Source organism: Haliotis rubra, unplaced genomic scaffold (assembly GCF_003918875.1).
Source record: "Haliotis rubra isolate DU_JTF1 unplaced genomic scaffold, ASM391887v1 Scf595, whole genome shotgun sequence".
NCBI classification, from domain to species: domain Eukaryota; kingdom Metazoa; phylum Mollusca; class Gastropoda; order Lepetellida; family Haliotidae; genus Haliotis; species Haliotis rubra.
The window spans coordinates 624,480-688,338 of NW_025767296.1; the positions used below are offsets into that span (position 1 = coordinate 624,480).

General features: G+C 38.4%; 1 protein-coding gene across 1 annotated transcript; it reads left to right on the top strand.

Annotated features, from left to right (window-relative positions):
* The first annotated feature begins 37,557 nt into the window (after window positions 1-37,557).
* Window positions 37,558-38,615, top strand: LOC124255158. The gene is given in 2 exon segments (XM_046688994.1): window positions 37,558-38,164; window positions 38,166-38,615. Coding segments are annotated over 2 exon segments (1,032 nt in total). The 5' UTR covers window positions 37,558-37,582.
* The last annotated feature ends 25,244 nt before the right edge of the window (window positions 38,616-63,859 follow it).

Below are 63,859 nucleotides of genomic sequence, written 5' to 3' on the forward strand. Positions count from 1 at the left end.
CAGATTAATCAGCAATGTACACACAATCATAAGCAGTGAAGCCAAAAAGTCGTTCAATTTGATCCATGAGTGTTAGAGGATTGTGGAGTTAAATAAACGCATGTGATTTCCGGGAAACATGAGCTTGTAATAAGAATGTAGCCCCAACTCGGTTTTCAGCAAGTTCACACATTTTAAGATGTCTGGCCTGTCAATCTTGGCACATGTTTGCTCTTGGAAGCCTGTTAAGTTCATCCACATGTGACCTATCTCCGTTCACTCAAATTGGTATTGGGCGGTGGCGTAGACAAATGGTTAAAGCGTTTTTTCGTCAAGTTATATGACCGGGTTCACTTCCTCGACATGCGTATGTAGTGTTAATGACGGTGTGTCACTGATCTATTTCAACCCACCTCCCAAACTGTTTTCATATGTACCTAGACGAATCACATATTTTTCAAATCAATGCTGAAGGTTAGAAATATTTGCCAATAAACCGAATGAGTGTTAAGGTGTGTGAGTGAGTGGGTGATTTACATTCTGCACTGCTTTTAACATTATTCCAGCAATATCATGGCGAGGGAACCATGTTAAACATCATTCCAGACACTCTATCGGGTGGTGGGGCAGTCAAGTGGTCAAAGCGTTAGAAGACCCAGTTGTCTGCGTCACGCAGAAGACCCGAGTTTCATTCCCAATATGGGTACACTGTGTGAAGCCCATTTCTGGCGTCCTTTGCCGTGATATTGCTGGAATATTGCTAAAGGCGGCTAAAACTGAACTCATACACTCACTACTTTATTAAATAGAATGACCCGTGAAGGTCCGGTTTAGAATGAACCTTCAGTAACCCATGCTTGTTGAAAGAGGCGACTAACGGGATCGGGTGGTCAGGCTCGCTGGTTTGGTTGACACATGTTATCAGGTTCCCAGTTGCGCAGATCGATGCTCATGCTGTTGATTACTGGGTTTTCCAGTCCAGAATCGATTCTTTACAGACCTCCGCCATATAGCTTGAATATTGCTGAATGCGGCGTAACACTAAACTCACTCACTCACTTAAATGGAATGGCTAATCTAATCTCATTTCAGTCTAGTAGTTTATTTCACTTACTTGTGTAAAATATATTATTATAAGAAATTATTTAACGCATCAAAGAAATATAAGGTTATGAGTACAAAAATATCAATCTCGCGTGGGTGCCTGTCCAATTACAAATGGTTCAATCACAAGTCTGAATCGCAAGCCACTTTATAATTATACACCTTAACAGCAAAGGCCCGTCTTAAAAGGCCCCTGGCTGTAAGTAAGTTGCAGGCTGTCGAGTCATGGTTGTCAGTCAGAGCTGATTTGGGTCTTTTCCACCGAGGGCTTGTTGAAAGCCTTCTTCTCGTCTTTTAACTGTCTACCGGACATTACATTCGTAGCACCAATATACCAAAACGAGGTACCTCTCATTAATGGCATAACGTAAATGGATCTTGGAGGCAGAGCACCTTTGAAATGTAATAAAATGGACTTGTCTGTCTACCTTAATTGCGGAACGTGTCTCTTACAAGCTCCAGTGTGTCATGCATATTAAACCAAAGGTAATCTTAAGCACAAACGACAGGGGACGTTTTTACTTTTAGGAGAGCGTACACGAAAGCAACCTATGCTGCAACGCCTACTTAATTTAGTTCGTCGTTTACTACTGGTGCTACAGATAATGTTATTACTGCTTCTGGTACTGTCAGTACTTTTATGACTGCCTTCGTGCATTGAGATTTCTTGTAACAGAAATTCAATCATATTTATTGTCCACTTCAGTAATGAGTAATCACATATTGCGAACATGACATCAATGGACACATGTCAAGAAGAAGACACGAAGCAGTAACAGATCTATTTTTCTTACTGTTTTTGTCATGTTTATTATTTTAGTTTTGACTATGATTGTTATTATGGGTTTTAATATATACTTTATACGTCTTTAATATATACTCAGTTTCAAAAGAAACGCAAATCAGGTCAAATCGTGATGCAGTGGTGACTAAAAGCAAAACGTGGTAAGAATACAACATGAACCCGTAAAGAAAACTCAAATAATATCTTTATTAACAGCCAGGTTTTGTGAGAACAATATTATAACGTCACTTGAGAGTCATGGGAAATGGCATTTCTGTATCGAATATGGCCTCTATTAGGAGCCATTTCGATATCATCAAAAAACCAACGACCTTTTGCAGCAGAGAAACACACACACCTCCTGTCCCATTCATATGCCTATTCACGACGCCTCATCTCCAGGTGCATCAACCATTTGATATTCACGTGGTGTACATTATCTGCGTTGTATTAATTATGAATTAATTATAGTCATTATACAATGGTTAAACGTTTCCACCCGTGAAGGTCCGGGCTAGAACATTGATCTTCAGTAACCCATGCTTAACGTAAGAGGCGACTAACGGGATCGGGTAGTCAGACTCGCTGACTTGCATGTCATCGGTTCCCAATTACGAAGATCGATGCTCATGCTGTTGATCACTGGATTGTCTGGTCCATACTCGATTCTTTACAGACCATCGCCATATAGCTGGAATATTGCTGAGTGCGGCGTAGAACTAAACTCACTCACTCATCTGTTTATATCGCAACCCAAAAGCCCTGGTCAGATTAAGCCTTTAGCATAACATGCCTGTCGGAAGTAACGTTAAATGGGTTCGGGTTGTCAGTCTCACTAACCCGGCTGATACATGTCACCGTATCCCAGCTCGATGCTCATGATGTCAATCACCTGACGGTCTTCTACACAGCGCCGTCATAAAACAGAAAAATTGTCGAATGCTGTAGATCTTTATTTACAGATAACCATACACCATCATAGACACTACATACCATGTAACGGCAGCAGCAAGATGAACGATTGTAATAGAATACAGTAACGCCTGTATGATCACAAATAACAAGTAACCTCTCTGAGTTCCTTCGCGTATCTCAGCAACATTTAATCCATATACAAATTGTATAGGTATGGGGAATCGAAAACCAGGCTTCAGCATAACAAGAGAACGTTTAATCAAAAAACTGTAAACGTACTCCGACAATAAGATATTGTATATTAGGTAATCGTAATATTAGTGGATGTGTTAGTGGCAATTGTAGAGGTAACGACGTCAACAATAGTAGCAGGAGATGCTGCATTTGCAAACACACAAAACTTGCAATGTCATTATCATCAGTTTCGTCTGTAAGCTGAAACGTGCAGCTTCACCCAAAAATCGATATGCAAAGAAAGACATTGTAAAATCAATAAACAACCACGTATATTCACCTTGTCATTAACAAATTATAAAGGAACACATAATACTTCGCCGTTTGCACTCATAACAGACAATGCAATGCGTCAACACACTTCATCAGTAATAAATAACGGACCCTGTTACACATGTCAGTGAATTCAGGAATGTCCAGAAATGGTCACAGTTGAATATCCTGAATGAAATACCTTACCCGTTCTTGAATCCAGAAAACAAGTTGTCTAGCACACCGAACAGTCAGAATTTCCAGGTAGGTTTCCTCTCCGCGAAAGTCACGAGTCATATCAAAGAACGACTCTACTCGCCCTCGGCTTGTGCTTGAAAATCCAGTCAGTTTTCATAACAGAAAGTACACCACATCCAACCTATAACTATTGAAAACTAAAAGTAGCTATTTTGCTAGCTCTCTTTCTAGCGATTTACCAACAATAGCCACATGACGTTCTATTCATGTTTCAAACATAGTAAATGTCTTTTCATATACGACATGCCCATATTGCATTCCCATTGCCCATATCGTTCTACTCATTTTTCTTTTGGTTTGAATCACATTGAATGTCTGTGTCAAGAAATACCGTCTTGGATTCAAATGCCAGATTTGTCTTGGTTATCATATCTTACTGCATCATACAAATGGTGACATTATCAGAAAAAGCGTGGTACAATTTCATGGTTAACTTTACATTTTTCTCTCGATACTGCTTTCATACTACTTCTAATCTTGTTTGCTTGGTTTTCGTTAAGAGATCTTTAGTGAGATCACCTTTTGATCCAATACTCAAAATGCTTCTTTTATGTTGAATGTTTTTATCCTCTTAAAAGCGAAACTGTTTTCCCAAGAGGTATCCACAAACACAGCTTGAACATCAATTTATTTCGCTTTGCACATGCCCTGTCGTGGGACATACAAATCGATGAAAAACATTGTTTTCTGAAAACAAGTAGCTCGCAATTCAATAAAAGGGAGAACTGTTGGGGATTTTAAATTTGGATTATGACAAATGTCGCTGTACACCATATGACATCGTGGCATGCTTACTTTATTACAATGCATTACAATACTACATCTCCACAAGAATCTCGTAATTACAAATGCGTTTTTTTCAATCTTCGAACATCAGAATGAATAATTCCCTTGCTACAAGCCTATACGCAACACAGTGCACGTATCAGTTTATGGTAATGTCAAAAGTTTCACACTTTACATAAACAGTTCTAAATATGAAAGTCAGAGACATACTTATGCGACATGATCAGGCATCAGAGTGACGGTAAGACGTAAGAAGAATTAGTGGCAAAAAAACATCAACTCCCAAATGAAATCAGTACATGTATATGGTTCAGGATAAAGTATATTTTCTGAGCTCATTCAAAGGACAATAGCGACCCTGCAGTTAGCAACAGTAGACAATAAACTGATGGATAAAAACTTCTTTATTGCACTGTAATAGTGAAGTGTTGCTTGACAACGGTATAGAAACGTCGTTTTTACAGTAAAAGAAATACTTTTTATCCACTTTTTGTCCACTTTGCTATCTGCCAACTTCTGGGAAATGCCTGTCGACCAATTCTCTGCGCAAATCTTTACATACTTCAAACATGCTTTTGACGTTGATGGTACAAAGACAGGCTTTTCTATAGAGGCACTGCCATACTTGAGTTTTTCCACATAAGCCATGATGAATACCACCTAAGGCATTATGATATAGCAATATATCTGAGTTACAAATTTCAAGTATTTGTTCGTGTGTCCGGGTGTCATGATGTGTCTTGTATTTCTTGTACGCCTGTAAATAATGGCATCTATTCGTTCATATTTTTGACATGGATACCAAGTTGTCCATTTTCTATTTCAATGTAAGCCATCACAAGGACAAGAAATGAAAAAAACATTTCACAAATAATTGGGCTTTCAAACATAGAATACTACCAGGATTACTGAACAAGTAACCCGTATCCTTCCATTTTTTAATCATATTCACCTACAATAAAGTAGAAAAAGAAATGGAAATTTGCTGAGTGCTGTGTAATCTTCAGAAATTGAAGCATGATGAATAATGGAATATTTGATTCCATTACTAAAGAGAAACAAACAACAAGCTTGATTAATTGTGCGAATTTATTTTCGAAAGCGTATACAGCTTTAGAGAGAATGGAATTTCACAATTAAAGTAAGAACATATTGTTTATTGAGGCATTGAGGTATTACCTGGACCTTCGGTGTAATGACCGAACGCTTGTAAGTGGACACATCAGCGTGACGATGAAAAAAGGACACTGCCCCTGCAGGCCTCCATCCAAGGAATTGGTATTTACTTTTAGTCAATACAAGACGGCGACATGCTGACAGCTAGAATTGAAATGATTCTCTTTACACTCCTACGGCTCACAATATTGATACGGACAAAAGGAAACAACGTCTGACCTGCTCCATTACTTATGAAACAACGTCTCGACAAACTTTTGTACCGCCAACCGAACGGCACACAATGACACTAAACGTAGTTGGATTATAAGCGGTAAAAATATCAGAGGTATTGACAAGAGACTGTAGGTCCAAATTCAGTTACCAGACCTCAGGTTGCTTCATATGGAAGTCTCAGCATTAACATAATATCGCATTATGACGAGGATTTTACTAAAACGAAGACGAGAAGTGATTAAACAAATTATAGCGAGACAAAGATCATGTCCTATTAGCAATATTATTCATTTACCAACGAAGCACATGTGGAAGTATGTAAAGTGATCACCTTATCACAGTTACCTGTATCCAAGACAGAGTTTATTTGTTAAACACCTGGGAAACAATGAAATATTCAACTTCAATTTTACCAATCGCGTAATTACGTCGGTATTCTATCACGAGGCAACGTAAGTTGTACAAAATTACAAAGAAGTCATTATCCAGCTATAGATAGTTCGGAAGGCAAATGTTTAATAGGTTAATTTGTGCTTTGTGAACCCAAGTGACACCTAGAGCAACTAATGTAATGTAATTGTTGTGGGGGAATTTCTTTGTTACGTTCCTTTATAGTTAATTTGAGCAACGTGGCTCCCTTGTTAACCTACGTATACGTAATTCAGTTGAGTCGCTAATGCCTTTGAAAGTTTTCGTAATTTGTTATAATTGAACCCAAGGATCATCCGTGCCCTTTTTTAAAAGAACCTTTAATCATCCAATTAACCCATTTCCGATATTCAGATAGGCACTAGACAAAACACCTCTCCATGAAGAAAAGAAAATATATATAAAGGTGATCAACTGTTATTTTGTGATTCGTCTCAGTCAGAAGTTTTATTAAATTAATCATTGCATACGTCAGAGGGTAATATTCCCTGATTATCTATAATAATCTGTGTCAATCCTATTCTGATGTTCATTTTCCCAAAGTATTACAAATACGTGAAAAAACGTCCTGCATTCTCGTTGACCAAAACATTCTTTGATGTTCTTATGGCGGAAATTGTACTTCATTGACTAAAACCTTATTGTGTCTTAAATCTAACAATTCGCTGATCTTCGCACCCAACGAACCTTACTCTTCGCAAATCAGAAGCTTTAGACAAATTATCATTCGTACATCCACCTGAGGATGAAGACTCACATTATTCAAATTTTAAATTTGCATCACTTACACTAGACACACAGTTTAGTATGACGAAACAGATGTTCTGAAAATGTCAGATCCGTTGAAATATACACCTCTTTCCTCCGAAACACAAGACCTTGGCCATATGAAAAGAGGTGAATATTTTACAGATTGACGTTAACATGGCCAAGCTTCATGTTATATCTCGTGTGTAAAGGATCAGAGAGATATGAAGAGTCGACATAAAGATAGTTTAATGTAGAAATTGAATTTACTTGTCCGTGAGTTGTTGTTTCGATCGACATTTGAAGGACATTAATTCCACTTGGATAACCAGTAAATGAATTCGTATGTGCGCGATTCGAGTATAAGGATGTACATAAAAGGAAATGTTCTATCGAAATAACTCAAATTGTTGAGGTGACGATATGCATATAATCTGCCGATACATTGACATCGTATGTGTGGTCTCTGTATGGCAAACAGATTAAGGTTCTGGCATAATAATTATAATGAAATTCTTCTTGTGGCGTCCATTCAGCAAGTGGCAATAACAAAGAGGTAAATTGGGTGAATTAATCTCCTGGATCGATGAAGTTCGCCAACTGGTCGCCTGAATATCTTGGGTGGTGTTGACAGCTTAAAGCACAAACCGAGCAGTCACTCTCATACAAACTATTTCAGGCAAGAGGTAATGACACAGCAATATTCGTTGGAAAATATTTGCGAACATGGAAAGGTTCTTCAAACCCGTATGAGAAAACAACATTTTTAAAATTGTTAAATTACGGTCAGAATAAAAGACCATTTCAAAACGTAAATCAGGAACTGTGTAAAACCATGGGCAAACTTCCCAGAGCAAATAAGTATTATTACCCACGAGGTAGTTCGCAAAGGGGTTTCATAACAAATTTAAGCATATGTGTCATAACACCTTTAAGTGATTTGATTGGCTAATACGTGACATTGCCGGTACTACTTTCATCACTCATTCCATCCATGATTTTCGTAATGCTTGTCGTAAGAGGCGACTAACGGGATCGGGTGGTCAGGCTCGCTGGCTTGGTTGACACATGTCATCGGTTCCCAATGGCGCAGATCGATGCTCATGCTGTAGTTCACTGGATTGTCTGGTCCAATATAGCTGGACTATTGCTGAGTGCGGTGTAAAACTATACTCACTCACTCACTCATGATTTTCATTCAGAACTTTTCACACCTTCTGAGAGCATGTAAAACGAGAACACTTCTATGAATTAAAATAAATTTATTTTTAGCATAGGTTTTCAATCCGTTTATAACTCAAGTTTCTGTACATGAGAAAACGAACAATCTAAATAAGTAAACAAATACATCTGCTAGGTCTAACGTAAGTGTAACTGTGCCGCTCCTTATGCTTCTTTTATCTGCTTGTTTGTGAACAGTTCTCAACATGACGACTGACGTTCAGGCGAGATTTAGGTCACGTAGTTAAGTTCAAAATTGTTACACGTTCAAAGTGTTTTGATGCATTACATTATTGCATTTGAAACCAAATCCTCAATTGAAAAGAATTAAATTTTTATTCCGACTTGATTCAGTCTTAATTTGTTTATTTTCTTGACTAGTTAAAGGAACTACATTGCCTCTATGCAGCATACATTTTCCTGAAGTGAAGCGGTTGACATTCCAATCACCAATATAATATATTAATCCGAGTTGTGCGGTTCAACATAGGAAAGCAAAATATTGCCTTATTTTTACGATATTTTCATTTTTCAGAAAGCTAAAGCTCGTCACAAAGCAAAATTATTTCACTCTTGACATAAACCTGATATGAAAGGGGAAGCTCGTTTGATATCCTATAATTAGGCAACGATACAACTGAATTCTGGTCATTTTATATTTGAACATGTAAGAGCGACGTCAACTCTCCAACTTCCTATTGTGAAACGTATTAAAGTGTGCAACTAAATGACTCTGCCGACGTGTCCAGACATTATAAACCGTACGTGCATGCGAATGACCTGCATCCGTAGTAAGTTCTGGTATACCCACTGATCTAATAGTGATAACATTGATCTACAGTGTCTGGGTCCCTTTGACACTCTACTGTTTCTGTATATATTATCGTTTATTTGTGTTATTATTAAGTGATGACATTGTTGATCTATCTTGATCTGCCTTGATTGGAGCACACGGTGACACAAACAGCGTCGACTTGACGATTTGATGGTATTCACATTTGATTAATGACTTCTTTACACCATACTGGAAAGTAGTTAGAATAGTGTTTACTGGTTTAGTTGTAAGATATCATAATCGTATAATTCTGCTGGATACTATATAAAGGAATGGAGTAAATATTTTCTTTACATGAAGCGTCATATATGCATGCATATTTTCGTGAAATCTATTGGATATATCGATAGTGTGAAAGCATGACAAGAACCTATGATCGTGGGTTAGAATCCCCGTCCGCTTTGATTCGGTTTCTAAGAATTTCATACTTAAGGCAACAGTAATATATCAATATAGCATATTAGGCAACAGTAATAGCAGCGTTGGTTAGTGGCAGCTACAGAGGTAACAACGTTAGCAATAATCGCGGGAGGAGCAGTATTCGTAACAGACAAATTCGTAGTGCCATTGTCTGGGTTACTCCTGTAATATAATGTGTAAGAAATCAACACATACAAAACTAAATTATTAAATCAACAATTCACCGCTCAATTTTGATATTTACGTGTGATTGAATCATAATATAGACAGGCACAGGATTAGGTTATTTCCCATCGTTGGACAACTCAATGGGTAAACATGTGGTATATAAGCAATAAATAACATGGCCTATTACACATGTCAGTGAATTCACGAATGTCCAAAATTTGTCACAGCTGAATGTCCTGAATCAGATATCTTATCTTTAATCCAGAAAACAGAATTTGATATGGAATATTAAAAGGGGCACTGTTGCGTAGTCGCCTTTCAAAAGCAACTAAATCGTGTCAGAATTACACGCGACGGTGTGACAATATCTATTCTAGGATTCCAGCAGTTTCAGGCTGACGTTGTGCCCTGTCCGCAAAGGACAAGCAGATACGACACAGGTCAGATCAAAGAAGGCCTTGCATCGTCATCGTATTGCTCATAAATAGGTATAGTAAGTTTTCATAATAGAACGTACATTACTTTCTACCGACAACTCTTTCGAAACTAAATGAGGCCATTTTGGTACCACTTTCTTTAGTAATATTCCAATAGCAACACATTATGCTCGGTCCAAGACGACTCCTTATACATGCTTCAAGATGCCGTTTATACACGACATGTCAATAACATGCATGCGAACTAGCAGAAACTATACTACCCATCAGAAGTTAAGACTCACTTAAAGCACTCACTATATGTTATGTATATCCATATGGCTGCATCGAAGATGAATTTCTCCACTAACTTGTGGGAACCAACTACAAACTTTATGCAGATGAATTGCATGAGGATCATGCATCAAACTGCTGAAAAGCTTGTGCAAATATCGTGCATGTGAACAGCTGCGTGTTGGTGTAAGGTTTCATTAAGAATTCGCCAATTTTCACCGAGTTTTATCATGTATTGAACTCATGACAATAATCTTTTCAACGTTACGAAATAGTTTTACAATGCATCAGTTCATGTGTAAACAGTGCCTTTAAACAGTTTGGAATATTTTACAAAATCTTGTTTAGAACAGTTGACTGAAGTAAGTGGCTACATTTACACAAGTGAGTCTAAACTTTTGATGGGTAGTATATGTTGCGAAATAGGTGGTCCATTGGTATGAAGCGCTCTGGATCTTCGTGAATAGTCGCGTCAAGAACTACAGTCTTAGATTCCAATCCAAGATTGGCCTTCATTAACGTATCCGTCTGCATCATTCACATTGTTACATCTTTCACGCAAAAAATGCTTTCATTCTACTTCTGCTCTGTGACTATAAACTTTAACTTACTCATTCACTCACACACTCACTACTTCTACTCTTGTTTCCTCGTTTCTCTTAGACCAGTGACTATCCGGGGTAGAATAGGTCTTCAGCAACCCATGTGCTTGCCATAAAAAGGCGACTATCTTGTCGTAAGAGGCGACTAACGGGATCGGGTGGTCAGTTTCGCTGACTTGGTTGACACATGTCATCGGTTCCCAATTGCGCAGATCGATGCTCATATTGTTGATCACTGGATTGTCTGGTCCAGACTCGATTATTTACAGACCGCCGCCATATAGCTAGAAAATTGCTGAGTGCGGCGTAAAACTAAACTCACTCACTCACTCACTCGTTTCTCTTAAGATATCTTTAGTGAGATAACCTCTTGATCAGATAGTTAAAATATTTCTTTTATGATGATTGTTTTTTATCCTCTAAAACGCTAAGCTGTTGTCCCAAAAGACATTCAAGAACACAGTTTGAAAGTCCATTTATTTCGCTTTGCACGTGCCCTGTCGTGGGACCTTCAACTCGCTAAGAAACATTGGTTTCTGAAAAGGTAACTCGTCGTTGAATTAAAGGGAGAGCTGGTGTCTTTACTGATTGGATCATGGCAAATGTTCCTGTGCACCTTATGATATTGTGGTATGTTTACTTTATTACAATACCTTGCAATACTACATCTCTACAATAATCTCGTAATTAAAAAAAAAATGCTGTGTTTTTTCTTGATTATACTGAAATAGTGAAGTTTTGCTTGACAGCAGCATAAACGTCGCTATTACAGTACAATAAAGAATTTGAATCCACAAACTTTTTGTTAAATTTGCTATCTGCCAACATCAGAGAAATGCCTCTTCGACAGCCGTGACTCTTTGTATACTTGAAACATGCTTATGACGTTGACGGTACAAAGACAGGGTTTTTTATCGAGGAACTGACATGCTTTAGTTATCGAAATCGTGATGTCGAGCACCATCTTAGGCATTATGATCCACCAGTAGCCTAGTGGCTAAAAAGCGTTCGCTCATCACGCCGAAGACCCGGGTTCCATTCCCCGCAGGGGAACAATGTGTGAAGCCCATTTTTGGTGTTCCCCGCCTGAATATTGCTGGAATATTGCTAAAAGCGAGCAAAACCATACTCATGAATAGAATCAATTATGGGATGGGAACCAAACTTGGACCTTTGGTGTGATGAATCAATGCCTTCAAATAAACACATCAGCATGACGATGAACAAAGGAAGGTGCCCCCGCCAGCCTCCTGCCAAGGTATTGGGACTTACCTTCATTCAATACCAGACGGCGACATGCTGATAGCTGGATTAAGATTCTTATTTTTACACTTCTGTAGCTCACAATATTGACACGGGCGATAAGAAGTGACTTCTGACCTGTCTAATTTCTCACGAAAGAACGTCTCGACAAACTTTTCTTCCACCACACTAACGACCCACAGTGCCAATACAAGCGGCTACTACCTCAAACATATTGACAAGGCAACAGTATTCATTTACCAACGAAGCACACGTGAAAGTATAAAACAATGATCAACTGATAACAGTTACCTATACCCAAGACAGAGTTAATTTGTTAACACCTGGGAAACAATGAAACATTCAACTTCAGTTTCACGAATCGCATAATTACAAGAGAAGCGTCGGCATTCTAACACGACGAAATGAAGGAGGGACAACATGGCATATCCAGCTATTAATAATATACAGATATAGTATGACCAAAAATATTCTTGATAATTTTCGGAATATGTTTAACTGGATTCCTAGTATAAACAACCTTGACCAGCTATCAAGTGCTCGGTTTCATTCCAAAGAGACAACTCCGTTAATCCTTTTTCATTAGTTTGTGAAGAGTTATCCCCCTTTGTTTACTTGCTAGCAGACTACATTTTCAGTGATCCTCAGTGTGGATGATTTAGAGAGGAGGAAGTTGATTTTAGAGTATTATAACAAGGACATCAGATCAGCTAAAGTGATTTCAAGTAGAACAGGCATCCCTTTGTCCACTGTTTATCATGTTTTGAAAAATATTGCAAATGGATATGGCATTGAGCACCAGGGAGGCACAGGTAGGCCTAAAAAATTGACTGTCGGTGACAGGAGGCGGCTTGTTATTCTTGTTTCTGAAAACAAACGAAGGAGTTTAGAAAACTTAAGGGTGCATATGATTGATAGAGGAACTGTGGCTGTCTGTAAGGAGACAATTACAATTGAGCTGCATGCAATGGGTTGGCAGAAAAGTCGAGGAATTCCATCACCGATCATGAAACCTGAACAAAAGGAGCGAAGGTTGAACTGGTGCTTACAGCACAGAAATTTTAACTGGGACAATGTGATCTTCTCAGATGAAAGTTCTGCGTGGCTGTTTCCTAATACACTGAAATTCTGGACCAAACAAACTGAAAAACCTTTGTATCAGCGCCCAAAGTACAGTCCGAAATTTAACGTGTGGGGTGGCATATCTGTGTTAGGGACAACGCCTCTCTGTGTATGTGAAGGGAATATGAACAGTGAGCGGTACACAGATATTCTCGAGGGACATTTACTTCCATCTGCTCTCAATAATTTCTGGTTGTACTGTATATAGTTCGGACCGCAAACGTCTAATAGGTTAATTTGTGCTTCGTGAAGCCAAGTGACACCTGAAGGAAGAGATGTCTAGACTGTCCTAATACTTAATTATTGTAGGGAAATTTATTTGTTACATTCTTATATAGTTAATTTGAGCCACGTGGTTCCCTAGTTAATCTATGTGTGCCTAATCCAGCCGGGTCGCTTATTCCTTTGAAAGTTATCGTAATTTGTTATAATTGAACCCAGGGATCTTGCAGTCCCTTTTTTAAAGAATTTAATCATCCAATTAACCCATTTCCGATGTTCAGGTAGGACGAAATGTAAACGTATATCAAGGTGAGCAACTGTAATACTTATTCGTGTTAATCAGAAGTCTCGCTAAACTAATCATTGCATACATTAGAGGGTAATATTCCCTGATTAGCCATGATAAGCTCTGTTAATCCTTAGCTGATATTTCATTTTCCAAAAGTAATGAGTATATGTGAAAAAAAGAAACATTATCGATTCTCACTGACCAAAACACTGTTTGATGTTCTTATGGCGGAACTCGCACGTCATTGACCTAAATCGTATTTTGTCTAAAATTAAACAATTCGCTGATCTTCGCAACCAAGGAAACTTACTCTTCGCAAATCAGACTCTTTAGACAAATTATCATTCGTACATACATCTGAGAATGAAGACTCAAATTATTTAAATTCTAAATTTGCATCACTTACACGAGACACAAAGTTGAGTATGACGAAACAGATGTTCTGAAAATGTCAGATCCGTTGAATTATACACCTCTCTCCTCCGAAACACAAGACCAGGGCCTTATGAAAAGAGGTGAATATTTTACAGATTGACGTTAACATGGCCCAGCGTCATGTTATATCTCGTGTGTCAAGGATCAGAGAGATGTGAGGAGTCGACAAAAAGATAGTTTAATGTGGAAATTGAATTTACTCGTCCGTGAGTTATTGTTGCGATCGACATTGGGACGACATTAAGTCAGATCCTATTTCCACTTGGATGACCAGTAAATCATTTCGTATGTGCGCGTATAAAGATGCACATAAAAGGAAATGTTCTATGGAGATAATTTAAATTGTTGAGGTGACGATATGCACATAATCTGGCTATACATGGACATCGTATGTGTGATCTGTATGGCAAACAGATTAAGTTTCTGACGTGATAAGTATAATGAAATTATCCTTGTGATGATTTCATGTCTTGGATCGATGATGCTCGACAACTGTTTGCCTGAATATCTTGTGTGGTGTTGACAGCTTAAAGCACAAACAGAGCAGTCACTCTCATACAAACTATTTCAGATAAAAGGTAATGATCCTGTTTTACTGTTTAGTCTCTGAGTCAGCTCACTTTTCAAACGATGCCTCAGAAAAACACTTCTCCATAGTGCCTTCGGAGTTTCTTAATCATTGCTCAATGTTTCGTCCCTATGGAATGAAAGGACGCATTCTGTCAGCACATATAGGTGGTTCCTCTGTTCTCACTATGATTTGCATGAGCATAAAAGGATTCTAGCCCTCTATTAACCATATTTGCATTTTGATCGGTAACATGTGAGTTTTGAACCTTGGCTGTACATCACTTCAGTTTGGTTGCTTTGAAGCCTGTTTGAGTGTCAACAATCAGATTCCAATTCTGACAAAACGTCTTCTTTCAGAAATCTAGAATTGATTGATATGTATCACATTTATATCGTATGATTATGAACGACAACCAAACACAGGGATGAGAAGGTTGTAAGGGGCTTGTAACTAGATAAACATTCCCTTATTGGCCTATCTTGGAATGATAACTTCTTTATCGGGTTGTACAGTAATCCTGACTCGAACTATAAACTCAAAGGCTTAGTGGCGTTGGAGTTGTCTGTCATGCAGCTCGGAGATTTTATCTGGTGAATGGGCAAAAACGAGCGTTGAATCCTTGTGAGAAGAATACAAAAACAATGAAGGATCCATAAAATTCCATGCCGTCGTGTCGTAGCAAGTACTAAATGTCTGATCAAAAACTTCATTAGCAATGCTTGGGCGACTTTATCTGGAGACGGCGAAAAAACGGTCGATGGTTTGTGTAATAATAAGTTTGTTAACGTCCGTAAAGGCCCACACAGTCATAATAACTACCAAATATCAATCAAGACGTCTCGCCGTGCGTAAAGGTGACGTATAATCACTGTTCTGTTTATATTCCTCCCTTGGATTGCACAATTATTTGATTGTTTTAGAATGTTAAATTCAATGGCCGAATCATATTGATCAGGATTTAATTACCTTTCTCTTTAAAGTGCATGCCTTTGTGATTTTGATGTGTTAAAAGGTCCCTAAATTCCTCATGGAGCAGAGAGGTTTGTGTCCAAAGTTCGCTATTTTATGCCGCATGCAGCGAAATATTAGTAGAGAGAATATTTCTGAACATGGAAAGGTTCTACAAAAACCGTATCCGAAACTGGGATTTTTAAGTTATGCTCAGAATTAAAGATGATTTCAAAACGTAGATAAGGAACTGTGAAAGCCGTGGGCTAACTGCCCTTAGGAAAGACGTATTAAGTAGTAGGAAATACGGCATCGATACATGGAGATTATTAACCTAATGTGTTTCGATAATTTGTATTCCTAATGTATATTATCACTGATACGGAAACACACTCGGGTAATAATCTCCTTATCATATAATGTTATTCTTAACAATACTCTAAAAAGAAGCAAATCGTACGTGAATTATATAAAAAGCATCGAGCTTCCGCGTAAGAATACTTAGCGGTACACCAAGGTGAAGGTCGTTCATGACGCAGTGGGAAAAAAACCTGTAAACTCGCGACGACGACATCAATGTAATGTTAACGTTTTAGGATTCGCATGGTGTATGGAGTTTTGTGAATGTAATTGGTCTATTGAACTAATGTGCATATTTATCAGATTTGGATATCAAGTTTATCATATTGCTTCACTACACCGATGACACTCCATCATATGATAAAACTCAATTCTGGTCACTTTATGATTGCACGTGTAAAATAGACGTCAACTCTCTAACTACATCATCCTATTGTTTACCATTTGAGAGTACTCAACCAAATTCCTACTCCACTGTGTTCTGACATTATAAACCTTAACAAATGGCCTGCATTCACAGTAAATACTGGTATACCCACTGAGCCATAAGCGATAACATCGATCTACGGTGTCTGGGTTCCGATGACACTCCAGTGTACCTATATATATCGCCGTTTAGTTGAAAGTGATGCCATTGTTGATCTATTTTGGGCTTCCCTGATTGGAGCACACGGTGACACAAACAGCGTCGACCTAACGATGTGATGGTATCCACATATGATTAATTGCTTCTTTACACCATACTGGAAAGTAGTTAGAACAGAGTTTACTGTTTTGGTTGCTAGATATCATGATCGTATAATTCTGTGCTTGATACTTTATTATAAATAATGAAATGGAAGAAATGTTTTCTTCACGTGAAGCTTCATTATTATATGCATGTATGTTTTCAAAAATTGTATTTCCCTAACTTCTATTGGATATATCGATAGGCTGTGTCCATTTGCGTGACAGGATCTATGATCGTGGGTTCGAAATCTGGCCCCGATTTCTCGAAACAAACTTAAGTTTTTTGCTCAAATTTCAAACTGAGTTTGACAATTTGAAACAGCTGAATTTTGAACTCAACTGCATTTTTAATATAAAAAACCCAAACAACTTAAGTAATCTATCCACCGAACTCAAATTTGAGTTTAATATTGATTTCAGTTTATTCTGGGAAGTGCATGTTGCTGCGTTTTCTCAAATTTGAGTAAAAACTCAGACTTAAGTTTGTTTCGAGAAATCGGGGCCTGGTCCGCAATGATTCTGTTTCCAAGAAGAATATTTTTATCCTAGAAACAACAGTAACATATCAATATAGCATATGAGGCAACAGTAATAACAGCGTTGGTTAGTGGCAATAATCGCAGGAGGAGCAGTATTCGTAAGAGACAGATTGGTAGTACCATTGTCTGGGTTTCTCCTGTAATCTAATGTGTAAGATGCTCATACTGATGCCGAAATTAAATCGAGAGGGTTAACCCAGATATCAACACATACAGTTTTCCCAGAAATTATTGAAAAAAATCTATGTATCCTGATACTGATAATATGATTTTAGTAAGGTACTCAACATGGGAGGCAACTCCTGTATGCCTAAGAATGAACCTTCTACATCAAGAATTATCTCCCCTGGTGTAGCAGACGGCTTCCTTTTTTGACATGGCAGATTTAACAGAAGAGAAAAGGAAGCTGGTTCCAGGTGATTTTGAAGGGGCGTGACTAATGCAAAAGAGCTAGTAGACATGACATTCCTCTGTCTACAGTATACAGAACTTTTGAAAAATATTCAGTCATGAGTTGAGCACAAGACAGGGACAGGGAGGCCAGGGACGTTCAGTACTGTGGATCTCCGGCGACTTGGACAGCTAGGGAAACATTGAAAAGCGTTGAGAATATTAGAAATGAGATGATTAACAGAGGAAGTCCTCAGGAAGATAATGAAACCCTTAAACAAGAATTACAAAGACTTAACTGGGTGAAAAAGCTCGAAATGCACCATTGATGAAAGATGCACAAAATGAAAGAGGTTTAAACTGGTGTAGGGCTCACGAAAATCAAGATTGGGATAATGTTTTCTTTTCTGATGAAAGTTTTGACTGGCTTATTCTCAACTGTGTGAAAAATTGGACAAAACATTTTCATCTACCAATGCCCAAAACAGCCCGAAATTACACATGTGGGTAGGATGTCATCTCGTGGAGTGACGCCGTTGTGTATTTTCACTGGAAATTTGACGAAGGAACGATATGTTGCACTCTTAAATGGCCACCTTCTTCCAACGCCCCGAACACTGTATGAAGATATTTTTATTTTCCAGCATGATAACGACCCAAAACACACTGTGGGGGGCTACACAAAACAATGGTTGTCGAACGAAATGTTCAAGTTTTGGACTGGCCCAGCTACAGCCCAGATCTTAACTCTATTGAGAATCTCTGGGGACTAATGAAGGACAGAATAAACCAAAAAGGACTTGAGGACGTGAAGAAAGAAGTGGTCGAATATTGCCACACGATTTCCTACAAACTTTGATCGGTAGTGTTGACATTCAGACATTCAGTCTTGTATTGCAGGGCAAGGTCAATGTCAAGACACATGACTGTAAGAGAATCATATCTCAACATATTCAGTTAAGTAAAGCTTCTATAGGTTATATACATGTATTAGATATTTGCCGAAACTACTTTCTCAATAATTTCTGGGAACACTATACAAAACTAAATTGTTAAATCATTAATTAGCCACACAATGTTGATAATTACCTGTGATTAAAGTATAATATGAAGACAGACACAGGATTAGGTTATTTCCCATCTAAAACAGCGCAATGAGCAAACATTTGATAAATCAATAAATAGAATGGCCTATTACACATGTCAGTAAATTCACGAATGCTCAAGATTTGTCACAGCTGAATGAATCAGATGTATTATCTTTAACCCAGGAAACAGTGTTTGATATGGAATATTAAAAGGGACAGAGTTTCGTGGTCGCTGTTTCAAAAACAACTAAATCGTATCCAAATAACGCCCGACATATATATAGGGTATATGAGGACTAACAAATAAAATGGGTGATAAACATAATGGTTAACAATGAAAACAAGCATAATTATACATGAGACAAGCCGAGGCAAGATAAAGGCATGATGAATAGGATTACCAGTGAGGGTGATGATAACTAATTAGGGTAGGGGATTAGTTGGAGAAGCCAGAGAGAGAAGCCAGAGAGTGGGAGATTGGATAAATTAGTTTTGGATTAGGTGGTGGTAAGCTGGTGTGATGAAATAGTCCCTATTAAGTTTTGGGCGGTGTGTTTTTATCTGTAGTGCTTCTGTCATTTTCCTTGTAGTGTAATCATGTTGATTGTTTGCTAGTGTTTTGACAGTGTCCCAAATGATGTTGTGCTGAGAAATGTTGATGATATGTTCCGAAATGGGTGATTTGGTGTCTGAGTTGTTTGTGGATGTCTTGTGTTCTTAATGCGAATGTGGAGTGGTTTTGATGTCTATGTATAAACGTAGTTGATGCCACAGTTGCAGCTGATGTTATAGACCACGCATGTTGGCTGTTGCTGTTGTGTTGCATATTTCCTACCGTTAGCCGTAATGGTGGTTTTAAGCGGTGTGGCTGTGGTTGATGTAAGTATTGATGCCTGCTTGCTGCTTTAATAAGCGGCTGATGTAATGCGATGTTTTGCCTAAATATGGTAGTGAGGTGCGGATAAGTACTGATTTGGGCTTGTTAGTGGTTGGTTTTGGTGAAGGTTTGGTTGAGAGTGGAGACAAAACAGGCAGCGGTTTCAAACTGGATGTGTTGCCTGTCCGCAAAGGAAAAGAAGATACGGCACCCGAAACATGGTTACATCCTGATATTGTAGAAATTATGATACCTGGATTTTATAAACCTTTCAGACAAGAAAGCCATACTCGTGGAGGAAGGGTAGCAGTTTATGTACGTGAAAATATCTACGTTAAACGTATGGAAGATCTGTCAATAATGGGCTTAGAATCAGTATGAGTAAAAGATACTCACAGAAATCATCATACCTTGATTGGCACTTTCTATTGTGCTGATAAGAGTAATCGCTACTGCGTTCTTATTGATATGTCAATAGGAAATGCATCTGAATTAGACATGTACATGGTAATTGCAGAATATTGTAATATTACATGAACTTCAAGCAAGATATAGCCTAAGACAGATTATAAGTGAACCTACAGGAATTACCGAGTACTCAAGGATCATGGACACTGATAGTTCTGATATGTGTTTCTCATTATGTAAGTGTAAGTTCATCGGGAGTTCCACTGTCCAGTCTTTCTTAGCATGAACCATCCCAAGCCTGGCAATCTTACCTTTACTTATTATTCTTCCCTGTTAGACATTGAAAGTATAATTTTATACCTCCGCGATAATAACTGGGATTTACTTTTAAGTATTGATGATTTGGATACTTATTGGTGATATCACGGACATCCTTGTAAGTGTATGTGATAAGTTTATTCCAAACAAGATTATTACGGTTAGAAATGAAGATAAGACATTGATGAATTCCGAAATACGTAGACTTTCTGACTGGGAAGCTTGTAGAACCACAAGGAACAAGGTAGTGTCAGAAATAAAAAAACGAAAGAAGGGTACTTTTTGAAATTAGATAGCATGATCAACGACCAGAGTCATACTAAGAAATGGTGGCAGCTAATTAAATACTATCTTGAGATAAAGAAGAAATTAGTATCCTTTCCATTCATTTCCCATGAAGTGTCATGTATGATGATCCTACATGTATAGTTAATATCTTTAACGACTCCTTCGGTTCCCAATCTATGGTTGAAGATCCAGGACGTACCCTCTCACCCCAATGTAGTAACATTGAGCTGTTTAGAAAACATTGAATTAACTCAGAGAGATGATGAAGACATACTTCTTTCTCATGGCGTCCGCAAAGCGACGAGCCCTGATGGTATTGGTAATAAATTCCTTAAGCTTACTGCGAAAGGGTTGTCTTACCCCCTCACTTCAATATTTAATAAGTCTTTAGATTTTGCAAATAATCCCAGACTGGGGAAACGTGCTTCCGTTATACCCATTCATAACAAATATAGTGTTAATGAATGTAGCAATTATAGACCAGTTTCTCTCACGTTGTCTATCTAAAGTCTTGGAAAAATGTGTTCATAAATATGTCTTTACGTTTTTTGGTATTATAAATAAATTACAATCTGGTTTAATTCCTGGTGAACAACTATTCGATTTGTATAACTTCATATCAGGACAAACTACACATTAACCAGACAAGCATCGATATGTCCCCTGATGTGAAGAATCTAGGCGTCCTAATTGATGCTGGATTATCGATGGAACAGCAAGTGAACAACATATGTAAATGTTGTTACTTTCAACTGAGAAACTTGGGGAAAATTGGTCATCTCATAACTGAGGATTCAGCTGCAAAGCTCGCTCGTTGCCTGATTCTGACACGCATAGACTACTGCAACAGTCTGCTTGCAAACATACCAGCAACACTCCTAAGTAAGCTTCAAAAAGTGCAAAATCAAGCGGCGAGGATAGTCACCAGATCTCCCTCAAGAATGCACATAACACCAGTGCTTAAGGCGTTACATTGGCTCCCAGTAGCGGCGAGAGTGGACTTTAAAATCATCATCCTGGCATATCAGTGCGTTCACAATCTAGCCCCATCATACCTGTGTGACATTGTATGTATGTACATTCCATCACGTTCCCTCGGGTCTGAGAATCAACAGAGACTCATAGTGCCATCATGGAAGAAAATGTCCTTTGGTTACAAGTCCTTTAGTGTTGAAGCTGCCACTTGGAATGCACAGATTCTGTACTTGATAAAGTTTCACCAATGATAAAATTGTTTAAGGAGGTTATAAATACCGATTATCAAGAAAAACACTATTCGTCATGCATAAATACTCTATTCTGCCATTATTTGACTATTGTAGTTGTATCAGACATATCTGTACAGTTAGCCAGACATCTATGCGTGAACAATAACAGCTTGATATTTCATAAAATGACGTACAACAAAACACCAGATTACTTAAACAGTCTCGTGCCAGAATCACCCTCTGTTGCAAATCCATATAAGTTAAGAAACGCTTCAAATTTGAAAAGAAATCCCCACAAGAACGACTTTATATGCTAAATCATTTTTACCAAGTACTTGTGAACTTTGGAATTCTTTACCTGAAGAACTCAGACTTTTACAATCACCAAGGTAATTTAAGCATAAGATTACACCATATTGTAAGACTTCATTTGGGTTTGATATCAAAATTGAAAGTAGGTTCTGTCAAAAAATCCACCGCAGACTCCGATTAGAATGCAGCGATTTGAATGTCGTTAAAGAAAATAAATTTACATCTCATTACCCATCATGTATTTGTGGTGATGCCTTCGAGGACATTATCTTTTTATATGTCCCAACTATGATACTATAAGAAACTATTTAGGGGCGTCCCAAAAGTAGGCGGCCTCACCTAGAAATTATACAAATGCAGCAGTTTTATAGTTTATTTTTCTACATATTATCTGTCAACCTCAAGCAAATTCCAGCCTCACGATCCCCATTTTGTTTGACTCTTTATCTTGGTACCCCAACAATAACGGAATATCTACAGTAAATGCATCACAAACTTCAGGAAACAAAATATGCAAGAAACATTGTGTGTGTTTGAGATAGGCAGAAGTCCTCATTAAAGTGCACAACAATGCGATTTGAAACTACAATTGCTTGTATGTTTACTGAAAGAACTTGTTTCGGAGACACTACCCAAGCCATTTCAGATGACGTAATCATAAGGACATAAATTATTCTGATGTGTTCACTTATTCATACATGATGCCAAGGGTTCAAACTAAATACTGAATGGTCACACACGTGTCACTACATCGTAAACAGTGCCAGCTTGAATATCTGGACACAATGTTTTTGAAAGATTAAAATGGGCGCGTCCTTTAAAAACTTCCCCGTCTAAATATAAATCAAGCAGTCCAAATCTTTGATTGTTGATTATGATGGGAAGTCATCCAATACTATACTGAACATATTTGTATGATACTATCTGAGGGTATACCATTATCCAAGAGGTACAAGAGGCTTTACACTTTCTGCAATTTTTAAAGAAATATTATACCCAAATTAGTGATGACTAATATCTCGTTAACCACATTACCCACATATGTGGACATGGCCGTGCTAATGATTCCTTCCAAAAAAATGGAAGCTTTTTTAACATTGGACATCGAGAATATAGTTAGGCCGACTACCTTTGGGACTCCCCTCGTATTTTATTTCAAACATGGATGTAACATAAGATAAGGACCTTTCCGAGCTCATTCATGTGGCAATGGCATCTGTGAGCCAAAGTAGACAAGAAACTGAGGTAAAACACATTGAAGCTTCTTGATTGTACGGTATTACCATATAATAAAGAGTTTTTTTCCACAAACCTTTTGTCAAGTGTGCTATCTGCCAACTTCCGACAAATGCGTGACGTAAATTTCTCTTCGACGGTTGGCATACTTCTAACATGCTTACGATGTTGATAGTACAAAGACATTGTTTTAGATCGAGGCACTGACATAGTTTAGTGTATCGACATAGCCATTTTGAACACCATTTTGATACAGCAATGTGTCTGAAGCAAAATTCACACGTGTGTGTTCTTGTGTCCGAATGTCATAATGTGTCCTTTATTTTTGTAAACCTATAAATAATGGAATCTACTCGTTTATGTTTTTGACATGGATATAAAGTCGTCCATTTTCTACTTCAGTGTAAGCCATCACAAGGACAAGAAATGAAAAGACGTTTTCACAAATAGTTGGGTTTTCAAACATGGAATCCTTCCGGGGAAACTGAAAAAGTAATTCATATTCTTGCATTTTTAATCATATTGACGTACAATGAAGTCGAAAAAGATATGGAAATTTACTGTCTGCTGTGTGATATTGAGATATTGCACCGTGGTGAATAATGGATTTGATTCCATTACTGAAGAGTAACAGACAGCAGGTTTTGTCTAATGTAAGAATCTATTTCGAAGGCGTATACAGCTTTACAGAAAATGGAAATTTCAAAATTAAAGTAAAAACATCTCTTTGTCTCTAGAGGTACTTCCTTAAAGTAGTTAAATCAACTAGATGATTACAGTTTCTGGTAAAGTTGTATCGTGAACATGTTGATATCATTTCCACATTTGACTCATCAATTACCCAAAAGTGTCCAATCCAAATCCCAATTTTGACTTTCCCATTCCATATGTTCAAGTGGTTTTGTTTTCAGCTGATCAAGTGACATGCCTTTCCTTGGGTTACGACCGGTGGGATAGGACACGCTTACCTCACCGCTCACGAGGATCTGGTATCATTATTATTCTGTGATTAATTGACACACGAAGATGAAATGGAGGCAATCGACTCTGCAAGTGTTGTGTTGAACTTATTTCCAGTGTTTCTTGATATATGCCAATAATTGTTGTATATCATTACTTACTAGAATAAATAATATGTCTCGATGGGAATCAAACCTTGACCTTGGTGTGATGAATGAACGCTTTTAATGAACACATCAGCATGAGGATGAACAAAGGAAGGTGTCACTACAGGGCTCCATCTAAGGAATTGGTACTTACTTTTAGTCGATACGAGACGGCGACATGCTGACACATAGATCAAAATGCTTCATTTTACACTTCTACAGCTCGCAATATTGACACGGATGATAGGAAATCACTTCTGACCTGCCCTATTACTTGTGACCGAACGTGACAAACTTTTTTACCACCACACGAACAGCACACCATGAAACTAAACGTAGATCCAATATAAGCGGTTAATATATCAGAGGTATTGACAAGAGGCTGTAGGTCCAAATTCAGTTACCAGACATCTGTGTGGATATCAGGTTCTTTCATATCAAAGTATAAACTGCATGAGGACGAGAATTTTGCTGAAATGAAGAAGAGAAATCATAAAAAAATGTTGTAAGAAAAAGATGTCATATTAGCAACATTATTCATTCACCAACGAAGCACATGTGAAAGTATATAAACTAATCAACTGATCACAGTTACCTGTACGTAATACAGAGTTTATTTGTTGAACAGTAATGAAATATTCAGTTTCAATTTTACCAATCAAATAATTACAAGAGAAGTGTCGGCATTCTTACACGATGGAAAGTAAGGTGTACAAAATGGCAAAGGAGTCATTATCCAACTACAGATAGTTCGGAAGGCAAATGTCTAATAGGTTAATTTGTGCTTTGTGAAGCCGAGTGACACCTACAGGAGCTAATGTCTAGACCGTTAGAATGCGTAATTGTAGTGGGAAAAGTTCTTTGTTACGTTCATTTATAGTTAATTTGAGACATGTGGCTCCCTCGTTAATCCATGTGTACCTAATAACGTCGAGTCGATTGAACCTTTGAACCCTTTTCGTAATTTGTTAAAACTGAACCGAGAATCTTTCTGTTCCTTTTGAAATAAATTCTAATTATCCAATTAACCAATTTCCGATGTTCAGTTAGGAATGTTCAGGTAGTCTGTCTCACAGTCCCTGAACCACATTATCTTATCTCAATAAGGCTCCTTTTCAGTTTAAATGGGTTTATTTGTTACAATCAAAATTTCATATATATATATAATATGTGTGTGCGTGCGTATGCGTGTGTTTATTATATATTTTATATTCAGAGACTAACCATTAGTCTAGAAGAAACTAGGCGAACATCTTTCCTTGAAAAAAACATATATAAAGAATAACGATGATTTATTGGTAAAGTGAATTAATTGATTGGTACATTGATTTGTGTCGGTCAGAAACCTGACAAAACTAAACAGTGTGTACGTCAGAGGGTCCTATTTCCTGATGAACTATAGTAAACTATGTCAATCCGTTTGTTTATATTCCATTTTCTGAGAGTGATAAACACACTGCAAAGAAAAAAAATTCCACTCTGGTTGACAAAAGCAATACTTTGATGTTCTTCGATGTGGCGTGTTGCGGAAATTGTATTTCATGGACTTAAAAAATACAGTTTACTGATTTTCACAACCAATGAAACAAACTCTTCGCAAATCAGACAAAGGATCATTCGTACTTCCCTCGGAGGATGAAGACTCTTATTGTTTGAATTCTAAATTTGCATCACTACTTCTAGCATGCTGAAAAAAATTGTTCTGAAAATATCAGATACGGTGTATTATATAACTCTTTCTTCCGAAACACGAGACGTCGATGGCCTTATAAGAAGAGGTGAATATTTTACTGATTGACGTTTGCATGGCACACCTTCATGTTATATCTCGTGTGTAAAACATCAGAGAGATAAGAAGAGTCGACATTAAGATAGTTTAATGTAGAAATTGAATTTACTTGTCCATGAGTTATTGTTGCGATCGACATTGGAACATTAGGTCAGATCCGAGTTTACTTGGATAACCAGTAAATTAATTCTTATGAGTAGTCAAAGTCAAAGATATTTATTGTACTTAAGGCCTCCGGCCCATATACAAGCCCATTTCTGGTATCCCCCGCCGTGATATTGCTGGAATATTGCTAAAAGCGGCGTAAAACCAAACTCACTCACTCACTCACTCACTCTTATTGTGATTTGTATGTACATAGAAGAATTCAAGACATCTTCTAATTATAACTGCATTTTGATTGGTAGCACGTGATCTTTGAACCAAAGTTGAACATCACTTCAGTGTGGTTGTTTTGAAGCCTGCTTGAGTGACAACCAATCAAATTCTAATTTAGACAGACCGTTCTGTTTCAGAAATCAAGAATTGATTGATATGTATCATATTTATGTGGAATGATTATGAACGACCACCGAAACACAAGGATGTAAAGGGGTAGTAAGGGGCTTGTTACTAGATAAATGACTCATAATTGGCCCATCTAGGAATGATAGGTTCTTGATCGGGCTTTACAGTAATCCTTACTCAAGTTATCACCTCAAATGCTTTGTGGCGTTGGAGCTGTCTGTCATGAGCAGCAGGCTGGTAGATGATGCCAGAGTTACATTCAGCTCGAAGTTTTTATCTGGTGAATAGGCATGAACGAGCGCTGGATCCTTGTGAGAAGAATACCAAAACAACGGAGTATTCATAGAATTCCATATCGTCATGTCGAAGCAAGTTCTAAATGTCTGATCAAAGACTTTATTAGCAATGCTTGGACATCTTTATCAGGAGACTGGATAAAACGGTCGATGGCTTGTGTAATAATATGTTTGATAACATCCGTAAAGCTCTTACACTCCTGTCATAATAACTTCCAAATAACAATCAAGACTTCTCTCTACGTGCGTAAAGATGAAGTAAGATCACTCTTCTGTTTATATTCCTCCTTTGGATTGCGCCATTATAATTGGATCTGTTTTAGAATGTCAAATTCAATGACCGAATCATATTGAATAGAGATATTGATCTGGACTTAATGGCCCTCCTCTTTAAAGTGCATGCCATATCGTTGTTGACGTGTTCAAAGTTTTTCAATTTCTTCGTGGATCAGAGAGCAGGCTCGTCCGTTTTATACCACATGCAGCAATATTCAAGCTACATCACACGGACATGGAAATATTTCTTTCCAAATAAAGTAACCAGAGCTTTAATCCATGAACAATAAGTGATGTCTACTTACAATAAGTGACGTCTACTTGGCACAGCGATGCATCATCATCACAATAGGTTCAGAGACATAAAGATCCTCATTACGAACATTTCAAAGGCTCAGGCTTACAACATGCGAGCTCTCAACAAAGTGGTTTTGGTGGTCGTGATCACGTGGATGGCATTTCGAAATTTGATGCATCAGTGACAAAAGCTTGTGCCCGTTTTTTAAGGTAAACAATTTACATGTGTATTTCACGAATGCTACAGGTGGAGCATGACACATTGACGCTGTTGCTGCTGCACCTAATATACGCCATTTAAAAGTGATTCGTAGACATTCGCTCACTAGAGTCGGAATCGTACAGAAATTGTTTATGAATGCGGAAAGGTTCTTCAGAACCGTATAAGAATATAATAAGGTATGGTCAGAATACGAGATACATTGTAATTTCAAAACGTGAATCAGGAACTATGCAAATCTATGGACTAACTGCCTAGAACAATTACGTAATAGGAATTACGGCAACGATACACCTGAATTCTGGCCACTTTTTTATTGAACTTTTAAAAGCGACGTCAACTCTCCAACTTGGTTAACCTATTGTTTAACATTATAGAGTATTCAACTTTACTGAGTACGCCATACCAGAGTTTCACCAACGGTCAGAATGTAAGCTAACTTCACAACACTAAGCAAGAACTGTGCAAAGCCATAGATTATCTTCCTGAAGGGACTAAGTTATAAGCAATAAGACATACCGTAACGATACAATTTAATTCTGGTCCAACTTGGTCAACCTATTGTTTAACCAAACTCTTCGTCACAGTTTAGCTTTAAGAAAATTCAACGTAACTGAATACGCCACATCGTGAGGATGACGATTGTTCAACTGACTGGTCATCTCTAAGAATATCTTTAAGATCTTCTACTCTCGATATTACATAGTAAGGGACGTATCATTTCTTGACTCCACTGCAAAAGGCAAGGATGGTTATATTTCAGTTTATGTACCTTTATGCAGCCTGGATTAAGCTAAACCAGGAATGCAAAACCATCTTCATCAGACATTCCTTCAGACAATGTAAAACGTACGTGTATGCGAATGGCCTGCATCCGTAGTAAGCACTGGTATACTCACTGAGCTATAGTGATTGATCTACAGCGTCTGGGTTCCGATGACATTCCAGTATACCTATATATATCGTCATCATTTGAAAGTGATGACATTGTTGATCTATTATGTTATGGGCTTCCCTGATTGTAGCAAACGGTGACAAAAACAGAATCTACATAACGACTCGACGATATCCTCACTTGATTAATTACTTCTTTACAGTATATTGGGAAGGTGTTAGAAAGAGATTTTACCGTTTCCGTTGTAGGACAGCATCATCGTAAAATATTGTGCAGGAATACTTTACAATGGAGTAAGTTCTGTCTTCACGTGAAGTGCTGTTTCCCCTTGCGTGACAGGAACCTATGCTCTCGGGTTCGAATCCTGTTTCTCCATGATTCTGATTCTAAGTCTGTCAGCACTCTGTCCATCCTCGTGGGATCATCCACTGCGGGTAGTCCGCCAGCTCCACACTGAAATAACTTAATTCGATTACACTAACATCTGCAAGATGACATATGACAAATGAAGCGGTGTGTGTGAGTATTGCAATACATACCATACGTGTACACAGTCATGTTCACATTGTACACAGGGAATCAAACCCCAGCCTTCGGGATGGCGAATGAACGACTGAACAACAGCATAGGTAACAGCATTAGCAATAATTGCAGGAGGAGCAGTTTTCGTAGCAGACAAATTGGTAGTGCCATTATCTGTGTTTTCTCCTGTGAGCTTTCGATAATCTAATGTGAAAGGTGTTCAAATTGATGCCGAAATTGAAAGGAGAAGGTTAAAACAGAATTTAACATGCACAGGACAACATTGCAAAAAATCAGGATGTTAACAACAATGCCATGTGTGTCTGTAATTAACACATTATTCAGACAGGCAGAGGATTATGTTATTTTCCATCATAAAATATAATATTGATCAACACCTGAATCATCAGTAATAAATAACAGACCCTACAACACAATACATTGAATTCCAGAATCTGTCATAGTTCAATGTTCTGAATCAGGTTCCCTATCTTTAATCCAGGAAACAGTGTTGGATATAGAATGGATGTAGAATGGATTCTGTCAGCAAAAAGCAAATAGGCATGTCACAAGGATTAGGTTATTTTCAAATATAGAACATAGGTGCAATAATGCCTTGTATCGCCATCGTCTTCCTTTTAAATAGTCATAGTCAGTTTTCTTAAGAGAACTTACATCACTGTCAACCAACAATTATTAAACACTAAAGGTTGATTGTTTTGCTCGTACTTTCTTGGCAATATTCCAAGAGCGAGATGATGCCATATTATGCTTCAAATACAGATAATATTCTAAAATGACCTTCATATACGCCATGTCAATAACACGTATGCAAAGGAACTGCCCAAAACTATGTTCAAAATAGGTGGTCCATTGGTTAACATACGTGCCTGCATCATTTACATGTCTGCATCATTCAAGAACAGAAAACACAAGCACAAATTTCATTAATTACACCTTTCACTTAACACCCATTTCATAGTACTTGATCCAGTAGTCATAATGCTTCTTTTATGTTAAATGTTTTATGCTCTTAAACGCGAAACGCATCTCCCAAGAGGCATTTATGAACACAGCTCGAACGTCAATGTGTTTCACTGTGCTCATGCCCTGTCATGGGACCTACAAATTGATCAAGAGTATTTTTTCATCACAAATGGATTATGCACGAATGTTTATATATACCTGGTGACATCATGAAATGTTTTCTTATTAGAATGCCTTATCTAAACGAAGTCACATCTCAATAACAATTGTGTAATTACAAATGATGTTTTTCAATCTCAGAACATCAAACTGATTAAATGTGTTCCCTTTGTATTCGTCTTCTAGAAACACGGTGAAAATTATAAGTTTTTTCTATGGTCTGACATTTCACACTTCACAACAATTTTTACAATATATGCCAAATATATACTATGCAACCTGATGAGAACTATGTGCACTAGTGAGAAGTAAGAAGAAATATTGACAAAGAGGAACAACGACCTACAGAGTTTCCAGTCAGGAAGGAAGCTATGGTTTTCTCAGCTCATCCACATCGCGATGACAGCTCTACAAAAGTTAAATATTGATGGATAACAACTTGTGTATTACACTGTAATAGTGAAGTGTTGCTTGACCATGTTTATAAGGATCTATATTGAAAATTTGCTGATACAGTTATTTAAATAAAATAATTATCCACAAAAGTTCATCCCACTTTGCCATCTGCCTACTTCCGAGAAATGCCTGTGGATATGCTCGATTTTCTGAACTCATTCATTGGGCAATGGCAGCTCTGCAGTAAGCCAAAGTGGACAAAAGAAACTGACGGAAAACAACTCGTTTTCACTGTAATATTGAAGTGTTGCTTGACAATAATATACGGATCTGTACATAAACGACTCAATTACAGTACACTGAAGACTTTTTTTTATGCACAGACGTTTTGTTCACCTTGCCATCGCGCATGCCCTGTCATGGGACCTGCAAATCGATAAAAGGAAACATTGTTTTCTTAAAAGAGTAACTCGTTATTCAATTCAACGGAGAACGGGAGGTTCTTCTTTTTTTTAAACTGGATTTTGACAAATGTCCCTCTACACCATATGACATTGTGGTATGTACTAGTATACTTTATTACAATGCGTTACAACACTACAACTCTACAAGAATCAAGTAACTACAAATGTCCTTTTTAGTCTTAAAACATCAAAATGAATAAAACTGTTCCCAGCAACAAGACGTTAAACGTATCAGTTTATGGTAACGTCGAACATTTCAGACTTCACAACAATTCTAAATATGACATACTTAAGCGACACAATAAGGCATTAGAGCAATGGTGAGAGTGAAAAACCTCTTCGACAAAGAAGCACAAGGATCTTCCAGATGAAATCAGAATATAGTTCAAGATAAACTAGATTTTTCTGAGCTCATTCCTAGGGCAATGGCAGCTCTGCACTAAGCCAAAGTAGACAAAAACAAATTCTGAAAAAGTGAAGTGTTGCTTGACAACGGTATACGGATCTGTATGAAAACGTTTTTATCCACTCACTTTTTGTCCAATTTGTCATCTGACAGCTTCTGAAAAATGCCTGTCGAACAAATCTCCACGATAGTTCTCACTCTTGTCATACCTCAAAGATGCTTATGGCTTCCCTGTACACAGATATGTTTTTAGATTGAGGTTCGAGCATACTTCAGTTTATCGACATATCCATGTTGAATACCACCTTAGGCATTATGATCCAGCAATGTGTCTGAGGCATAATTTACAAGTATTTGTGCGTGTGTCCGAGTGTCAAGATGTGTCTTGTATTTTGTAAAATAATAAAAGGTATTCGTTCATATTTTTACATGGATATAATGTCGTCCATTTTCTACTTCAGTGTAAGCCATCACAAGGACAATAAATGAAGGAGTGTTTTTCACAGAAACTTTCGTCTTCAAACATATAGAATCCTGGTGGCAATCGACTCCTCAAGGGTTGTATTGTTTTATTTTTTATTTACTTTATATCATTTAATATATCACTAATTGTTTAATAATAATAAAAATAATGTGTCCATTTATATAGGACATTTATATAGCGCCAAACTCCACACTAGGTATGCTCAACAATCAAGGCACAGCACATTATTACCCCGGATAACCCAAGCTGCCTGTTAGGCGCTAGAAGGTTATAGTCATATGACTTTTTCCACCGGGTACCCATTGTCCTGCTGGGTGAACAGAAACAATTTTGAACAAACTCACTTGCCTAAGGTGAGACAATGGGGCAGGACTCACTTCCTAGAAACTCTCAGGAGTCAAGCTGCCAAACATGGTCACCCATCCAAGGACTCTCCGAGCTCGACGCTTTACCATTTGTGACCTGAGCTTTGAGTACAGGACCACGCGCCACCACATTACCATCATTACATCATTACCAGGCACAATAATGACGTTGGAAAACAGCTTTCGATCAAAGACAATAACTTAGGGGATAAGGAAGGTATTCCATTTATAGCAATGATTAAGGCAAATTTCTAAAATCGATCATCTCCAAGTAATGTGGTCAACTCAGTATGTATGTCACTTCTACGGCTCAGAATATTACTACGGACGCTACAGAATATTTTGCGACCTGAGCTATTACTTATGAAAGAACGTCTCGACATGAACACATCAGCATGACGATGACCAAGGATAGTGCCCCTGCAAGCACCCGAATTGGTACTTGCTTTTAGTCAATACAAGATGGCGACATGCTGACAGCTGGATTCAAATGCTTCTCTTTACACTTCTGTGGCTCACACTATTGACACTGACAAAAGGAAATCACTAGAACTGACCTGCCTTATTACTTATGGACGAATGTCTCGACAAATCTTTGCACCGCCACACTTACGACACATGGTGAAACTCAACGTAGTTCCAATATAAGCGGCTAATATATCAGAGTTATTGACAAGGCACCGAAGGTCCAAATGCAGTTACCAGTCATCTGAGTGAATATCAGGTTCTTTCTTATTTAAGCTTCAGCATCGTCTGGTTATATTACATCTGGACGAGAATTATTCTAAATTGAGTGAGGGAGTACGGTTTTACGCCGCTTTTAGCAATATTCCAGCAATATCACGGCGGGGGACTTCTAAATTGAAGAACAGAAACAATCAAACAAAAGTTACAAGAAACAAATGACTTATAACATTCATTCACCAACGAAGCACATGTGAAAGTATCAAGCAATAATTTACTGATCGCAGCTACCTGTACGTACGAAATAGTAAATTTGTTAAACACCAATGAAATATTCAACTTCAATTTAAACGATGGCGTAATTACAAGGGAAGCGTCGACATTCATTCACTGTGGACAGCAATGTGTACCAATTGCAGAGGAGTCATAATCTAACTATAGATTGTTCGAGAGGCAAATTCTAATAGGTTAATTTGTGCTTTGAGAAGCCCAGTGACACCTCAGGAGCTAATGTCTAGAAGGTGCGGATGCGAAATTGTAGTGGGGAAATGTCTTTGTTACGTTCTTTTATCTATGAGTAATGTGGCTCGTTTGTTAATCTATACTCTCCCCAAAAAGAAACGAATCATGAAAATAGCAATTTCATGAATTAAAACGAGATTCATTTTACAAAACATCACAACAAAACGCACCATCTGTAAAATACCCATATTCAACAGCATGATTTTCAATTTCGGCGTGTAGTCTCACTTAATACACAGTTCACATGCAATGCATAGTTCCGATGCTGAATCAATTAACCAATCAGCACGCTCCGGGCCTTTACTGCTGCACAGCTTGTCGCTAAGGCGCCATTTGGTCCCCCAAGCTTTTGTGTATCTAAGGACATAGCTGTCAGCGAGTTTTTTCGAATGGTGAAGGGCTGCGCTTGGAGTACATCCAATTCGGACGAAAGGTACCCAGAGAGAGTCATTAATGTCCATTTCCTGCCATTTCCCAAGCCGAAAACCCAGTTTGAGAAGTGCTCGCGGTGGATTAGAGCGTGTGGCCGACCCCACGGACAACTGAATGTCGGCAACATAAACAAACACAAGTTCGTCTGCTCCAAGGTATGACTGAGTGTAGTGTAGGTATAAACTGGTCTTTCTAGCATATGACCGTATTCATATCGATATATCTCGGATTATATGTTTACCAACGCAATATATTGTCGCACGGCATCGTTTTCTTTTGGCTATATAACGATAATTCGGCTGACAATTTTAATTCGCTACAACCACCAAAGTACTGGCAGAAGTTCAGCAAGCTAAACGTCGTGTTCCTACCAAGGGCAATATAATCGTATAGGTGATAATTTAATGTATTTATTTTTAAAATATTTGTTAGCATTTTGTGAATGGATATCCCACGAAAGAGAGTTTCCAGACCCTATTAGTGCCGATGGAAGCGCCATATCAAACCAGTAGAGACCTCCCCGAAGCGATGGTGCCAGGGCAGTGGCATTCAATCGGTTGAGCCTAGTGTCAGGTGAGCAATTTATATTTAATGTGCCACACATAACATGTTTAATGTGTTACACCTATGGACAACATTGTTCCAACGCAGAAATACATAGCATAAAAGTCTTTTAATTGTTCATTCGACTTCATCATCCATGTTTATTTTTAAATTTTTATGATGCTGTTTAACAATAAAATGTCTTCAGCACATAACTGTCAGTTGGACAAACCTGATGACATTGCTATAACACACCTCTCACATATATCACAGACATGACCAATAGTACTAACAAAATAGATGATAATGCAAAATAAATAAAGTATTTTCAATTTTAGGAACACATACATGCACATATATCCTCCATGTTTATGATGTGGATATATTTTAATGTTTTTTACAATTATCACACACTAGTCTTCAGCACACATTTTCATTCGAAACACCTGAGGATATTGTCATAACACAGTCTAAAGAAATATCCCAGACACTGACCAATGCAGTACTCAATCGTACAGATGATACTGCAAACAAATAACAAAGTATTTCACTTTTAGGGAACAAATTCATGCAGATCTACCCTCCATGTCCACACTCAAAAGAAATATCACAGAAATTGATCGATGCACCTCTACATAACAAATATGATTTTTTTAGAGAAAAGATTTGGTAACATGTGACAAAATATATACACATATTCAACATACATTTCAAACTACAATGTGAACTCCGTAGAGAATTATAAACAAACTTAAGAATGTTAACACATAGTTCACCCCATACTACATGGATTTGTATGAGAGAAATCATAGTCTGTCTCACAGTCCCTGAACTATATTATTTTCCTACTACCTAGCCTTTCTGCAGTGCTAAAGCCCCAATTGAGCAAGTCTAGATTTCCTTTTAGGTTCAGGTTCTTATTAGGTTCTGAATCTCTGGTCTCCTGGGACTCCTCTTTAATTTAAATGGGTTTGTTTGTTACTATCAAATTATATATATATTAAGTACTAAGCTGTTAGTCTAGAGAATGCGATGCTTTGTGGTTTCTCTGTTTTCTTTGCAGGTGACGTTCACAGTACCTGGTGGTAATATGCTTGCTTTCAATCAACTTTCACAATCAATACCATTTATGACATGATTGTCACATCATGATTTGTTTTGTTTTTCAGAATTATTTAGCAACCATGACCATTTGTTGGTTACATTACATTAATTTGTGTCCTTTTCTATTTACTTAATGAAATGGACACTATGCACAGTCTGACCTCACATTAACCCTTCAAGTAATCCCACATCTGTCAGCACTGAATATACCCAGGTGCCTTGAACAGTGGCATGACAAAATGGAATGCCTCACGCCATACACTTTGTAAAATATTGGATGCAAATATGTCTGGCCCATCATTACATCATTATATTAATACATGTTGTATTGCAACATTGCATATTGTCCTATATACCATATCTGTAGACAAGTCAGTTGTTCTCTGAAAGCAATACATAGTACAAGTTTTCCTTTACAACACTAAAAGAATTCTGTGAATACAAAGAGCCATTTAGAATGTGTTAAACTGTAACATGTAACTGTAATCCAAAAATATAACATATGTTACATAATACAATCTGCAATCCTTCACAAGGCCTTATATGGAATACATTTTTACATCTTTCAGTGTACTGATTGACACAGATAACAGAGGAAATGATAATCTGCCTTCCAGCCAAAGTTCCAGTACCCAAACAGAGCAAACATGTAAGTATTCCAGTAACTGTGGGCGTATATCATGAAATGATAACATATTACATAGCATGAGCTAGGTGAGGTTTGGCAAAGTCCTTAAAAAACTGACAGAGCTTTTTGTAGCATGTTTGCCAATGAATGGCAAGTCAGGATACACTCTTCCACATGTAAATCTTTCTGTGTGTACACTCATAAATTCACAAAAATCAGCACCTGAAATGAGAAGCTGACCTTGAATCTGGTGCATAATGCATATGATTCCTAAGTAAATGTATAGATCCACTTTGGATCTTTTCTGCAGAAAGAATTGATCATTTGTACATGCCTCCTCAATGGTTGAGTTCCTTTCAGTGTATGGACATTTTACTCTACAATGCCAGTCCCAACAGTACAGCATAGTTTTGCATCAGAGTAGCTCCTAGAAAGCTGAATTCAGGGTTTACAATCAGGCCACAATCATGCATATGGGCAGACTGAAATGTTTCCAAATATTTGGACTTAGCAGAATTTTCATGTTTTTTGCCATACTCTAGAGGCTTGGCATATATTGTTTGTTTCTCCTTAGGAAATAAGGTGTCCAAGAAGGCAGTAGTTGGCCTTTTTTCTGTTGATAATCTTTCCAAAATTTGAAGCAGCAGTCTCGTTGATCTGGATGACCTCCAGAGGAGACTGTAGGACTGGACCCCTGGTGTCTCTCTCTAATTGTTCAGGATCAGCCACAGCATATCCATCGTTGAGTACCTGGAAACTCAGTTGGTAGTTTGATAGGTGATGTCTTTGGGAATGATTCCACTTTGCATTGAGTGTGAGCCAGTGTTGTTACAGGTTTGATATTTCTTGTCTGAGAGAGTAAAACATCATATCAAAACGATTTGTGTTGTAAAGTTTATGAGTGTGTAAATGAGTGTGTTTTTTAAGTAAAACATTGAGATTTGTGTTGTTGGTATCATATATGTGACAACTTTTTATGTTGCAGGGATATCTCCACTTGATTTCCTGAATCTGACCGCAACACAATAGTCAACTTTCGAGCCCAGGTTGAACAGCAGCAAATGATGATTGATGCTTTGCAGAAATCAATCACCCTTAAGGATGAAGAAATAAAGAAACTTAAAGGAGAAGTTAGCAAAGGACAGAAATTTGGGGTAGAGACAGTCAAGGGGAAAGCTGGAAAATTAAAAAACCTTTTTAGATATTACACTGGCATAACATACATCCGTTTTTTGGCACTCTTACAGTTTTTAGTACCAGGAGATGGGAGCTTTTCCATGACCTATGAAAAGGGACGTTGTGATATTCGTACTTTATCAGCTGGGAACTGTTTGTTTTTGACACTGTGTCGTTTACGGCACAATTTTGGGCTCAAAGATATAGCTGTGAGATTTCATTTGACATTACAGTCGAGTGGTGCAGTATTTAATGCCTGGGTAGAACACATGTACTTGAAACTAGGACAGTTATCATTATGGCCACACAGAGATACCATCATTTCAAACATGCCAAGAGGATTCAAAAGAGACTTTCCAAATTCTGTTATTATTATTGATGGTACTGAGTTAAGAACTCAAACTCCATTTGCTCTTGGACTTCAGAGTCAGCTGTACAGTGACTATAAATCAAGTACTACCTTGAAATAGTCTTGTTGGGTGTGATCCCAATGGTTCTCTAACATTTGTCTCAGAACTTTTCACTGGTTCAATCTCAGATAAGGCATTAACAGAACAGTCTGGTTTTTATGATGTGCTAAAGGTGCTCCTTACTCATGGTTACATCAAAGAAGGAGATGCAGTTATGGCTGATAAGGGCTTTACAATAGAGGACGAGCTTTCAGAATTAGGTTTAGAGTTAAACATTCCACCTTTTGTTTCTTCAGAAACCCAAATGACTTCTGCTGAAACTCTTGCCACTGAGAAAATTGCAGCACACCGTATCCATATAGAACGCCTCATAGCTAAGATTAAGAAATTCAAGATTGTAGCACACAGAATACCAACTTCATTATTTGGAAGAATTAATCAGATTTGGACTGTTTGTGCTTGTATGACTTTGTTCCAAAATATCTTTGTCACTGATAAACATGAATAAGCACTACAACTATGAATCTCCATTATATCAGCATATACTGATTCACTCAAATGTTCTTATGAATCAATGAAAAATGTATCTTATTTTCTCTATTACTTCTACCAATAACTATCCAAACTGTGGTAAATGTATCTGTGTATCAGGACTTATGAATCAACTTAACTTTTCAGCACTTGTAAGTAATGAAACTTGATTCATATCGCAGAAGGACCCTAGCTCACTCTTTAGAGGGCATGCAGTAAAGATATAATCTTACACTTTGAAGGTTCCATTGTAAACCCATATGATGTGGGGTACCCTCTGTTTGTCATCACTATTTGCTCTACCAGTGTGTTTGAGGCCCTCAGTGCTGTAGTTTATAGTGAATGTTGACATACATTTTATGTGCCAGACTTTGATGTTCTGGTTGAAACTTACTGAAAATATACAAGGTTATATTCGTAATATGCAATATGCTTCAGTTTTGTGACAATTACAGTTGCAACATCAATGTTCTTTCAGTATGTTATATGTTGATTGAGTTTTGGGACTGAGGCATAATCCCAGTATGATGAAATTCAAACATTTGTTATCCAAGAGAATTATGTATAAAATTATTTACGTACATATATAGCCATTGGCTTAGGGCATTGCATTTTCCTTGCACCCAACTGTGTCAATTTCTCTGCAGTTGTAATGTACACTGGCCTGTGGCAATCACACATATGAAATAATCTCTGCACTACAAATTAATGTATGGCAATATGTTCCATATTACATGGAAACTGAGCGGTTATTTATGAAACTTATGATTGAAATTGTCAGATATTATGTATATTATCAGGGATTTACAAGACGCAAATTCCTGTGTCCTATACGCATAAAAATTAACAAAGGACTCAACAAAATTTAGTAGCGCATTCACAGGGACACAGAAAAAGTGCAAATATTTTTTGTAAAAATTCCAATCAAATAACAATAAGTTATGACTGAGTTTGTAACTAGCTGGGTTATGGTATCATTTGCAATTTAATTACTGTAACAATGTGATGATCATGATACACAATACAAACAGTATTAATAATAATATTTAAGTGTCTGGGACCCCCATTTTGTTGTAAAATAGATTAAGAATATGTGTCCCAGGTAACTTCAAATACAGGACTCCAGGTAAATCCCTGATTATATTGTAGGAAATTCTTCTTGCCTGCTTTCCCCTTAACTCAAATTCCATTGTATTTGACTCTTAATATAGAGGCTATTGATACAGGGATGGAAAATGTATTTTATGTCAAATATGACACTGGGCATTTCTGTCTTGTGACGACTTTATGTCCTGCTTATTTCAATTAAAGAAGAAATGGGTTATTTGAAATAATGTCAATCATGTTCATGTGTTCATCCTGTTTCATGTTTTTAAATTACACTAATAATTCATACAAAAACAAATTGTGACACAGTACTTGTGCTCTTAAAGGACAGGTGTGATATTTAACTGCCACCACTGTTACTGTGGTAATTAAACATTTCTCAATTAGTTATTTTTTTAACTTACTTTCTAATCAAAACTATGATGTCAGAATGATTGGCATGAGTATCATTTCAGAAATATGTCTTATTGACAGAATAACTTTGATAATGTATCAAATTACAATAAAATCATGTATATAAATATTGACGTTTGCTTGTTACTTGCTGGTCTCAGCAATATTGCAGGTATGATGTGTTCTACAAAATAAATACTTCTGGGTCTGACAATATAGCGATTGACAGCATTGGATTTGATGTGCACATTTTGGATACAATGACATGCATATACCAAGTCAGTGAGCCTGGGCGCCAGATCCCTTTAGTGTTTTATTTCAACAAGCAGCCCAGATCCCCATAGATATTTTGGTGATACTGACACTCTTGTGATGGAATGTACCTGGTAAGACAGGAATGATCCCAACTGCACGTCTCCAACTGGAGTCTGAACCTGGGGGGCAGTCAGGTGTACCATGTAGCTCAATGGAGCATGTTCCTGGTCCTTCAGGATTTGCATGTCCGTTTCTGTGACAACTGGGATTCTGAGAAACATGTACATTTATAGAATTTCAAATAATCACATTAGACTGAAAGAGTGAAATTCCTTTAATTTCTCCATATAGACTGTTATGTATGTGGTTTACCAGAAGTAAGTACATTAATATTTATTTAATCACATATAAATGTTAACAACACTTAATTATTTAAAATATATTTTAACAGGATAAACCTTTGATTGTAATGTTGGACTATGACTTACTTCTTTGTAGTATCAATTTGGCAAGTCATTGGCTTCCTCTTCCTGTTCTGGGTGGGTCTTGCTACAGTGATATGATTCATGGGGACTGGGGTAATTGTCCTTCCCCTAGGTTTGTGCCACTGCTGGGGCAAACTGGTGCAGCTCTGCAGCTGTGGCACATGCGTGTACTCGTGCAGTTTCAGTCCTTGCAGGGACTTGACCAAACCAACGATGTGGGAACAGCGCCCTCCAAAATTTGGGAAAGAAATACACAAATATAGCAGATACCAATTCCACTTTCTCATGTGAATGTAGATGCGAGTATAATATGAAATAAGAATAATTGAGTGAATGGGATTTACTAAATTTAGTAAGTGAAAAAATGTTTAAAAGATATACCCCTGTTTAGTAGCCCAGACTGATACATTTACTAGAGTTCAACATAGCAATGACTGCCTTCATGAAAAATGTGTACTGTATACGTAGTTGATAATTCCATCAAAATGAAAATCAAATATAACCAAAAATATATTGAAATTGTAATATTTTGGAGAATTGTATGAAAATATATGGCTATATATGTGCAGTGTGTAGCTGAAGACAAGATGCTGGTTTTCTTGATTATGATTTGTACTTCGTGTACCTTTTTACACATGTCCCAGATTTAGACATCACAGTACAGATGTCCGGGCTTGTTTTGGGGTGTTGTTGTTTTTTTTCTCTGCGTTTGTTTGGACGTGACAGGGGTGTTACCCTGGTGTCACAACCAGTCTGTACACTGTAACTTTGTGTGTATTTTGCATTCTAGTATTGATTTTTGTTTTATTTAACAAAGTAGATGTCATTTGACAGCGAAGTGGAGATCGAGGCTGACCCGGGGAAACGGCCGTGATGTCATGGGCTTATAAGAAAATTAATTCCTGGGAGGGAACATTAAGATATTGATGAATGTTGTCACTCTGGTTTAAAATAACGCATTTTAATGCACTTAACCAGCCTTGCAAGAACAGTAGGAATCGGCAAATTCTTGTGATCGTACATCTATCTCCAGCTGTAGTTTGTGCGCCTCTTCGCGCTTCGATAGCGATCTCCAACATTTCGCGTACACGAAAACGGCCTGAGTATGACTGAAAACTTTAATGTCGTGCACATACCCTTCTAGAAAATAATTTAAACCCCTTGCTTGTGCCCTTTTTGATATTCTATCATGTTCTGGATGGAAATGTAAGGAGATATTGTCGGGTATTGAACTGAGACAGTCGTCTCCCGGATGACATTCAGCCATTTTGACAGCTCAGCATAGCAAAGCTTGGGGGACATAGCAACAGTAACCAATGTAGGCGTGGCTTCGTAGCGTCGGTCGGAACTATGCATGCTCGTGAAAGTTGGGGATCAGATAGTCTCAATGATGGGTATAGAAGGTTGATCGCTGTCGGTCGATTATTCACTTTATTTGGAATATTGTTGACGAACGCAAAATGCCACGTCTAAGTGAAGCCAACCGTCATATCGCCATTGGTTCGCTTGAAGCTGGCCAGTCTCAACGTGCAGTTGCCCGACGCATGAATGTTCACCAAAGCACCATTTCACGGCTCTGAGAGAGATATCGCAGGCAGAATTCGGTAGCAGATGCCCCTCGTAGTGGGCGACCTCGAGCGACCACTGCGGCGCAGGATCACTACATCCGGGTACATCACCTGCGTCATCGAACAGCTACGGCGACCAGTACCGCTCGACAAATACCCGGATTGAGGAGGTTTTCTGCACAGACCGTCAGGAACAGGTTGAGAGAGGCTGGTTTACGTGCCAGAAGACCTTATTTTGGCCCTGTGCTTCGACAACAACATCGTCGACATCGAGTTCAATGGTGCACCAACGTTCAGGCCTGGAACCTACCGAATTGGCGTAGAATCTGGTTCAGTGATGAATCACGATTTCTATTGGAACGATGCGATGGAAGAATGCGGGTGTACAGACGTCGACGTGAACGTTTCGCCGACGCTTGCGTTCCCGAGGTGTACAGATTCGGCCGGGACAGTGTTATGATGTGGGGAGCGATCACCTGCCGTAGGAGAAGTGATTTGGTGATGATCCAGGGCAACCTGACAGCTCAACGGTACTGTGACGAAATCCTACACCCACACCTCCTTCCAATCATTGATCGCCAGAGGGAGTTGTTTCAACAGGACAGTGCCAGGCCCCACACAGCAAGTCACACTAGAGACTTTCTCCAGAAGCACAACATCAATGTGCTCCCCTGGCCCTCAAGATCACCAGACTTAAACCTGATCAAACATCTGTGGGATGCCGTGGACAGACGGGTGCGACGCCATAACCCTCAGCCCCAGACACTTCAGCAACTCGCACAGGCACTACAGGCAGAGTGGGCTGCGATTGGGCAACACGAGATTCTGAGACTTATTCGTTCGATGCCGAGGCGATGCCGTGCAGTTCTGGATTCCCACGGTGGTCACACGAGGTATTGACTTCAGCGCCACCACACGTCTCCATGTGACACTCAAACTGACTTTCCTCGAGTTGGTGTCAAAGACGGATAAGTCTGCATTCCCAGTGTGCAATTTCGATATATTTCATTGACTCATAAAGCCTATAAGATTTTTAAAAATAAACATAAAAATACAGTTGAAATTCCTATATGTGTTCCTTTTTCGGAGAGTATATGTGTACCTAATCCTGTCGAGTCGTTAAAGCCTAAGAACGGTTTTCGTAATCTGTTAAAATTGACCCGGGGGTCATTCTTTCCCTTTAAAAAAGAAATTAATAATCCAATTAACCCATTTCCAATGTTAACGTAGGAACTAGACGAGCCTTTTCCCTTGATAAAGGTGACATATATGAGGATGATTAATTGGATCAATGAATTGTGTCAGTCAGAAATATGACGAAACTTAACACTGTACACAATTACAGGGAAATATTCCCGGATGATTTTAATATCTGTGTCAATCCTATCCTGATAACACATTTTGATGATCTTCGCAACCAAATCAAACACCAGAATCATCCAATCATAATTGTCAGAAGATTCTGCCTACACTGAACGAAAAGTGCTTGTTAAACTACCAAATCTTATTTGGTATAGTACAAATTAAAGGTGTTACTTACAAAGGATCATTCATACTTCCATCGGAGGATGAACACTCACATTATTTAAATTCGGAATTTGCATCACTTAGGATGCTAATAAAACTTTGCATTATTGTTGTAGGTTGTATTATATACCCCTGTCTTCCGAAACACGAGACCACAGCCTTATGAGAGAAGGTGAACATTTGACTGAATGACGTTAACATGACCCCACTTCATGTTATATCTCATGTGTAAAGGATCAGAGATAGGAAGAGTTGACATGTAGATAGTTTAATGAACAAATTTACTTGTCCGTGAGTTATTGTTGCGATCGACATTGGAACGGTTTACACTGAGATGCTGTAAACGTTGCTGTATTGTTGTGGTATATTTTTTTTAAGCTGTTAAGAAAATGTCAGATCAGTTGAATTATATACCTCTGTCTTCCGAAACACGAGCCTTCAAAAGAGGTGAATATTTTACCGATTGACGTTAACATGGCCCAACTTCAAGTTTCATATCCTGTGTAAAGGATCAGAGGTGGGAAGAGTCGACATAAAGTTTGAAGAATTTGAATTTACTTGTCCTTGAGTTGTTGCTTCGATCGACATTGGAAGGACATTACGTCAGATCCTATTTCCACTTGGATAACCAGTTAATGAATTCGTACAAGCGCGTTTCGAGTATGAAGATGTACATAAAAGAAACTGTCATGTCCAGATTACTCAAAGCTTCGAAGTGACGATGTATAAACTCTTTCTGCACATGGATACCGTGTGTTTGATCTGTATATGGCAAACAGATTTAGGTTCTGACATTATGAGTATAATGAAAATCCCCCTCGTTGAGTCCATCTAGTGGAACTACCAAAGAGGTGAAGTGGGTGATTAGATGTCTTGGATCCATGATTGGTAGTCTGCATATCTTGTGAGGTGTTCACAGCTAAAAAGCACAAACCGAGCAGTCACTCTCATACAAACTATTTCAGGTAAGAGGTAATGATCCAGTTTTACTGTTTAGTCTCTGAGTCATTTCGCCTTTAATTTGATGGCTCAGAAAAAATACTCCTCCTGGCTTCGGAGTTTAATCACGTCTCAATGTTTCGTGCTTGTTGAGTGAAAGGGCAAATTCTGACAACAAACATAGGTGGTTCCTCTGTCCTTACTATGATTTTTATAGACATAGGATTCAAGATCTCCACTAGCTATATTTGCATTTTGATTGGTAGCACATTGGTAGCCACCGAACCTAGGTCGTTCTCCACTTCACTTTGCTTGCTTTGAAGCCTGCTTGAGTGACAACCAATCAGATTCCAATTTAGACAGACCGTCTACTTTCAGAAACGAAGAATTGATTGATATGTATCATGTTTATATAGTATGATTATGAACAACAACCAAAACACAGGCAGTGAAAGGTGCAAAGGGGCTTGTAACTAGATAAATGACTCATAATTGGCCCATCTAGGAATGATAACTTCTTTATCGGCGTTTGCAGTAATCCAGACAGAGTTATCAGCTCCAACGCCACAAGGCGTTGGAGCTGTCTGTCATGAGACCAGGCTGGTCCATGATGCTAGATTTACTTGCAGCTCGAAGATTATATCTGGTGAATGGGCAAAAACGAGCGCTGGATCCTTGTGAGAGGAATACCAAAACAAGGAATTATCTATAAAGTTCCATGTCGTCTTGTCGTAGCAAGCACTAAATGTCTGATCAAAGACTTCATTAGCAATGCTTGGAAAACTTTATCAGGAGACTGGGAAGAAACGGTCGATGGTTTGTGTAATAATATGTTTGTTGACGTCCGTAAAAGCTCTCACAGTCCTGTCATAATAACTTCCAAATAACAATCAAGACTTCTCTACGTGCGTAGAGGTGAAGTAAGATCACTCTTCTGTTTATATTCCTCCTTTGGATTGCGCCATTATAACTTGATCTGGTTTAGAATGTCACATTCAATGATCGAATCATATTGAATACAAAATAATAACTGATATTGATCTGGATCTAATGGCCCTCCTCTTTAAAGTGCATGCCGTTGCGTTGTTGGCTTGTTCAAATTCTTCAACTTCTTCATGGATCAGAGACGTTTGTGTACAAAGCTCTGGTTAGCTAGCTCGTCCGTTTTATGCCGCATGCGGCAATATTCAAGCTACACAAAACGGAGATGGAAATGATCGTGCCTGAATAAAGTGAGTGAGTGAATGAATACTTTAAGTCACATCGGCAATATGTCAGCTATATCGTGACGAGAACAAATTTGACACTGGTAAGCCTGAATAAAGTAAACCAGGGCTTGAATGAGTGACGTCTACTTGGCACAGTGATACATCATCAGGCACACTGGGTTCAATGTCGAAGCTGCGACATTTAGATCCTCATTACGAACATACAACTGAACGTTACAACTTCAAGTCTTCTGAGGAGCTTCCAATGAAGTGATCTTGGTGGTCGTGATAGCGTGGAGTGCATTTCCAAATCTGATGCATCAGTGACAAAAATTATGTCTAATGCAAGCCGCTGTTGTGACTTGTACCCGTTTTCAGATGAACAATTGACATGCTTTTGCATGTGTTTGAGATTAAGGCGACAGGTGGGGCATGACACAGGTGGGGAACGTATAATTTCTTAACTGCACTGCAAAAAGCAAGGAAGGTTACGGTTATGGTGAGTTTATACATACATACATACATACATACATACATACATACATACATACACACACACACACACACACACACACACACACACACACACACATACATACATACATACATACATACATACATACAAACATGCATACATACATACATACATACATACATACATACATACATACATACATACATACATACATACATACATACATACATACATACATGGGTTCCGATAATAATAATAATAATAATAATAATATTGTGCCCATTTATATAGCGCCAAACTCCACACTAGGTATGCTCGTAGCGCTAACAATCAAGGCACAGCACATTATTACCCCGGATAACCCAAGTTGCCTGTTAGGCGCTAGAAGGTTATAGTCATATGACTTTTTTCACCGGGTACCCATTTTCCTGCTGGGTGAACAGAGACAAGTTTGAACAAACTCACTTGCCTAAGGTGAGACCACATGTGTCACATGTGGTTCGTTGTGGGGCAGGACTCAAGTCCTAGAAACTCTCAGGAGACAAGCTTCCAAACACGGTCACCCATCCAAGGACTCTCCGAGCTATACGCTGCTTAACTTCACCGATTTCTGACCTGAGCTTTGAGCACACGACCACGCGCCACCACCAACCACGCGCCACCACGGTGCGCCTAGTGAATACGATGACACTCCAATGAACCTATATATATATCGACGTTCATTTGAAAGTGTTGACATTGTTGATCTATTGTGGACTTCCCTGACTGGAGCACACGATGACACATCAGACTCTCCTTAACGACTCGACGGTATCCTCACATGACTAATTACTCCGTTAGAGCATATTGGAAAGTTGTTAATAATAGAGTTTACCGTTTCAGTTCTAAGACATCATCATCGTATAACATTGAGCATTAAAACTTTAAAATGGAGTGGAGTAAATTTTGTCTTCATCTGAAGTGTTGCGTCCCTTTGCGTGACATGAATCTACGATCTCGGGTTCTCAAGGCGCTGGCATTTTTTCCCTCGATGATTGGATGTCAATTTCAACGGCACATTATATTCTCAATCTCAACCCCCTAGGGATCTTACAACTCTTGCAGCCACTAAGCGCACCGAGTTATTGTGGCATCCTAACGAGGTACCCATTCACAGCTGGGTGGACTGGGACACATAGTCACAGTACTTTGTCCAAGTTCACTGCACGTTCCTGTACCCGCAACAAGGTGTTTGCACGTATTCATGTGGCCACCATCTGGTCATATACCAATGTGGGTTCCTTTAAGTGCACAGGGTTGTGTTCTGTACACTAGGGGTTGTGACAAGACTGAAAGAGTGTGCACACAAAGTTCACTCCAAGGTTTTTACACCCGATCACAGGTAGGCTCGATCCCGACACCTCAACCTCGCTGGATCACTAGCCTGGCGCCTTAGCCAGCTTGCCCACCGCGCCCCATGCTCGCCCACCGCGCCCCGTTTTCTTCAGCTCCACACTGAAATGGCTTTTGACACATAAAGCGGTGTGTGTGAGTATCGCAACACCATTCCAGTCGTATACACATGGAACATTGTCGGATATCAAACACCAGGCATGACAACAGAATGTTTTATCCACGAAACATCATAACTTACTTCAACAATAACATAATATGTTAGATATCAGTAATACGTGTAATTAACAAATTATGTACTTTTGGTCGTCTCAACATATGCTTTTCAGCAACCCTGTTTAATGTTTTAGACATGACTTTTATATGACCTAATCCTGTGTACATCTATATGCACATATATGCATTGTTGTTTTGAAATGAATGGAAATGTAAACAAAAAGTGGAAATATAAAAAAATAAGATAAAAAAAAAGAAGAAATTATGTCGAGAGGCAGAGGATTAGGTAATTTTCCATCATAAAATATAATGCGATTCGTCAACACTTGATTCATCAGTTATAAACAGCAGACCCTAACACAATACTTTGAATTCCATCATTTGTAATATTGGAATGTCCTGCATCCGGTCCCCTGTGTTTAATCTAGGAAACAGTTTTGGATATAGAATGGATGTGGAACCCTAGAGGGGGCATTGTTGTGTTGTCGCTTTGTAATGTCGTCCTTTCAAAAACAAACAAGACGTGTTGAAATTAACCAAAGCGAGATACTTCATCAATGCGAAGATTTCATGGTGGTAAGAAGATAAAACAGTCAACGCTTTCAGACAAGATTCGTAAAAGGCAAGCAGGTACGTCACCAGGATGAGGTTATTTTCAAAAAGAGAAGACGATGCAAGAAGGCTTTGCAAATAGGTACAGCCAGTTGCCTTTAGAGAACTTACATCACTTTCAACCAACATCTATTAAGAACTAAAATGGCTCTTTTCCTCGTAGTTTCTTAGCACAATTCTAAGAGTGAGATAATATCATATTCATGTTTCAAATACGGATAAAATGCTAAGCATCCCTTCATAAAGGTCATGGCAGTAACACTTAGCAAAGGAACTGACAGCAACTGTGTGGAAAAATATGTGGTCCAGTGGTTAACATATATGTCTGCATCATCCGATAACAGAATAAGGATGCAAAATTCCATAGATTACATCTTTCACTTAACACCCATTTCCTACTACGTCTAACGTTGTTCCCTTGTTTATGGTAAGCCATCTTTAGCGAGATAAACTTTTGATACGATAGTCATAATGCTTCTTTTATGTTGAATGTTTTATCCTCTTAAACGCGAAACGTTTCTCCCAAGAGCACAGCTTGAACGTCAATTTATTTCGCTTTGCACATGCCCTGTCGTGGGACCTACAAATTTATCGAGAACATTTTTTCATAACATTGGGATTTTGGACGAATGCTTTATACACCTGATGACATCGTGAAATGTGTTCTTTATTTCAATGCCTTATCTAAACGAAGTTACATCCCAGTAACAATCTCGTAATCACAAATGTTGTTTTTCAATCTCAGAACGTCAACATATATTCGTCTCCTAGCAACACGGTGAAAATATTACGTTTTTGCTTTGGTTTGACATTTCACACAGCAACTTCTAAAATATATGTCAATTAATATACTAATGCACCCTGATAAGAACTATGTGCACTAGTGAGAGGTAAAAAGAAACATTGACAAAGAGGAACAACGATCTCCAGAGGTTCCAGTCAGGAAATACACTATGGTTTTCTCAGCTCATTCACATCGCGATGGCAGCTCTACGAAACACAAAAAGCCAAAAAATTGATGGATAACAACTTGTGTATTACATTGTAATAGTAAAATGTTGCTTGAGCATGGTATAAGGATGTATATAGAAACGTCGCTTATACAGTTATTTAAGAACGTTTTTTTTTTATCCACAAACGTTCATCCCACTTTGCCATCTGCCTACTTCCGAGAAATGCCTGTGGATATGCTCGATTTTCTGAGCTCATTCATAGGCCAATGGTAGCTCTGCAGCAAGCCGAAGTAGACAAAAGAAACTGACGGATAACACTTCTCGTTTGCACTGTAATAGTGAAGCGTTGCTTGACAACGATAAAAGAATCTCTATATTAACGTATCTATTACAGTACAGTGAAGACGTTTTATCCACAAACGTTTTGTCCACTTTGCCATCGCACATGCCCTCTCATGGGACCTGCCAAACGATAAAACAATCTTTGTTTTCTGAAAAAAGTAACCTGTTATTCAATTCAACGGAGAACGGGAGGGTTTTTATCAAATTGGATTTTGACAAATATTCATGTACTACAACACTACAACTCTACAAGAATCAAGTAACTACAAATGTCATTTTACCGAAAATGAATAAAACATGTTCCCGTGTTACAAGTCTCCAAGGTACAAGGTAAAGGTATCAGTTTATGGTAATGTCGAACATTTCACACCTCGCAACAACTCTAAATATGAATGTCAAAGACATACTCATGCGACGTGATAAAGCATTTTAGTAATGATGACAGAGAAAAGCCGTATCGACAAAAACGAACAACGAACTATGTGATGAAATCGGGATATAGTTCAAGATAAACTAGATTTTTCTGGGCTCATTCATAGCGCAATGGCAGCTCTGCAGTAATCCAGAGTAGACAAAACCTTGATGGGAAACACCGTCTTGATTGTACTAATATAGTGAAGTGTTGGTAAGTATAAGGATCTGTATAGAAACGTTGGTACTAAAAAAATACGTTTTTATACTTTTTGTCCGATTTGTCATCTGACAACTTCTGAAAAATGCCTGTCGAACAAATCTCATGTCGCCACTCCTTGTATACTTCCAACATGCTTATATGACGTTCCTTATACACAGATATGTTTTTAGATCGAGGCACGAGCATACTTCAGTTTATCGACAAAGACATGCTGAATACCACCTTAGGCATTACCATGTGTCAAGATGTGTCTTGTATTTCTTGTACGTCTGTAAATAAATGGAATCTATTCGTTTATATCTTTTACGTGGATACCAAGTTGTGCAGTTTCTCCTTCAATGTAAGCCATCACAAGGACAACAAGTTAAACAGTCATTTTTCACAAATACTTTGGTCTTCAAACATATAAAAGCCTGTTGGCAATCGACTCTGGAAGGGTTATATCGTTTTATTTTTTATCTATTTTATTTCTTTTCATGCATCTATAAGGTCTTAACATCATTATATTCAGGCACAATAATGAACCCGCTCACGATAAGAAAAACAATAAGTTAGGGGATAATATCAATGATTCATGCAGATTTCTAAAATCGATCATCTAAGAGTTATGTGGCCAACTCAGTGGGGGTGTGTGTGTCGCGATGGGAATCAAACTTGGACCTTTAGCAATGGTGAACGAACGCTATTAAAATGAACACACAAGCGTGACGAAGAACAAAGGATAGTGCCCCCCTGTAGGCCTCCATCCAAGGAATCAGTACTTACTTGTAGTCAATACAAGGCGGCGACATGCTGACAGCTAGATTTAAAAGCTTTTCTGTACACTTCTGCAGCTCACTATACTGACACGGACAAAAGGAAATCACTTCTGACCTGCCCTATTACTTATGAACGAACGTCTGGAAAACCTTTTGCACCGCCACACGAACGACACATGGTAAAACTCAACGTAGTTCCAATATAAGCGGTCAATATATCAGCGGTATTAACAAGGGACCGTCGGTCCAAATGCAGTTACCAGACATCTGTGTGAATATCAGATTCATTCGTATTTTGGGCTTCAGCATCGACTGATGACATTACACCTGGACGAGGATCTTTTCTACAATGAAGAACAGAAACAATCAAACAAAAGTTACAAGAAACAAATGTCTAATGATCCATTCACCAGCGAAGCACGTGTGAAAGAATAAAACCATTATTTACTGATCACTGTAACCTGTACGTAAGTAGAGTTAATTTGTTAAACACCAATGAAATATTCAACTTCAATTGAACCAATCGCGTTATTACAATTGAAGCGTCGGCATTCTAATACAATGGATAGCAATGTGTACCAATGGCAAAGGAGTCAAAAATGGCCCGGGGTTCTTTAAAAGATTAACAGATTTAAAAGATTTCATCTGATTAACCCATATCAATGTTCAGGGAGGAACTAGCCGAAACTTTTTCCTTGAAAAAGGTGACATATATGAACAAGATTCATTGATTTAGTGAATTGTGTCAATCAGAAATCTGACGAAACTTAACAATGTATACAAATACAGGATAATATTCCCTGATAATCTGTGTCAGTCATATTCTGAAAAACAAATGGAAAGATTATTCACGATTCTCGTTGACAAACAAATTCTTTGATGATCTTCAAAGTTTGGTTTTGCGGAACTTGTATTTCATTGGCTGAAAACCATACTTTATCTTAAATAACACATACAATTCAATTATCTTCGCAACCAAATTCGACACAAAAATCATCCAATCATAGCTGTCAGAACATTCTGCCTATTGCACGAAAAGTGCTCGTTAAACAAGGAAATCTGATTTGTTGTAGTATAACTTATAGACAAAGGATCATTCGCACTTCCAACGGAGGAAAGGATCCATATTGTCTGAATTCTAAATTTGTATTACTTACACTAGACGCATAACACACAGTTTTTGTATGCTGAAAACGTTGTTGTATTGTTGTGGTATATTTTTGTAAACCTGTTAAGAAAATGTCAGATCAGTTGAATTATATACCTCTGTCGTCCGAAACACAGCCTTCGAAGGAGGTGAATATTTTACTACTTGACGTTAACGTGGCCAACTTCAAGTTTAATATCCTGTGTAAAGGATCAGAGATGGGAAGAGTCGACATAAAAATAGTTTAATGTAGAAATTGAATTTACTTGTCCGCGAGTTGTTGTTTCGATCGACATTGGAAGGACATTACGTCAGATCCTGTTTCCACTTGGATAACCAGTAAATGAACTCATATTGTTGCGTTGACGATATGCATGTAATCTGCCTGTACATGGACATCGTATGTGTGATCTGTATATGGCAAACAGATTAAGGTTCTGACATGATAAGTATAATGAAATTCTCTTTGATGGGTCCATTCAGCAAGTGGCAATAACAAAGAGGTGAAGTTGGTGATTTGATGTCCTGGATCGATGATGCGTGCTAACTTGTCGCCTGAATATCTCGTGCGGTGTTTTTCACTGCTGAAAAGTACAAACAGCGCTGTCACTCTCATAAACACTATTTCAGGTAAAAGGTATTGATCCTCTTTAACTGTTTAGTAGCTGTGTCATTTCTCGTTTCAAACGATACCGCAGAAAAATATTTTTCCTTAGTGCCTTCGGAGTTTAATCACGTCTCAATGTTTCGTGCCTATGGAATGAAAGGAAAAATTCTGCCAGCAAATATATTTGGGTCATCTGTTCTTACTATGATTTGAATGGGCATAAAAGGATTCAAGATCTCCACTAACTATATTTGCATTTTGATTGGTAGCACGTGACCTTTGATCCTAGGTTCAGTGTGCTTGCTTTGAAGCCTGCTTGAGTGACAACCAATCAGATTCCAATTTAGACAGACCGTCTTCTTTCAGAAATCAGGAATTGATTGATATGTATCATATTTATATCGAATGATTATGAGCGACAACCAAAACACAGGGATTAGAAGGTTCTAAGGGGTTTGTAACTAAATAAACGACCCCTAATTGTCCAATCTAGGAATGATAATTTCCTTATCGGGCTTTACAGTAATCCTGACTAGAGTTATCAACTCAAAGGCTTTGTGGCGTTAGCAGCTTTGGCGCTGTCTGTCATGAGACCAGGCTGGTCCATGGTGGCAGATTTACTTGCAGCTCGAAGATTTTATCTGGTGAATGGGCAAAAACTAGCCCTGGATCCTTATGAGAGGAATACCAAAACAATGAAGTATCCATAAAATTCCATGTCGCCTTGTCGTAGCAAGCACTAAATTCTGATCAAAGTCTTCATTAGCAACACTTGGACGACTTTATCAGGAGACTGGGAAGAAACGGTCGATGGTTTGTGTAATAATATGTTTGTTAACATCAGGTTCACCACAGTCCTGCCATAATAACTTCCAAATAACACTCAAGTCGTCTCTACGTGCGTTTGCATGTTCCGTTCTCAAGGACGACGATGTGAAAAGGGACGTGGGCTCACTCATCTATTATGTTAATATTCCTCCTTTGTATTCCACTATTATGTTCTGATCTGTTTTAGATCTGATCTGTCACATAGAATACAGATATAATGAGCCTCATCTTGAATAGTGCATGCCGTTGTGATGTTGAGGTGTTCAAAGTTTCTCAATTTCTTCATGGACAAGAGAGGTCCTACACATATTTGTTGTTTCGAAAATGTGTGACCATTATAAGCTACGGTCAGAATAAATTTCAAAACATTAATTAGGAACTGTGCAAAACAAATGGTTAACTGCTCTGAGCGTACAAATAATACGCAATAGGACCTACTGCAACAATTGACTTCTGGTCACCTTACGATAGAACTTCTAGGAACGACATCAACTTTCGATGTTTTGTCCAACTTGGTCAACCTAGTGATAAGGCAAAATCTTCGTCAACGTTAAGCTTTAAGAATAGTGAACCTAAATGACTATGCAATATCGCAGTTTGTCACGATTAATTGTTCAACTGACAGATCATCTTTAAGTGTGTGAGTGAGTTTTACGCAGCTTTTAGCAATAATCCAGTAATATCACGGCAGAGAACACAAGAAATGGGCTTCACACATTGTATCTATGTTGGGAATCGAATCCGAGTGTTCGACTGACAGATCATCTTTAAATGAGTGAGTGAGTTGAGTTACGCTGCTTTTAGCAATACTCTTGCAATATCACAGACCAGAAATGGGTTTCACACATTGTATCTATGTGGGGAATCGAATCCGACTGTTCGACTGGCAGATCATCTTTAAATGAGTGAGTTAGTTGAGTTTTACGCCGCTTTTAGCAATATTCCAGCAATATCACAGACCAGAAATGGGCTTCACACATTGTATCTATGTGGGAAATCGGACCCGAGTGTTCGGCGTGACAGGCGAACGCTTTAACCACTGGGCTACCCCACTGCCCCCATCTTTAAGAATAATAAAAACAAAGACAATATTGGTGTTTTTAAACTCCATAGTACGCAGAAAGGAAAAATATCATCCTCTCTTGAATAAAGCAGGGATGGTTACGCATTGTTACAGTGTGAGTGACTTTAAGGTGGATTTTAGCAACAACCCAGCAATATCGCGGGGGGGGGGGGGGGCGTGAAATAAGCTTCTACTAATGTCGGGAATCGAACCCGGGTCTTACGCGTTACGAGTGGATGCTTTAACCTCAAGGCAGACCCACGGCCCCTCATATTTATTAAATACTGGATTTATGTACCTTTATGTAGTCTTTATTAGGACTTAAACCAGGAAGGCAAAACCATCTTCATCACTGTGTTCAGACATAATAAAACGGACATGTATGCGAATGGCCTGCATCCGTGATGAGTACTGGTGTACCCACTGAGGTTATAGTGATGACATCGATCTGCAGCGTCTGGGTTCCGATGACACTCCATTGTATCTACGTTTATCTTACAGCTTTATTTGAGAGCCATGACAATGATGCTCTGTCCTCGACTGCATTGAAAGGGGCACACGGTGTCACAAACCGTCTTCTTAACGACTTGATGGTATCCACACATGACTAATTACTTCTTAGATGTTTGATTGGCATTTTAGAAGATGCTATTTGATGAACAGAGAGACTTTTCTGGATTTCATCTTACTTTTATTATTTATACGATAAAAAGAAGATGAAACCAAGTAAAAGTCTCTCTAATTACTTCTTTACAGAATATTGGAAAGTACTTAAAATAGACTCTAGATTTAGTGTTTTAATTGTACGACATTACAATTGTATATGAGTGGTACTTCATTTAATTGCAGTATCTTTTTTCTTCATGTCAACCGTCGTATAGGCAAACATATTTGTAAAGAAATTATATTTCCTTAATATATATTGCATATATCGATAGTCTGATGTGGGGATAGATACGTGTATGGGTTGTAGTCGCCGCAATTTTCTGTCCAGAGCTGGGTCCCATTGCGTGACGGGAACCTATTATCGTAGGTTCCAATCCCAGTTCGTCTTCATTAGTTTTCTATGCCTCACAGCACCATAAACGTGCTCATGGTATTCATCTCCAGCTCCAGTCTGAAACGCCTGATATAGACGTTTAACTGTAAAGCGGCGTTGAGCCTTCGTTCACCCACGCAGACAAATCTTTATCCCAGCTGTCATATATCGGTCGTACTGAAATCTGTGACACATGCACAGTAATGTTCAGGTTTGATGTGGAGTACTTGTGGGTTTCACAATGGTACCACTGGCACTGTCAGTCGGTCATCGTCTTCGTTCGTGAGTGAGTGAGTGAGTGAGTGAGTGAGTGAGTGCTTGAGTGAGTGACTGAGTGAATGAGTGAGTGAATTCAGTTCAGTTCAGTTCAGTTCAGTTTATTTCCCTAATCGGGAAAACGTCCCATATTAAAAGTGAGTGAGTGAGTGAGTGAGTTTTAGTTCAGGGCTGCTTTTAGCAAAAACCCAGCAGTATCACAGTGGGGGATACTAGGAATGGATCTAACACAGTATACCCGTGTGGCGGATCGAGCCCGGGTCTTAGGCGGGACAAGCGAATGCTTTAACCACTAGGTTAAACCCCTCCCCTTCATAGCAGATGTGTTGACTGTCAAATATGTATTTTTAATAATTAAGTGACTTTTACAATGCCAACCTGAATTTCACTTAACAGCATAAAAATAGTGTAATGATAACATCTAAAGTTAAAATGGTTTGTCATTTAACCTTTCTATATCAAAAGAACTCCAATTACATGTATGTCAATCACAACGACCTACATATCCACTAGACAAATGATGATGTGGTCTAGACATATCCTCCGCACTCCTGCTATCATTTCAAATGTTAAGTCGCACTTGATAAATCATTCCCAGGAAATATCACAGATTACCTTAACGATAAACTCTGTCATTTTAACCAACAACACTTCCTGCACCGCGTGGAGACGACACCACTGGTAACGTGATCACTGCAGGACAAAGCCGTATGATGAACTGTTTCGAGTAGGCCCTTCATCTTGTCTTGAAACGGTTAAACCGGCAATACTGTTAAAGTTTAAAGGATTCAAATAAGGTTGTGTAATTTCCTTAGGGACTTCTTCCTCGGTGATCATCGTAGATGCTGAGGTAATGGGATTGCAATGAGTGTATAAAACAGCCGCATGGTGCATTTTTTAGCTGATTATGATAATTTCAGCTTATGCTGAAACATATGAAGGTTTGTTTTCGTTAAGGACAATAGATAGACTTGGTAACAAGAGACATGGGACCACAACGCTTTTGAATACCATGAAATACTAACTATAAAGTGAGCGAGGAAGGTTTTACGTCGCTCTTAGCAATAGTCCACCAATGTCACGGCGGGGGATACCAGAAATGGGCTCTACACATCGTGTGTTATCAATGTGCAGAATCGAACCCGGTCTTCTGTGATAACACCGGAACCTTACCACTGAGCTATCCAACGTCTGTTGTATATGTAACCCGGGTTCGGTTCTGCACATGAATACCACACGTTGTTGATCTCTGCCTTGACATCGATGGTTTAAAACTGGTGTTACATTCTCATTTTCTATGGTTGATCCTGGGGGGCATACAGAAGATGACATTCTGCCTGATGTATGTGGTTGGTTTAAATTTATTGTATTTTGGTTAGCAAATATTTAATTGCTTTCTGTCTACTTAAATGCAAGTATGCAATACCGGTTTCTGTGAATTACGAATAACCAGCTATTTGCAGAAAATATTACATGAGATCCTCCGAAAGAACCTAATTTAAGCTGAATAAGCAAACTATTTCTCTTCTATCTCAGTTAACATGATTGTCTTTTAAAGAGTAAATATATTATCCTTACTGTCATCTATAATGAGACACTTGGAAATAACAAAGTGAATCTTTAGAATCAAATATCGCAATATCGTATAATCGAAGACTTCAATACAGTAGTTCATCTATATTTTGCCAAGTCAAAACCCCGGTAAACCCGTCTACTGACATCATGGTCTTAACGAATTCACCAACAACATCCTTAATCAGTGTATTCCCAAGACAGCTCGGGATCCAACGCTACAGTTTGACAGAACGACGAACACCATTTGGCCTTGGAAGCCAATTTCACTGCTCAGCGTCCCACAGCCATGCTGGAACCGGCAAAATATACAGATGAATAACCACTTGCGAAATAAGCTGTTCTCACAAATACCTCACTAGAAAAAAGTAAGAGGGAATTAAGCTCATTACTGCTTGTTGTCAATTTGGAAAAGGGGATTTGCTAGATTGGGTATTTGGCGAAGTGTTCCCTTAACCCTTGCTCTTATCATTAGGGTCTTTGGATCAATGACAAGAAGTCTCATGGAAATGTGCAATGTACCGATGGATCCTCCTGAGAAATCAAGCCGAAATTGGTGACAGGAATGGACTGCCTCGGCTACCCTACACAATGAAAGTTGGAGATTTACTTCGCATTTGTTCGAAAAGAATTCTTTAATTCGACTCACCAGTGAAAGAGGCTGGAGTGTATTAATGACATATACATTCTCTAGACTACATTTCTAGACGTCCCATCTGAACTGAAACGTGGGGATGACATATACACTCGATGACATATCCTCAGCAAGACAAGTTGTGCTAAGTTGTGAACATAGTGTTTATTTACAAGACATGTATTTTTATTGCATAATACATCAACCCTCTTTCTATACAACGTTGCCTTTTAAGCTGTTTCAGTTTTCACCCACAGTGTGAAATTACAAGCAATACAGAACAGAAAAATAGTTTCAAGTATGTTCAAGATATTGACGCCATGCATTCAGCAAACTTTAACGACACAACGACATTAGATGTCAGGTAATAACGTAACGACATAGGTAAAGAACTAGCAACCAACTTTTTGAAACAAGAAAAAGGTGAAAATAGTCAGCTTTCCATTAAGTAAAGATATCCTATCCAATACAAAGTGTTTAAAATTATAAATGACCCCGGAAACATTATCCTTGCTGTCTTATCTATTCGGTTCACGTTGGTTCCGGGTTCGTAGGCATTTAACTCGCTCTGTGCAGGCCTGTAGTTGCTACTGCCGATCAAACAACGCCAGGAGTTGGCGCAGCAACTGCTGCTGTATCTACTCGTCTCCATCTCAATGCATTCATCCCCTTCTATCAGAATCTCCCGTTCCCGTTCATCCGTCTCGTTTACGTAGATAGCTTTTCTTTGAGGCGGAGGTGGAACCTGAAATTCAAAGACAAAGGTGAGTTGGTGCTGAAATTAGATTGGTTGTCAGATTCCTGACACAGACATTTTCTTTACTTTTTTAAATTTTTACGTGTCCAATATGGGTTTTTTTCCACTGGTTAAATTGAGGAAATGTCTTCATTCGGATCGGTAATAGGATTCCAGTTTTCTTGTGAATATTGTCGTGTAAATTTGAATGGCATTTATCTGAAAACCTTGCTGTAAGCTGATTCTAGAGCGAAAGGTTTCGTCAGCTTTTTGTTTATTTTTCAACACCTCCGCAGCAATATCAGCATTATCATGGCGGTCTATAACAACCGTTATCTTGCCTAACACATAAATGTCGTTTTCTTATTGGCTGAGCGCTGTAGCCCACTTACGAGCGAGTAACAATTTCTATGTACCCCACTGGAAATGCCGAACTCATTTGGTACTTGGTAGTAGTAATTCTTTATCTCGAATGATATTGAATCATGATGTTTTGCGAATGCGAAACGACCAACGCCTCTTACGACAAGCATTGACAAGTTTCGTCCACAGTAGGGTCATATCGGTTTTACTGGCTGTGCACGTCCACATTGCTGCTATGGGATTTTTTGTATTCTTATCAACGGTGAAAATGAACTGTGATACCTTCAGCCACCTTCTGCATATACTATTTTATGGTTAGATTAGATTTCCGAAATGCCCCAAAAGAAGGAACCTTCATGTCAGGTTGACTTTCCCATCAGAAAAACGTATTTAGGCTCTGTCCAATCTAACAATATCAGAGTTCCACCTTTGCGTTGTTAGAGATGTAATTTAACCACATATTTGTATCAAAATAGCTTTGTATTGTGTGGATGTGATCATTTAATCTGCTTATTAGACATTGAACTACAGTTTTCAAAGTTGCAAAATAAACATAAGTGTCCCCATGTAGATTGTTCCTGTAGATATGGGATACAATATTCTTTCAGTGTTGCTTTTAGAATTGTGCATACTTTCAGTTTCCCATACATCAAAGCAAATCCCTAACATTCCGTACACTACAAGTCTATAAAATATGAAGAAGTGCTCCTCTGAACATGTTCCTAATGCATTTGTGAGAATCACTCTTTAGATCAAACCTTACCACATTAGTGGAGTGTTATGAGTGACATGTATAATCTGTCACCCTTTTCCGAAACATTTTCCTGAAAGTATTTAAAGACATGACCAGTAAAGCAACGCTTTGCTACAGCCCATATTCCATCTTCATCGTTTAAGAACCGACATCAAAACTGTGCAGTACTTCATCTTCTTTCATCACAAGCATATTCAGACATCGAACACAAATCCTCTGTATTGTCCCGAAGCAGACATTGTGATTATGTGATCATCATTCAGAGAGCCCTTCGTCTGAAGTAGTGGCCAATGAGTTTACTAGACACATACATATTGCTTTTTCACACTGGAAGTGCTCCACCAAATCTTCACTGCGATAATAACACCTCGCATAGAAGAATTGTTGAGACAATCAATACTGGTGACCAGTTCAGCAGACAAACAGCAGTTGTAATAAAGCACATTATATGCTGCTTGCAATGCTGGATTTTAGATATATATTGCGGGTGAGACGATGCAAATTAGAAGTATTTGATGTTTGATCCTCTCATAGACGAACAAAAAGATACAAGAGTGTCAAATATGTAAATTTGAGGACTGCTGTTTGGTTCTTAATTTGAGGATTGAAAGTCCTGTACACATGCTTATGTTGCAAAAATTCGCGTTTAAGAATTATATCTGACTATCTCTGCATTTCTGATAGTGGATTGGAATGTTTTGGAAGCATATGTTTGACGTCATATGCCTATGGTTTCACAAGAGACTACAGCTCCATATAAAAGGTACGCCATAATCCCAAGTCTTTGTCAACCTAATTTGAGTTGACTGTCGAGTATAGACAGGAGTCTATTTTTGATTTTCCATCTTTTGAAAGATCCACCTCCAACGTTTCCCAGCCCATTAATGCAACCACAAACAAAAGTATGCTAATGCCAAATGTTCAGACCTTTAGAGGGCTGACAGGGTGACTCACATCTCTTCATGCGTTTCACGTCCCAATAAAAATGGTCCGAATCCAATTAGTTCTCGCCATGATCTTTTGGTTTGTGGGCAATATTCCAGTCATGTCCTCCTAATGTTCAACAAAGACAAGAGCTTGTGGCACTCAAAGAACAGGATTTGACAATTCCGCTCTGTCTTCGTTGAAACCACAGCTTCAGAATGTCTAAACTCAAGGTATAAATCGTCCGTGATCTTCTTTTACTTGATTTAGTAAACGTGAAAATTTTGAAATACTATTCAAAATACCGTTGTTAGCAACTCTTTTCTTTAATCTGATGACACTGGCAATGTACATCTTAGACATGTAAAAGGTTTACATCTTCGGATTAAGAGCAGTTCGGTCTGAAAAAAAAGACCCCCAGTGCAGTATCCCTTGACTAGTGTTCTGCCAACAAACCTAATGTGATAGAAGGCAAGACCTATAATGTTATATTTTGTTCCAAGGGAATAGTGGTAAATGTCAAGCTTGACATAATGGATAAATTGGTCGACTGCAGTGAACTTGATCCACGTATGTGGCCAAGGTTTGCATCTGTTTGCATAGAAAATTGATAAAAGCTGCCCAAATTTTCTGTGATGCAAAAATTGTATTACCTCGTATGATTGCACTGACAATGATGGAACCCCAGAGAATTCCAATATTTCCTTTTAACAAAATTGGTGATATCATTCTGTGTCATGCTGTTTCCAATATCTGGTGAAGTGCCAAACCATTTTTATATGTTTGACAAGTCTGTTATTATACTTGTAAGCATACTCGGGGAACAGGATGAGTTACATCCTTTCAGTCCCGTAAAAAACTAACCAACAACGCATCCCTTTCACATGGACGAAAGTCGATGGTTATGTGTTGCGCCACTAGTATGTCGAGACGCGTCTCGCTTACAGCTGAAATTTCATAGAATATATTGATTTCTTCTAAAAGAGCCATGGCGGAATGCACTAAAAAAGTTTCTTAAATTGAAACCTGCCGCTGAACGAATTTGGTTTATTGTCAATTTGAATTGTTACAGTATTTCATTTATATCAAGGCCTGGTACGATGAAGTTGGAGGAAAGTCTGATCTGATGCATGCTGCTTGTTTAACGACTGAGCATAGGTATGTGTTGACTCTATGGGAACAGAGCCAAGACGAATCTGAGATCTTAGCCGATCATATGCCATTGACACTGATAAGGGCAGCAACTCTTCCGGGCAAAGAGAATTGACGCTTAAATGGCTGAGCACACAGCATTATGTTCTAACACGTTATGAGAGGTTGCTAAGCTATCTGTATGGCAACCTTCAACATACTGATGGAGAAAGGTGATGTTTTGGAGATGACATGTCTTGAAGCTGATTTGCGCATGCGTTAACATTTAGAGCGCGAGTCAGAAGAGTTGGGCCAGAGCGGAATTTGACAAAAACGGAGTGAGCTTTATATTTTTTTTTCAGATTCACGACAGCGCAATCACATTAAGTGTAAATATTTATGCAGATTGTGTAATTCTATGACTTTTCATATTTCTTATATGTGGAGATTCGGGTTTGAATCGATCTTCAGTAGACCCTGCTTGTCAGATGAACCGACGAAACGGATAGGGTTGACTTGATTGACACATGTCATCGTGTTCACTGCATACATGCTCATGATGTCAATTACTGACCGCCTTCATATAGCTGGAATTGTGCCGACTGCAGCTTTAAAGATTTCCTTTGTGATAATTCCGTGAAAATCCGCGTTAGAATTGACCTTCAGCAACCCATGGCCATGCATGTCGTAAGAGGCGACTAACGGGATCGGATGGTCAGGCTCGCTGACACGTCATCGTATGCCAATTGCGTAGGTCGATGTTCATGATGTTGATCACTGGACTATCTGGTCTAAACTCGATTATTTACAGACTGCCGAAAACATGTAGCTTCAATATGTGCGACGTTAAACAACAAACGAACCAACCACCCATTCTTTCGTGATAACTATTGTTGGATAACCTTGGCTCTTATTACCAGTGTTATCCTTTGAGCATAGAAAGATGCATGCATTACCTCTTCTCAAATTATGCATGGATTTAATGCAGCACAGGATGTTAAGTAATCGGCATCAATAGTCTATGATAATGAAACTGTGTAAGCGCTAGTTATTAACTGGATATGTATTTCCGGAAGTCTGCCTGAAGCCAGCAGTCGATGTCTCATGGTCCGGCCCTCGTGGGAACATTCGGTTACATTCGTTCCTGGGGACTTATTGACGTCGTGAGGATGGACAAAATGGGATCATTTTGGTCAGCTGGCTTTACTTGAATGGTTGTATTAATCATGGTGCCCCATAGCGTTCATCGTTGCTCGGTTTTCATTATAGACCTTTATGGCGGG